This window comes from Molossus molossus, unplaced genomic scaffold (genome assembly GCF_014108415.1).
Source record: "Molossus molossus isolate mMolMol1 unplaced genomic scaffold, mMolMol1.p scaffold_m16_p_1, whole genome shotgun sequence".
NCBI lineage: Eukaryota > Metazoa > Chordata > Mammalia > Chiroptera > Molossidae > Molossus > Molossus molossus.
The window spans coordinates 7478814-7550902 of NW_023425344.1; the positions used below are offsets into that span (position 1 = coordinate 7478814).

General features: G+C 46.3%; 1 pseudogene; it reads right to left on the reverse strand.

Annotated features, from left to right (window-relative positions):
* Positions 1 to 23401: 23401 nt before the first annotated feature.
* Positions 23402 to 42328, reverse strand: LOC118643705 (annotated as a pseudogene).
* Between the last annotated feature and the right edge of the window lie 29761 nt (positions 42329 to 72089).

The window sequence follows — 72089 nt, forward strand, 5'->3', positions numbered from 1 at the left end:
CAGAAGTGTCATCCTCTACCCGAAAGAGTTCTGGACGGGAAGAAAGAATGTGAAGGAAAATCAAAAAATCAGAAAATGCTACCAAACAGCGGGGCTGTGACCATGAAGTTTTAAGAAACAAGGGTTAGTTTAAACCCAGAATTCCATACCTAATCACAACACAAAGTGTGAGAAGAAAAAAAAGAAAGAAAGAAATTTTAGGCATAAAAAAGATTAAGAACATTTGTCTTCATGATGTCTTCTGGGAGGGAAAAAATCTTGACCACGTATCCAACCAAACTGAAACAGAAAGGATCTGAAAAGAAACCCCCGTGGGGCTGGCTCCGGGGTGCGGGCGAGGCGGTGTTCCTCTAGTCTTCCCCGGCAGACAGTGGGTCCCCTTCCGGACATTCCTCCATCTAGATGGACGCAACTGTTCTTGTCGAGGGAATATGATCAGACACACATGCTGCATGCAGCCCAGAGAGATTAGAGGTGCGTGGCCTCCCCCTGTCCTGTCTGTGCCGAGCCTCTGGCTGGTGGCAGGGGCTGGAGGACCCTGGAGATCACTGAGATGCCCGATGGGAATGTCTGCTTGCAGAATGTCTCACAAAGCAGATCTGCCTTCCAGCCCTCGCTGGACTTGGTGATGAGTCGGGTTTGGAGCTGTTATAGCATTTAACCTAGCCCGATCAGTACAGAAACATCACGGGGGGACCTGGTGGACAAAAGGCTCTGCAGCAGCTGGTAAGGCACCAAGTCCAAATCGGAACGGATTCGGAGCCCTCTCTCAGTTTATCTTGGAAAAGAACATCGACTACACAAAGACTACAACTAAAAAGCCAGGAAATTGTATGGATGTGGTAGAGAACATGTATGGTTCTTCTGTTAGCAAACAAAAGAAAGCAATCGGGAACACCAAGAAAGAGGAACGGCCCTGGCCCGTGTGGCTCAGCTGGTTGAGCATCGTCCCCTGCACCGCAGAGTCGCCCGTTCAATTTCTGGTCAGGGCGCATACCAGGTTGTGCCTTTGCTCCACGGTTGGGGTGCAAACAAGAGGCAACCGCTGGATGTTTCTCTCTCTCATCGATGTTTCTCTCCTCTCTCTCTGCAATACATAAACACATATTTTAAACCATTTTCCACATAAATAAATAAATAAATAAATAAATAAATAAATAGAAAAGAAAGAGTAAGGGATGTAGAAGAGCATCATGGTTTGAGTATGAAGCTGTGGAATGATATCGGGCAAATGGAATAAAGTCTATTTGAACTTGACATTGGAAGTTTTCACTGTTAATGCTCAACAAGATAAGATCCCATTTCCTTCGCGGAGTCCAAGGCAGCACAGTTACTGTTACTCCATTGACATCATCGTAAAGAATGTGTGTTTGCTTTCAAGTATTTAAAAGCAAAAAAATAAATAAATAAAACTTTAACACAGAAGGTGAATGTTCAAGTGCTGCTATCGGACAAGCAGTTGTACAGCTGACAGAGCTTGGAGATGTCAGAAGGGGGGCCCGTCATCTGCTGAGGCCCCAGCGCCCTCACCAAAATGGTGGGACACCAAGAAGCGCCGTCAAAGTCAGGTGGAAAAAGAAACACAGTTTTAATTGTAACACTCACCAGCCCCGGAGAGTGGCGCCTGTCAGCCCAAGGTCCAAGTTCATGGCAGAGTCACTGGAGAAATATGTAATACTAAATTTTTAATATCATTTTAGTAACAATTAAAAGAAATAAAAATAAACAATCCTACTAAGGGGTGAGACTCAGGAAGGAGGGTAAGAATGAGGAATGAGGAAATCTTCATTTTTTTGTTTTTTTCATTTAATACCGACATCCGATTTTTCAAGGAATGTACATATTTTTACTTTTATGGTGCTGTCAGCCAAGACGAAGAGGAGAAAGAGCAGGTGTGTGTGAAGCAGGGGTGGATCAAGATTTCAGTTGCAACTTGTTGAGTCATTTATTTGAAATCTTCAGATCAAACCGGAGCGTTTACCCTGAGCTCCCTGAAAGAGGGATTATAGAAATACACTTGGTACACAATGGGGGGCTTTCGTGTCCCCGCTTTGAAATTTGCATTTTTATTTTGGAAGGAATTTTCTGTTCAAAGTTTCTGTTTGGTGTCCAATATATCCACTTCTCTGACTTAAAGAAATCAGGTTTAGTAAAAACCAAAGCACAGGCAAGTTTCTCATCGTCCGTCATCAAAGTTCTGCTTTAATGCATGTTTTCCAGGGTCTTCTCAAGTGCTTACATTACTGAGCTAGGGAATTCACAAAAACCCAAGTTCTCTGATTCGTAAGCATCTTACGGTGCCTTAAGTGACGTGTCATGACCCAGTTTGTCACTGGGTTATGAGGCTCCTTCCTGAGCGCCCCTTGACGAGCTGAGCAGCCTGCGGTGATTCGTTGGTCTTAGCCAAGGAACAGGGCACGGCAGAGGGATGGAAACACAGGCCGATCTTTGGCAGGCACCCGGAGGTCGGGATTAAAGGCTGGCATTCGGTGGTGACTGAGAGCCAATAACACGTGCCGCGGAAGGAGAATTAAACTGCTTAGGGTCCAAAGGAAATGAGAGGAGAGACAGCGACATGAAGTCAGGTGATGCTCTCACACAAAGAGGAAGCCTTAAGAAGATGACAGCTCAAAGACCTAGATGTCCTCCGAAGGAAAGAGACAAAAACTCGCTGCACGATGAATTGTTTGAACGCGGAGACTCATTGTTGACTTGAAACCCTCCGGTCCCATGACAGACACTGGATGGGTAGTTATCAAATGAACTAAAAAGGAAAGAATGCAGAATGGATGGGGATGGCGAGAAGTCTGGGAGACCTGAGAGAAAACAAGTGTGCTGAATAGCACTGTTTTTATAAGACCGGACTTCGTTCCCGCACCCAGCAGTTTGGAGGTCCTACTATGTGCGAAGTACTCAATGGAGGTGAGAAGAAATGAATGGAAACCTGAAGTACAGGCTGGGGCGGGTCCCGAGGGAAAGAGAGAGAAGGGTGGAAAGAGGGGAATTGTGAACTAAGATTAATTTAGGAGCTTAGCATCTAGACGTCTGCTGCTGGCCTCAAACACGAGAGTCATAATTATCTGCATTATATGAAATAGCCTGTGCAGCCAAATAGCTCTCATGCCAAGTCCCAGTGTGGATGGGCCCAAGCCCTTTCAAAGGGCCATGAGGCACCTGAGAGTCTGTGTCCGACAGGACAGTCCCTACACAGAAATTGCTGGAGGGTTACCAGGTCCTAAGAAAACAACTCTACATCATGGGAGGGAGCAGACATAAGAACGAGGTCTGCTCTGCAGTGTAAGTGAAGGGACTTGGCAGAAGCATGAAGTCATCGTCTTCCTTAGGCCCTCCCCTTGGACATGATGGATTATGAGCATGGAGACCATCATCCCCCTCCTAGATGCTAAGGCCAGCTTCAGAGTATGTGAGCAAAACCTACTTTCATTCCCCCATTCTCTGAAGCAACCTGAGTGTGGACCGACCTACATTAACCGCAGAACGGCAGGTCTGCGGGAGCCACCGACCTTCTGGGTGCACTTACTTTCTAGGGCAACAGATGGGGGCCGAGAAGAACCTCTGCTGGTCTGAATTCATCCGTCTCTGTCTCACCCAGGTGAAGATACCTTCCTTCAGGTGCACGCCACCCCCAGCCAGGGAGAATTCTCAGAGTCGGCATCCATCTGGAGGATGCTGTGGCTTCCCCTCAGCCTGGGTGTGGGTTCGACATGACTCTTCCACAGCTCCAGGTAGAGCCTGCCGACTCGGAGAAACCGTGGCGTGAGTGATAATGAATGCGGGTGAGACCGAAGGTAAAACTGACCTTGCATTTGTGAACACGCAATGGTTACGAAGGGATTTTGCATTTAATCCTCATAACATCCCTGCAAGAAAGGCATCATTGCCCTTATTTTATAAACCAAGAAACCAAGGTTCGGGGAGGGGCAGGGTCCCCTCCAATCCTGCAGCTGATGAGCAGGAGAGCCAGAGCTGGTCACCCCTCATGCCCCTTGCCCCGTGTCTCCTCGCTGCCTGTGCAGAGGTCGAGAAGCAGAGCATCCCTGGCAGGTGGCACAGGACACACACAGGCACACTGGCCCGAGCACTGCCCCTGGGCACAGCAGCTGGTGGCTCTTCGCTGCCTCGGCAGACTTTTACTGACCCCTGCAATGTGCCAGGGACAACATGCACACAGCTTCTGGTGGCCCGGGACACCTGAGCAAGCCCTGGAGCTGAGCCGAAACGGGTAAGGGGACACACAATGTTAGGACAGGTCACGCGCAGCCAGGGCGTCCGGGGAGGCTCAGTGACCAAGGGACCTTGTGGCCGATACTGAGCAGTGGAGGCGGGAAGCGTTGGGCAGGCACAGGAGGCAGCGAGACCAAAGCCCAAAGGAAGGAAAGGTTTCGGAAAGTGAGAAGCTAACAGGCCAGAGAGGGGAGAGAAGCAGACAGAGGAGGGACAGAGGACGCGAGATGGAGCTGGAAGGGTAGCACCAGAAAGTGAGGAGCCTCCTACTTTAACGACCCGAAGACCTCAGTGCAGGGGGCCAGCCCCGGGCTCCCAGCTGTCAGGGGCCCCCTGCTGTGGGAGGAAGGCAAGCCCATTACGCTCTTTAATCCCTCCCAAGGGCCGGTTCCTCCTGGCAGGAATGAATCTCCGGGTCTCCCTGTCCGGCCCACATGGCCTGGGCCCGAGGTCTGGGCGCCTGCTTCCAGGTGCAGTCCCACCCGGGCCGTATAAAGGGGATTACTCCCTTCCTGCAGCGGCTCCTTGCGGGGGGCCGGGCCCCTGGCCTCCAGGCAGACACGTCACAAGCTCATATCTAACGTGGAAACCCAGCATCACACCCGGGCTCACGGCCCTGTGGCTTCCAAGCGGACAGTCCCTGCCTCCGCTTTCAAAACAGGCCGAGTGCCCACGGGTGGACGACTGCTCTCTGACTGCAGGGGTGTCACTCCCTGCCCTGGCTCATCTGTGAAAGGGGGTCCCCGTTTCTTTCGGCCATTTCCGAGCTGCAGGGAGTTCGAGGTAACGGGGAAAGTGCAGGGACAGGAGCCCCCACTCCGACACCAGCTCTCCCACCCCCGGGGCTCCTGTCTTCGGTGTCTCGGTGTCTGACACCAACACAGGGCATCAGTCAGCAGCCGGGCCCCTTTCAATGTGGCATTCTGTGCTTTCCTCTGTGAGGAGCGGACTGTGAATATTCTGAGAATTTTTAAATCCTAAGACTTGATCTCAGTGCGGTTCCATTGCTGTATTTTTCTAAGTGTCATCACTACTAAGAATTTGGGGCGATGGTGCAGAGGATAGGTAGGAGGAAACACACTCTTTTTTGATAGGGGAGCATACTGGTCCCCATTCCCCACCCCATCGTCCTGCCTTGAACTTCCTCCTGTGTCCCGCCAGGGCCTTGCTTTGGGACAATGTTATGTCAGTGAGTATGACACAAACGGACTCCAAAACACTCGGATGACTGGGGGGCTTCTCTCGCCTTCTGCCCTGGCCACGCGAAAGACCAGCCCAGCGGGCCCCCGGGCCCCGGGAGAGGGCGAGGAGCCGGCCACCGACCTGCACAGACGCGAGCCAGCCCCGCCAATCTGCGGACAGGGGAGTGGGCCCGCTCGCCTGCCAAGCCCATCCCAGATGACCCGGTCCCTGCTGACGAACCAGGCATGTTTACTGTCCATGCCGCCGAGGTCGAGGGCGGTAACGACCCGGCGCTATTTCAGCAGCTGGTGCCTACGTGGTTCACAAGCGCGTTAGTCCGCAGAGGATGTAACCGACTGGTCTCCCTGCCTCACATTTCCGTGTCTTCATCTGTCCTCTGTCTTTCCTTCTGTCTCAAAGGCATGCCCCCCTCTGACCCCACCTTCTCTGACCCGGTCCCTGCCTTCCCACCTGCCCCGACACCGCTCCATCCCGCAGTTCACCCCTCAGGAGGGTCACTGCTCCTTCACATCTCGAAGGGAGACTTTTCTCAGACAGGTGGACACAGGGAGAGACCGCGGTGTCTGGAAACCAGTGGCCGTAGCAACCTGTTTCGTCTCGGGGATGTCAAAGAAAAGTGTCCGTCCTAGGGTAGTCTCTGGAGGAAAGAGAGGGACGAGCACCCCGAAAGGGGTCATGACCAGCCTTCTTGACGCAGCTCACACCCGGGAAGGGGCCCGACAGGAAACCGAGGACGACAGCTGCACATGGGGAGAAGGGGGACAAACACGACCCTTCGTGAGGCTGAGCACGGAGGGAAGGGCCGCACCCCCTCAGACCACCGCAGCCCGCAGAACCTGCCCACTCAGCCCAGGCGGTGAGGAGGGCAAAGCCCCGCACGAGGCAGTGAAGTTGCCCAGAGACGTCTCTCTCTCTCTCCTTCCCCCTCTCTCTAAAACATCAATGAAATCATTTTTTTTTCATGAATATAGAAAGTAGCGAAAATGCACAAAGGGGTCATGATCAGGAGCCTACTGGAGCGTTCTTTTCTAAGTGTGCGCGCCATGCTCTGTGAGAGCTCTGTGCCAGGGGCACTCGGCCCGCGTGCTGGGACAGAACAGCCCGCTACAGACAGGGCACTGACCCAGGTCTCTGCCTCCTACCCAGGACCCGCGGCAGCTGCGCAGGCAAGGGTGCCGTGGGGAGGTGGGGATGAAGCCCAGTGGGGAGACAGCACCCTACCTCCCAGCACAGCCTGCGCTGGACCCCGCGAGGGCACGTCTCAGCACGAGCTGTCCTGCTGGGAGCCAGCTGTCCACGAGGGATCCGGTTTCCAGAGACAGCCAGGGAGAGACAGGACCGGGCTGTGCGTGCCCAGGTTCTCGTTCCATGATCAGAAGCACCGTTGGGAGGACGGGGTGAGGCAACAGGACGGGTCAGAAGGGTCACTCCCCCGGCCGGTCCGCAGGGAAGGACACACGGGACATGGGAGCAGCATCCTCACTCATCAGACCTCAGTCCGCGGAGCAGGGGGACGGGCAGGGCACCAGGTCAAGCAGCCGGTTCAGAGCCAAGGGTCCATGCATGACCCCAAACCAAAACCAACAGCAAGGCCCCAAACAAGCCCAGAACTCCGAGGTGGCCCAGGTTTTCTGTTGCTCCCGGGCCCTCTCTCCAACTCTCCCCCCCCCACCCCCAAGCCCTGCCAACCTCGTGCTTCCACTGTCTCTGCCGGCAGAGCACCCCAAACTTAGTCCTCCCCAGTCCTCTCAGAGTCCACTCCACACCCCCACACAGTCTCGCGCGCCTCCCTTCTGGATCCCACGCACCGGGAGAGCTCGGCTCTCGGGAGCGTGTGACACTGTGCGGGCTGCAGCGGAGAAAGGGGCGCAGGTCCCCCTGCAGAGCTCCCAGTGCCAGGACAAGGGCAGGAGAGCTGTCAGCACCTCCAGACCTCTGGTTCCAAAGCAGCAGCTTGGCCCTGATTCAAATCCACACGTCGCAGGTGAGGGGAGGTGACCTGGGCCGGCACAAACATTCCCTTCCTTCCCTCAGGTGACTCAGCTCTTAGGTTCGGTGATTTTCCTGCTCTCGACCTCGCTGGAGGCTGCTAATTTGAACAAGGCATCATCTTTACACACTGAAAGCTGGACTTAATTGTAAAGCTCGTGTCGGAACTACCAAGATGGTTTTTCTAGAATATGGATTTTTTTTTCTCTTAACTCGGCACTGGGTTTTGCAGGTCATGTGCTGCAGGAAGCCATTTGCTTACATTGCTGACATATTATGTTTAATTAATGAATATGGAATTAATACAATTGCATATTAAATTATGTTACATATTGTATGTTTGATATTGCATATTGTAGATTACATTATATGTAAGCAAATATATATATATAGATATATGTATATATGTGTGTATATATATATGTATAATATATGTTGGTTCTGTTTCTTTAAAGAACCCTGACTAATACATCAATCAAACAAAACATGGGAGTACCTATGGCTTAGGGAGGTATAAATACCTGCTTCGTCCAGCCAGTGTGGCTCAGTGGTTGAGCATCGACCCAGGCACCAAGAGGTCACCGGTTCGATTCCCAGTCAGGGCACATGCCCAGGTTGTGAGCCCGATCCCCAGTGGGGAGCACGCAGGAGGCGGCCAAGTGGTGTTCTCTCTCATCGATGTTTTTATCTCTCTCTCCATCTAACTTCCTCTCCCTCTAAAATCAATGAAGAAAAAAAAAAAAAATACCTGCCTCCTTTATCTTTTTCCTGAGCATTTTTATTGAGACGTTATTTACACACTATACAATTCACCCTTTAAAATTCACCCTTTAAAAATACAAGTCACTGATTTTTAGTATATTCTCCGAGTTGTGCAACCGCTGCCACAGTCTAGTAGAACATTGTATCACCCCCAAAACAAACAACATGCCCATTAGCATCACTCTCCACCTCCCGCCCCCCAGCAGCCCTGAAACCACTCTCTAGATTGGCCTGTTCTGGACACGTCACACGAGTGAAAGCAAGCAATTGTGCTCTTACGTGACTGGCTTCCTTCACTTAGGAAAATGTTTCCAAGGTTCATCCACGCTTTAGTATTTATCAGTACTTTATCATATTTTATTGCTGAATTGTATCTCATTATATGTATATAATGTATTTACCTTATTCATTCATCAACTGATGTACAACTACGTTGTTTCCACATTTGGTTGCTATAAATAATGTTGTTATAAATATTTGAGTGCAAGTTTTTGTGTAGACATATATTTTCATGTCTTTTTCCATATGCCTAGGAGTGGGATTGCTGGGTCATTCTCCTTTATCTTTAAGCAAGAGAGAGAGGAAAAAATTTAAAAAAACAAACAAACTGGGAGTGGAGGGAAAAGAGGATAAACCATACAGTTATCACGGAAGCCACTGAGAGTGTCCTATGAGAGTGTATTAGTTTCCTCTTGCTGCTGTAACAAATACCACAGATGCAGGAGCTTAAAGCAACACTTTCCTTTTTTTTTTTTTCTTACATGTAGTTCTGAAGTCCAAAACAGATGGCCAGGACTACACCCCTTCTGCAGGTTCCCGGCAGGAGTCTGCTTCCTTGCCTGTTTCAGTTCTGGAAGAGGCGTTCTGGCTCCCCCAAGGCCCTTCCCCATCTCCCAAGCTACATCTGCAATCCCAGCCTCCCTCTCTTCCTCCCCCTCTCCTCTCTCTCAATCACTCTCTCTCCCTCCAGCCCCATTTCTGCCCTTGCATTGTCTTCTCTCTCCTCCCTCCCTCACCATAACCTGCGGTTACACTGAGCTCATTCAGAACAATCTTTCCATCTCAAGATCTTTTACTTAATCCCATTTGCAACGTCCCTTTTGCCATGTAAAGTAACAGATTCTTGAGATTGGGATGTGGATTATCTTTGGGGGAGTCCTCATTCTGCCTACCACAGAGAGACTACCATAATTGTGATTTCTTTATACCAGATACTTTGGGAGTAGCAGGTTCAGTCCAGTGATATTATAAACTTGAATTATCTAAGCATAGAAATTAAAATTAATTTTGATTTTATAAAATGAGAGAAACATGTTCTGCTATTTTCATGTAGCCAAATATGAATCTTAGTGCTACAGAAGTGATTGATCAGAGTAATTTTATCAATGGGGTCTTGGGTTGCATTTCTAGGGGTCAAATCTTAGCTCTCCTGCTTACCAGCTAAGCGTTTTGGCAAGTTATTTAAATTTTTCTATGCCTTAGTTTCTTGGTCCATACAATGGAGAAAGCAAGAATATTATTTTATAGACTTGCTTTAAGAATTAAATAAGATAATACAGGAAAGGTGCTTAGAACAGTGGCCCGGAACGTAGTAAACATTAATGCATGTTTATCATTGTAAAAATACCAAAAATATTTTTACTGAGAATCAGTCAGTCTAAAACCCTATAAAGCACTAAAAGTGTGTTTCTACAGGAGAGCTTAGTGGTGTACCAGGAACCTCCCCAGTTCTGTTTCTTCATGGAAGATCACTTTTCAGGGTAACAATTTCTGAGATTCTGAGTCAAGCCAGCTGTCTTGATGCTGAAATGCTTGGACCCTTCTAGAGATCCTAAGCCTTACAACAGAAAGTGAGGCTGGAGGTCTTTGTCCAATGTCACACTGTGACTTTAATCCTGCCAAATAGCACAACACTCATAATCACAGTAAGACACTTAACTTTTATTAAGTACCTACTATGTTTCAGGACATGTTCTAAGCATTAAACAGGAATTCATTTGTTTTGATTCTCACTTCAGCCCAGTGAAGTGAAGAGTAAGCTCCAGAGGAGGAAACTGAGGCCCTGAGTCTAAGCATCTGGTCCAGCACTGCACAAGCTGGTAAGAAGCGAATCCAAGAGTCTACGCCTCATCTCTTCTCATCAGCAGCGTGGAACTTTCCACTCAGGAAGCGGTAAACACGGTAGCTGAGAGCCGTCTCTGGGGTCAGTCTGCCCATATGCAAAATCTACCTCTGTGACATGTGACAGCTAGATAACCTTAGGCAACCTGCTTACCTTCTCTGTGTCTCATCTGTAAAGTGCTGGTAGACATAACACCTACCTCATGGATGACTGAGGAGTGAATGAGAGCCCATGTCCCACCTTGAGCACTTCACCTCACCCACAGCAATGATCAACAGGTGCTTCCGAATGGAACTGGTTTCTCCTGTAATTGATTCTTCCTTTTCTAGCTCTTCGATACAATTAATTCTAGCAGCTCTGCTCAATCCCATTTCCTGATGTTTGCTTATAAACTCAGTGTGGTCCTCACAGCCTCTTGGTACATTTTCTTGCTTACCCATTCATTCATTCATTCACGCACTGTGTTATTTCTTTAACGTCTGAGCCTCCAGTGTCAGCTCAATCCTGCATCATAGGTTCTCATCCAAATGATATTATTGTCTCTATTTTTCTGATGAGAACACTGAGATTCAAAGATGCTAGGTGACAGTGGCCAAAAGTGCCATCCCAGGAAACAGGGACACCTCCCACCCAGCAGACGTTCTCACCATCCTTTTCCTTATTGAATTGTGGGATCAACACCCACTGAGCAAACACAACTGACCCTGAGGTCTCTGCTTTGGCGAGTTGCCAGCTCGTGACCCTCAGTGGTATATTTAATCTAAGCCTCTGTTTTCTCAGCGATAAAAGAGAAATTATAATATCTATCTTCCCAGGTCACCGTGTGAATAACAGTGTATTGGCATCCCTACATGGGACTAGGTGTCCAATAAAAGGTTACTTTTTGTTATTTATGTATATCTATTTATTAATTTCTTTGGGAAACTTAGTCTGCTCTTTCCAATGAAACACTAAGATGCTCTTTGAAAAGAGTGCATTAGGGAAAACTTTTCTTCTAAGTTTGTATTTGATTTTAATGTAAATGATGCAAAGGTAGCTGGAACATTGTCCACATCTGCTACGGAACCCCTGGGAGTCAGCCGGAGGAGAAGATTTGACTCCGAAGCAGGTGTCTGGACAGAACACAGTGGTCGGCGTGAAGGCTGGACCTTCCTTCAAAAGCCCTAACAAACTAAGAGGGAAAGTCCAAGGGAACTGTGAGAAAACAATAATTAATGACTACAAACACTGCTTCTCATCCTCATGATAAAGTTTCTGTACAGAGCCATAAAGAGAAAAACTCCACGTCATGAATTCTCCTTCTAATGCCAAAGCATCATTGACCAACTGCAACGAAACCTTACTAACACAGACAACGATCCAGGAGTCAGATGGACTGGGCATTTCGTGTACAATATTTCATTTTTCACCCACACACCAGTCGTGGGTTGAATTATTTTCCCCATCCCCAAATTCATATGTTGAAGCCCTAGTCCTCAGTACTTCAGAACAAGATCTTATTTGGGGGTAGGGTCTTTGCAGATGTAATTCGCTAAGATGAGGTCATTAGGGTGGGCCCTAATCCATTATGACTGATGTCTTTTTTGAAAAAAAAAAAAAAAAATTGGCCCAGCTGGTGTGGTTCACTGGTTGAGCATCGACCCCTGCATCAAGAGGTCACTGGTTCAATTCCCAATCAGGGCACATGCCCAGGATGTGGGCCAGATCCCCAGTGGGGGGCATGCAGGAGGCGGCCGGTTGATGTTCTCTCTCATCGATGTTTCTATCTCTCTCTCCCTCTCCCTTCCTCTCTCTCTAAATCAATAAAGCAAAAATGTTTTTAAAAAAGAAAGTTTGGACACAGACAAAGATGAAGACAGAGATTGGGGAGATGACTCTATAAGCCAAAGACCACCACAGATGGCCGCACCCCCCAGAAGATGGAAGAAAGGAACGGACCAGGTTTCCTCCCCCCGCCTGAAGAACACCTGCCACCCAGCCAGCACCTTGAGCTTGGATGCCGAGCTTTCAGAACCCCGAGACAATAAGGTATCATCGTCTAACTCACCCATTTTGTGGTACCTGGTAATGGCAACCCTAGCAAAGTAACTCAACAACCCACAGAGAGAAGTTTTATTCCCACTTTTTGGAACCTGATGCCTAGGAAGTCTGAGTGTCTTGCCCAAGGACTCGCAGAGAGTGTGCCTGACAAAGCTGATGGGCCAGCCTCGCTCCAAGCCCAGGCTGGAAGGCGCCTTCTGATCCTTCCGAAGGGAAAGACCGTCCCTCTGTGTAACACCAAGCTGGGCAGCGGAACTTTCTCAGAAACCAAGCACGTTTTGTACAATACTCATTCACATAAACAAAGATTATTGACCTGCCCCAGTGAGAAATACCGCCACACTTCAATCATGATAACACACATTTAAACAGCACTTTGAAGCACTTACTGGTGTGGGCTTCAGTGCCGGCACCCCAGAGCAGGAAAGCACACAGGAGGCTGGGGGCTGGATTTGCCAGAGTGAGGCAGCGGGCACGGGCCCAACCAGCACTGGAACCAAGGTCGCCGAGGCCACCATGCTGCCTTCCTGTTGAGAACACAAGTTGACCTGCTCCTTCTGCACCTGACAGCCCTGGTCCTTACCTGGGAAGCAGGGGACGTCCTGGGCTGTCAGGCCACCCTGTTTGGAAAAGCACAACCTCTGCAGTGAGTGGGCACGTGCGAGTTCAGCTGCTACCCTGAGCGAGACCCTCAGTCTCTTGAGCTGTAAAGTGTACTGTTGTGAGGGTGAGTAAGACGAACTAGAAAAACCATCCGGTGACAGTCCAGCTGAAGAGGTTGCATCGCACTATTCAGAAGAACACCTGGATCAATTCCAGGTCACCAATTACTCCAGGTGCCACAGTGGGTTTATTTCACCTTCCTTTGTCTCTCTGTCAACGCATCTATACTCAGGTTTTGTGTTGCGTTCATTCAATAACCGTTTCTAGAGTTCCATTTCTATGAAAATGCAAGGAATTAATAATGAGGAATCTAAAGAGATATCAGAAGGCTCTAAACATAGAAGGAATCAAATATTTGCTTAATGAATAAAAACTGCTATACCCAATCCCACCCCCAAGACTCAAATAACATGTCGTGATGAATATAAAAAAGATCGATGTCAGCCAGATAGTACCTGCGCTGGTGAGAACAGGAAGAGAGTCCATTTACTCCAGAAAATTTGAAACCAAAACCACTGCTTTAATTAATAAGAACATCTCATGTCTTAGTTTTAATTTTAATTAAAATCCAAAAGTTTTATTAAGAAAAACCCTCTGGGCAATTTCTTTTAAGTTAACTATGAATTTAATTTTAAATCCTCTCATCCCCTAGTTCAATGTTACTACAAATAAAACATGCTTTAAACACATGTTCCTATGCAAATATTTTTTAGAGAAACATATATGGATTCGTCTCGAAGGAATTCCCATAAACCTGTTGAAGCCCACATCTAATCTGGGCTTGATATCTGGTAACTGGAGCTGCTTGGAAGACATATCTCATCGTTTTCCTTTGGAAACCAACCTCCAATGATCATGGAGTGTTCAAAGTCAATACCTATTAATGCTTGTACATATGGTATTAATTCCACATTAATTCTGTCAAAAGTGATATCATAGTTAGAAGTTCCAAATGATGACATCACTAAAACAACTTGGTTTTCATGAGCGTGGGACCAGTCAGTGCCAAAATCCAGTTCAATCTATTCGTCCGTCTATTCTGACAAGTTCAGTTTAATTAGTTCACGGCCTCATAACGAACAAGAGACTGGCTTTCTGTCCGGTTGCCAGAGCCATTTCTATTCTCTTCAACTTAAGTGCCAAATGCTTACACTGCTTTGCCCAATTTATACCTTTGCCTATAATGACTGGTCCCCAAGGTGTGATTGTCCTTTCTCATAAGAGTTTGTGCAGCTGCCAACATGAAGTTGTAAATAAATTGTAATACCGTTGCTATGAGGTGTAAAAATCCCACAGCTCATATCCAGAGCCTTGTATAATAAACTCAAGTAAACATTCCATTTCCTGCAAGTGATTGTGGTCTGTGACTAGATTTAGAAAACAGGGCAGTAAGTCATCTTTCTTTAATGAGTCGTTGAAAACAAAGTCGTATCCCATGAAACCAAACCCTGTCCTTGACAAAAACAAATAGCTTATTTGTAAAAGACCCTCCAAAGGGGGACAGATTTTCCTGTCGCTCATGAGCTGAGTTCCTTTTTTTTTTTTTTGGTCACAAGATGCTTAAACAATAGCAGCCCCCCTGTCCCAACAGCACCCATTGCCAATGAAGTCAAGAGATTGGTTTTCTAACAAGAAACACAGCGTGCTCTAGGAGGAAGGAATGACAAAATCAGATGCAGAGGGGCCTGGTTGGATGGCTTGCTCCTCTCCTTATTGTGCGACCTGGGTCATTTCAAAGTTCTGTGCCTCAGTTTCTTCCCCAGTAACTCGAGGAGAAAGACGCCGACTCAGTGGGGTTGGTGTGATTGTGAAGAGAGATCATTACATGCAAAGCACCTAGCAACAGTCCTATCCAACAGTAGGTGACACGGAATGGTAGTCTCTTCCTCCTTTTCCTTTGTAATGGACAGAAAACCTTCATTACTTAGTTTCCACTGGACCAACCCTGAGCCCACTCTGTGGAAAGTGGTACAAGTGAGGAGGAAATCAGGTTTTTCCTGGCATCGCTATTCCTGAAGCCCCTGCTAACGCTTTCTTATTGAATTGTCTCATCTGTGAATGGTCACCAAGACTGCCTAAGTGATGCCTTACCTGCAAAGTCCAGTAATTTCTAAAATTTGTTTAAACTATTAAAATCAATCTCATTTTATTATTTTATCACAAAGGGTTTATTGATAATTTTTCTTATTTAATCATAATAGTATTTCAGAAGAGTAAATGCTTCATGTTAGAATTTTATCCTGCAGAACTCAGAGAGACCATGGTTCAACTTGAGCATTAAATAAAGTTTACATTTGAATGAATTAGGTCAAGAAGTAACTGAGGATTAAGGAGACTTTTTTAATTGAAATTATTGGGGTGACATTGGTTAATAAAATCATAGCGATTTCAGGTGTATGGTTCTACAACCCGTCATCTGTAGACTGTATTGTGTTCACCACCCCAACTTAAGTCTCCTTACATCACCATGTATCCCCCTTTACTCTCTCCTACGTTCCCACCCTTTCCCTCTGGCAGTCACTACACTGATGTCTGTGTCCTGAGTCTTTCTATTTTTTTTTTCTTTACTAGATTAAGGTCACTTTATGCTCAACAATAGCCCAGATCTTATAGTAAAAATTAAGTTCATCAAGATTAACAATTCATTCTCATATGTGGCAAAGACCATTAATGCAGCCAAATATACGTGGTTTCTCCAACTCTCTGTATTTCCCAGCCGCCCTTGTAGTTAGTTTGGGACCACTGGTCTAGTGCTGGTTCATGGACCATAATCGGACGTGATAGATATATTTTCAGTTAAAGGAGGTTGAGAATCAGTGTGTCTCCTTCATCTCTCTTCTCTCCAGCTATGAAGACCCTGGAAGACATGTATCAGGTGGCACTGTGCAAGTTAATAGTAGAACCAGGTCATAGACTTTTATGTCAGTGGGAGATTAAATATCATAATATTAGTAAGAAATATAAGGGTGTTGATTGGCAGTCTTTTGTGTTAATTATCTTTCTATTGCTTCACAGAGTTCACCTTCCTTTGGGTTCAGGAGAGGTTTTCCATGGTCTCCCAGCCTTTACCAGGCTCTTCTCACCTGGTCTTTCTGTGGAACTATAGTCCACTGAGTCTGTCCTTAAAGCCAGTAATGCCATCATTTCATTGGCAACAAATGACTACATGTCTATAACCCAACATTACCACTGTGACTAAAGAGAGTGATTCATCCTTCCTTTTATACTCAATACTTAATAGAAGTGTGTCCCCTGTCACTTAAAAAAACTCCTCTGCTCAGTCCTGCCCCACGCACTTATCTATAAACCCAGGAAGGAAGAACCGAGTCTTATCCGTGTCTGAATCGACACAGTAGGGTGCCTGCTACCTTGTAGGTATGCAGGATATTTTTTTAATAAAACAGGGGGAAAAAAGATTTGGGGGTTGTTTTAACCAAAAAAGAGAAGTCTTATGTTTTTCAAAAAATACCAATCAACTAAAAACTTGAAATTTAGAACACATTTTAATCCTTTTTCTCACAACTGGAAAAAGATTCGTATTATTTGGTATTACTCGCCCAGCCTGTGGAGTGCTGATGTTCTGCGGATATACTGATGGAGACCCATTGGATCAAACTACCCAAAAACACACAAAGCAGAGGGAGGGGTGGAATGTGGTGACGTAACAAAAACTGACAAACACGTTCTCATTACCACAACTCGGACCCAAAGCCGCTCACACCAAGGCGCAAAGGTGAGAAAAGAGCCCTGTACTAGGGCCTCCTAAGTTTCAAGGTCTATAAACCCATTCTTTTTTTTTCAATTATAGTTTACATTCAATATTGTGTTAGCTTTAGGTGTACAGCATAGTGGCTAGACAATCAGATACTTTACAAAGTGATCCCCTCGGTATTTCAAGGATAGAAATCCATCCTCTCCAACCATCGCAAAAGCTCTGCGACTTAGACATGATCATTCTCATTTTAGAAATTAAGAAAAAACCACTAACGTGTATAATGTTAAATGAATTACCCAGAGGGACAGCCCCAGTAAGTGCAGGAGCCATGATTTCAACTCACGTGGATTTGATATAAACCCTGTGTGCTTTCTCCTCTACCTGCGGTTCCAGTAGTTTGGAGAGTGGATAACTAACACAGAATTTGTCAGCTTCTTAGACAACATCTGCACAGATAGCCAGAAGTGACACGCCTGGCAAAAACATGTTTTGCTAGAAGAGAATAGGAGAACAATGACACACCAAGTCTAGAAATGTTCGAGAGCTGCTTCAACATCACATCGCCCTCCATTTTCACACATACGTTTCTTAGTGTGCTCATTCAATAACTAGCCATCGAGAATTTCTGAGCAGGTATTTTTCTGGTCACTGGAAACATGGGGATAAATAAGAAATGATCCCAGCCTTCAGGAATTTTGCAGTCTGTTAAAGTAGACAGGCCCATAAATATAGAATGATAATACCGTGTAATGGGATACTCATAGCAGGGCATTCCTTTGTATATTTCCCTGGGCTGCTTTTACTGCCTTTTAGCCCTCTGTTCTCCCACTCCCCATATCCCAGAGCTCCAGAAATATCCAAAATACTATGTCAATCCACCCCAACGTTTGTTTCCCACGTCTAACTAGCGTAGCACCATCAGAGTGCACTTTTATATGATCAATCCTCTTCCTCCCTCTCCTCTTGGTAACTGCTCCTTTCAAAAGCCATCTCTCCCTCACAGAAGCCACCAGGTACTCCCTGACTCTATCTATATCTATTTTCTGCTACAACTATGTTGACCAAGTGTGGACACCTGTTTGAAATGAGGACACGAAGCTGCCCAGGACTTCTGGTCTTGGGACCAGGAATGTCATGCTTAGTCTCTCTGCGGGGCAAATGATGTGAGAAGTAAATTTCAGGAGCTATCGATACCATGTGGCCCATGATTGGAAGAGAGCCCATCTACAGGTAGAGTCCTCTAATTGCCATCCCCTGTTAGATATTTCTAAGCTCCTACAACTCAGTATATCCAAAGTTAGACTCATGCGCTTTGCCCCACACCTGGTCATTTGCCAGGGTTCATGGTAACAGTGGAATAATACTCGAACCTGCTTTATTGCACATGCCAGAAACAGGGTTTATCTTAGGCCTCTCCCTCTCCCCTCATATTTCACCATCACCTGCCCCTATTATAATCATTCCTAAATAGTTTTCTCTGTCCACACATCGTCATTTTTATCACCATTAAGCCCAAGCTATAAAAATTTCCTAAGTGACCTACCTGTAGCCATTGCCTCTCTCCTACAATCCATTTTTCAGGAAGTGGTCAACCTCAATTATTCCACCTTCATGTCTAAAACCATCCAATCAAAATAAATAAATACATAAATAAAACCATCCAATCTTTTCCCATAATGCCTTGAATAAAGCAAAAGTCCTACAATGCTCTGGGCTTTATCTTATGTTACCCTCTTCATCACGCTCAAGAGCACCACCCCCCCTTAGCCACAACAGAACCTTTGCAAACAATGCCAATTTCTACTTCTCAACTTGGTCATCTCTTCCTCAGGGGAGTGACTCTCTCCTCCATGAACAGGTCAAATGACTCATCATCAGCTCTGATAGCACCTTGTATCTTTCAGAGAAGCAAAGTAACCTGAACACTGCTCAGGGAACTTGCTACAGTGGCAGTGTCTCATATACTTGTGTGACCTTCTCCTCCACTAACCTCCACGAGGTTAAGACCGGTGGGTAGGCGCCAGGTTTGTGTCCTCTCTACATTGTGTCTCAAGATTCTATCGCAGTGACCCACACAATGTATTCCAAAATATCTGTTGTGTCAAGAATTCAAAATATTGTAAGGAGACCCTTCATTTATACTGATAATAGTAGAAAATTGCAAATATTTGAGAAAGATTGAGCCCAGCCAGTGTGGCTCAGTGGTTGAGCATCAACCCATGCACCAAGAGGTCACTAGTTTGATTCCCAGTCAAGGCATATGCCCAGGTTGTGGGCCCGATCCCCAGTGGGGGGCATGCAGGAGGCAGCTAATCTATGTTTCTATCTCTGTCTCCCTCTCCTTTCCTCTCTCTGTAAAAATCAATAAAATTTTTTTTTTTTTTTAAAGATCAAACATGAAACAAAATGTCCTCCAACAAGACATCTCTAGTATGCTTTTAAAACTGTGCAATTCTCCTCCCTCCAAATACTTGCACCATAACAATTCCTTCTACATCATGGGCTACTCTCCTGAGCACCAACATCAGGGAATCTCTTCCAAAAATCATCTTTACCCCTCCGGACTCTACTCAACAGTCATTTGTGGAGAACCCAGCACCCCCAGTGTGGAGGACTCGAGATGGATAAGCCTTGGCCCTCGTCATCCATATGCTTGTGACCACTACTGCTTCAATGACCACTCCACCAGGCCCCCCTCTCAGACACCTGCTCCCATTTCAGGCATGCTCCTCACAAATACAAGCTACAGTTAAAAAGTACTGTTGACAGGTTTCTTCCAGGGGGAATCGACCCAGCTCTGGGAGAATCTTTGTAAAACAAAACAAATACTATCTAGGTCATTTCTCTAAGTTTTCCTTAAAAAACATTAGGATTCTTTAATCATGAGTGAGCTGTGTGCTGAATCCATAAGAACTGTTATTGAGATTCACAGACAAAATAAACAGTTCAAGTGACTCCTTCTTAACAAGCTGGTTGGCAAGGGACAAAGTGCTCACCTTTTATTGTCGGAGAAGGTGTCTGTGAGTGAACCCGAACACTACCCACGACCCATAGCCATCATTGACTGCGTCTTCATTCACACATATACGGATAGGTGAGTGGGCAAATGTGTCTAGATTTTATCAGAAGTCATGGCCACGTCCACCACAGGGAGTGCACGAGGAGGAAGGGGAGGGATTTGGCCTGCATAGCGCTCGGTGTCATGAGAAAAGCAATGGACTGAAAGTCTGGACAATTTCCATTTCGTCCTGGCTTTGCTACTGATGTGATGTGCATGACCCCAGGAAAGCAATCAGCTTCTCTAGTCCCCAAGTTCCCCTTCTCAGAATGAACAGCAGGTCTTACCTTCCAAGACTCCCAACCTCTTTGACGTCGGCTACATTCTGGTTATTTCAGAATCAACATGTCACAGTTCCTAACCTGGTTACCAGGTAGAAATATATATGTAACTTGTACATTTCAGATTATCTAAAAGATGATTCTGAACTCATTGGGAAGTGGTTGGGGGCAAAGCCAGAGCCATGTCTTAGCCAGAAAAGGCTCATAACTAGACTCTCACCCCAAAACTGGAAACGGAAGTGACCGGGGCACAGAATGCCAGAGACAGGGGCACTGCCCCGAGCTCCCCTTCAACACCGCGTGAGTCAGCGGGAAACCACGGCCGAGGTGGCCGCTGACCCTCCCCAGAAGGGTTAGTGCCTCTGCCTGAGAGACGTGAAGAGTTCCTTCCCGTTGGCTGCAAGCACTTTCTTTGCTAAATAGCTCAAAACCTAACATGATACATAGACTGCAGGTTTGGGGGGCAATTCTTGGCGTCTAGAGAATGTCGCCTTGGATTGTTGAAATGCACAGCAGCGAAAAAAAAAAAGCCCAGTCTCCTTCCCGCCAGAAAAGGCACACCTAATGCCATTCCGGACGGCCTTGTTTTTTAGGAAATGGGCCCGTCATTCAAGTTGAAGGACATGGTTGAGTGACTAATTATGTTTTCTTTTGCAAACTACTTCACCGGCCATTATGCAAAAGCCTTAATGAGCTATTTCTAGAGTGGGCACATACAGCCTTCTCTATGAAACACCCAGAGAGTAAATGTGGAGCATGAGCGCCAGCTCCCACGCCGTCATCCCCAGTGGGCCTTCGAGTTCGTGGCATTAATCTCTCCTTTTTTTAAGTGCTATCAGGACTTATTGATCGTCCTACTCCTACATTTATGTTGAAAAACAACAACGGATAGTTTATGGGAGACAGATCACTCGAATGCAGCCTGACAAGTCTGTTTTCTGGCGAGCAGGAGGAAATGGGAGTGTTACCCGCACTGCAGACTGAACAGAAGCAGGACTGTAGAGTCACAATGTGGAGACCCGATTTCAGATGCGACGGGCGGTTCCAGGAACTGGCAGACTGTTCTGTAACTTTCAAAACTCTAACCTGTGGGGTGCTGTCTTGGGCCTTTATATTCATGTGGTTACATTGGAGAGGGGCCAGAGTGAAGGCCACCCCCCTTTTTACCTTGATCCTACCCCCCGGTAGTCCTGATAACTACTTTTATTCTTTTTAAGAACAGCTTTGCAGAGATACATTTTTTACGTATCATAAATTCCACCCCTTTTATGTGTATAATTCAATGATTTCTAGTTAATTTACCCAGTGGTACAGCCATTGCCATACATCAGTTTTATAACAGTCTCTCCCCCAATAAGATCCCTGGAGCTCAATTACAGTAAACCCGCTCCCTATCCCTAACCCCAGACAACCGCTCGTCTACTTCAGGTCGCTATAAATTTTCCTTTTCTGGATACTTCATATAAACAGAGTCCCGTAACGCGTGGTCTCTTGTGACTGGTTTCTTTCCCTTAGCACAGCGTTCTGAGGTTCGTCCACAGCGCCGCACGCATCGGTAGCGGGTTCCTTTACGTCCATGGCGTGGACAGACCACATGTTATCTGTCCTCCCCAGCTTCTGGGAGTTCAGTGGTTTCTGGTCTGGGGGCTGTTAGGAAGAAAGCTGCTATGAACATCTGTGTGCAGATCTGTATGTGGATATCTTTGGCGTGGGTAGGTAGGAGTGGAATTTCTGGTCTAGTTCACACTTCCATTCAATCCTCCCACACGAAGTCATTCATTGGCTTTACGTCCACATCAGTGAGCCACGCCCTATGCAAGGATGTTAAATGAATGCAGTGGACTCTATTGTGGGAGAAGACATGCACGTGGAAAGACATAAAGTGGTGCCCCAGGGGGGCATCTCTCTGGAGGAGGAGGGAGAGGAAGGGTTCAGTCATGAAGCAGGCAGGTCTCCTAGAGCAAGCAGACTGTGCAGAGACCTTGGAGAAGGAGGAAGACGCCACAGCTGGACGTTGTCTGTGCGGATCACTCTCGGATAAACCCCCACCACTGTGCTGATTCATATACAGTGCGAGGGAGGCCGGTTAGACTGAGTTGAGGTCAGAATTAACGGGACCTGGACCTGACCCGGTCTCTCTCTCAATGAGTTATCTGAATGTTCTGGACCTCGGCTTTCTCATTTGAAATAGAAATCATTCCTCTCCTCTTGACCCTCTGCTTCACTTACCTCTGACCCGCCACAGGGTTTGGAAAAGAAGTCCTTGAGGTACTGGATATAAGAGTGGGTGGAGACTTCCAAAAAGTTTAAGTTTTTTCCTCTAAATCTGTATACAGTGATTTGTAGACATGCATTGACATGGGAAATACCTTGCAGGAAGGGGCGTTCCCCATGTAAGCTTTTCCAGAGAGCGAGCTCTGTTTTATTTTATTTTTTATTAATTAATTTATTAATTTTTGTTACAGATGTTTCTCCTTTTCCCCCCACTGATTCCCTCCTCCCCCTCCTTCCCCACCCTGTCCCCAGCTTTGTTGTCCATGTCCATTGTTCATGCACACATGCATATAAATTCTGTGGTTTATCTCTCCCCCACCACCCCCTCTTCTGGGGATTGTCAGTCTGTACCCCACTTCCACATCTCTGGGCCTACCCCATTCCTCAGGCTGTTATGTTCATTATATTCCACAAATAAGTGAGATCATATGATACTTGTCTTTCTCTGTTTGGCTTGTTTCACTTAGGATAATACTTTCCAGGTCCCTCCATGTGGTCTCAAAGGATAAGAGATCTTTCTTTCTTACCGCTGCGTAGTACTCCATTGCGTACATGTACCACAGCTTTTTTAAGCAGCAGGCTAGCTCTGTTTGAGAACAGCCGGACAAGCCCACAGACATCTGAGCTGGTTCATCTCCCTGGTCTCCCTGGTGTCAGCCTCCTCTCCAGTCACTTCATCTAACTGTTCCAGCCTCTCTTTTCTTTAGTATGTCAAGCCTTTGAGTTGACTCTTCTCTCTGACCCCGCAATCCAGAAATTTAGTTCCTTTTTATTTTTCCTAATTGACCTCTAAAGCCACCTCCTGGTGAAGCTCTTTATTGGCTATTCCAGGCAACTGCGAATCAGTCATATTAGATTATGATTCAGCACCCTAAGTGGGTTTTTTGGGGGGGTACCAAATTACTTTATTTGAAGGAATGGTACAAATGAAAAGATGTAAGTGGATGGCTTGGTACAAGTTATAGAAAAGGTAAAAGTAACTCCAACAGGCGTACTGCTTTGGTGACCAGGGAAGTCACCCCCTTGGCTATGGGAAGCCAGCCTAAGGCTTAGCTCTCCTCACTGTCTCCCAGGGTGTGCTTGTCAAAGAGCTACTCTGCCGTGACAGTTTCAGGGGCCCCAATCTGCCCAAAATGGTTTTGTGGTCATCCAGTTCATTGATGGATTTCACCTGCTCATTCAGGTAGTGAGTTTCAAGGAAGTCACACAAGTGAGGGTCATTTTTGTCAGTGGCCAGTTTGTGTAAATCCAGTAGTGACTGATTCACACTCTTTTCCAAGTGTAACGCACACTCCATCGCATTCAGCCCATTCTCCCAGTCGTCATGGTCTGGTTTCTCCATATCCTGGAGGAAGAGTCGGCCACCTCGTTGGTTCTGCAGCTTCATCAGTTTCTCAGCATGGTCTCTCTCTTCATGAGACTGGTGAAGAAAAGATTTGGCCAAGTTCTTCAAAGCCACATCATCGCGGTCAAAGTAGTAAGACATGGACAGGTGGATGCAGGAAGCATAAAGCTCCAGGTTGATCTGGGGCGGGTGGCGGCCTCTGCGTCCTGATGGTAGTGCTGGTGCCCGCGAGGTGGCCGCGGTGGACGTCATGGTGGGCGGCTAAGGAGCTGGGCCTTGGGGATGTCGAGGCGCTGTGAGGAGGTGGCCGAAGGCTGGATCAGGTGGCTGGGGGGGATGGGTTGAGTGCTGGGTTCCGTGCAAGCACCATTGAAGCAGGAAACCACTGTGACTCTCCGCGAAGACTGTACCCTAAGTGTTTTTGAACATATTATACACCTTTTTTTTTTTTGGTATGTGCCCCTGGCGGGAACTGAACCCAGGACTCTCTGGTCCACAGGCCAATGCTCCAACTCCTGAGCCAAACCGTCCAGTGCAACGTATTACTTCAGTAAAGACCTTACCTTCAAAGAAGGGCACACTCTGATGTCCTAGGGGTTACACATTAACATGTGAATTGGGGAGAGATACTTTAACCCATAACAAACACTTCTATTCAAGTCGCTACCAAACGGGGCTGCTCCAAAAGGAAGCCGTTTTGGAAGAACACAAATGGAGATGATAGTTCATGACTCGAAGCAAAAAGCAGACGATGACATTAGAGGTCTTGGCCCTGGAGACCAGGCGCACGCATTTGATGGACTTAGAAGCCCTTGCACCGGCGTCTCCGTCTCAGGCATTCCCCAGCCAGCTCAAACCTTCACGTCAAACCTTCAAACCAGGTGCCCAGTAAGGAAACAGAACCCCCCAGGCCACTCTCTCCTGCACTGTGCGAAGTCAAGAACACAGTCAAATGCTAAACTGATGGCAAAGGATGAAGGCAAAGGTGACGCAGCTCATTTAAAGAACAACCAGACTAAGCCGTTTCTCAGCAGCGGGTCTACCACACCATCTAGAAAGGGTCATGGTTCCTGCCCAGGGGACGGAACGCAACGAGAAGGAGACAAGGCTTCCATTGTCGATAAACATTGTCTGAAGCTTCGATGATGACCTGCTCGTAGTGAGGTCAAATAAGTGTCCGTGTGCAATATTTGACGTATCCCAGGGACACTGGCGTTTTAATACTATGGTTTGTGAAACAGGCCGAGCAAGGCCTATTTTAAAGTTGAAGGACCTATGAGGGAGTGATTCAACATAAAACTTTTGGGGTCCTCCTTCCCAGCCTTCTCCCCAGTGCCACGAACCCCAACTCTCTTCACACAGTTGCAGACCAGCCCGCCCTCCCCCTGCCGGAGCCCAAGGTGAGTGGCTGCAGCTGATTCAGTGCCCTGGCCCTCAGGGGGGTGGCAGAGTGTCCCAGCCTCTCCCTGCTGGCCACAGCCTCAGCTCTGAAACACCAGTCAGGAAGAATATCTGCACCCCCATGTTCATAGCGGTGCTGTGTACAATCACTAAGATCTGGAAACAGCCCAAGTGCGCATCAGTAGCTGAGTGGATAAAAAAGCAGTGGCACGTATACACAATGGAGTTCTATGCAGCTGTAAGAAAGGAGGATCTCTTATCCTTTGAAATGACATGGAGGGACCTGGAGAGCATTATGCTAAGTGAAATAAGCCAGTCAGGGAAAGTACCACATGACCTCACTTATTTGTGGAACATCATGAACAAAATAAGCTGTCGACCAAAAGAGATCCAGGGTCCGGGAAGTAGGGAACAGACTGACAAACCTCAGAGGAACGGGGGGTGGAAAGAGAGGGAAGAGATAAGTCAAAGTACTTATACGCATATATGCATAACCAATCGACATGGACACTAGGCTGGGAAGGCAGGAGGCGGGCAGAGTGGGAAGGAGGGAGTCAATGGGAAAAAGGGGGATTTCTGTAATACTTCCAACAATTAAAACAAATACATAAATAAACAAATGAATAAATAAGTAAAGCTGAATGAACTGGCAAGAAGCTGAAGAGACTTAGTGAAGTCCACAGAGCACAGAAGCAGCAATGTACCGGCTGAGCCGGGGACTCTGGTCTCCTGACCCCTGGCCCAGCACCCTGTCCCATGGAGTCTTATTCTAGGGCATGAACCACCATGACAGGGGAGTAACTAGGGGAAAGGGCAGGTTCACTTGTTTCAGTAACAGTCATTGTCACACCACGTATGTCAGGGCACTGTCCCTTCAGGTCACTCAGTGAATGAGGTAGATACACATCTGATGTTCATATTACGACAACTCGAGGAATCTGAACATTAACTTGACTCCTTTTGCAACTTTCTAGGTTCCCAACATTTTTAAGCGTGCAAGTGTGTGTGCACGTGTGTGTGTGTGTGTGCACGCGTGTGCATGTGTATGCTTTAAATATCAACTAACAGAAAAACGGGCATGGGTAAAGCAGGTCAGGTGGAAGCCAAGGGCAAGGTGAAGGTAATAAACCCAATGATGATGGCAGTTCCCAAACTCTCGGGTAAACATGCTGTCCTGGGTTTTAAACTCGGACCTCCTTGGCCCAGGAAGATACAGAACATGTGAGAAATCCATATGGAAAATGTGGAGGCATTTTGCAGAAAATTAGGATCTGGGCTCAAGAGAGATGAAAATGTGTTCAGAGGTTCCTGCCAGCGCACCTCATCCAGGACGCATGGAAACAGACCAAAGCAGCCTGTCAGCCTGCCTCTGCCAGGGAACTTTTTCTTTTTAAATATGTTTGTCATTTATCTTGGTAATTGCAATCCAAGACTGCGGTGCATTATGAACATTAGAAACCTAAAACGTTGGCGAGAAATAAAGACTGCGTTTCTTTTTTTAAGGTATATAATGTAAGAGTCGAGCGTCGGAAGGGCCAACTTGCTGCGACATCAAAGGCGGTGGGCCCGGAAACGCAGAATCCGTCCGAGCCTTGCCGGCGGAAGCGCCTGGCCCGCGGCTGTGTCCTGTGCTCCTTCTTCGGTTACAGTTCCCCACAGCGGTGGCGGGTAAGAGCTGCGGAGCATGGACACTTGTAGGAAAGAGGAGGAGTTCCAATCTCCCGCTGCCAACCTCTCATCGGGGAAGTGGATTTGTTGCGTTCTGCATCAGCGTCCCCAGCTGAGCCATCTAATCGGTGGGAAACCACAGGTCCCGAGACGCAGCGGAGGGGAGATAGTTGAGCTGGTAACTGCAAACGGAGCAAGAGGCGCCACCTGCGGCCCGAGCGTCAGCAGGGGACCCCACACCTCGGGGCTGACAGAGGCCACGCGGGGGCGTGTTCCAGCCTCAGCACAACCTCAGTGCCACCGTGGCCCTAGAAACTCTCACCCTTTTCTCTCCTTTTCGGAAACAAGGTTTTTATTGTCTCTGGAGGTGAGGCCCCTCCAGACTTCAGTGTCTGAGTTCAGACTCACCCAACAAGTATCTGTGCCACCAAAAGTGTACATCTATACATGTATACACATGTATACATATGGCCTGAGGTTTTTACTAAATGTTGATCCAGTAACGCATTCAAATACAGAGAATCTATCCCGAGTCAGGAGCTAAGATGGGTAAGCCTGTGAGTACCAGAAGGCCAATTTGTACAAGGTTGAAAATAATAAAACAAAGAATCCCGAAAAAAACCAAAAGCGCCAGTCCTTGCTCCTAAGGTTGCCAACTGGAAAGGACAGGGTGACCCTTATAAGAACTGTCCCTGCAGTTTTACTAGATGACACACATTCTGCTGATGGGTAGATGATACTTCAAACCCTGGGGTGGGACCCACAGGACAGAGTGGTGTGAGGTGCTCTGAGAGAGAAGACACTTACCTCTTTCTTGAGCCGGGAGCATGGGTCTCGGGTACAAATGTCTCTCTGTACCTCAGTTTCCACATGAGTGAAACGGGGGATTCCAGCAGTTCTCGGTGGTGATGTCACAATAATTCAATGGAAACACACGTATGTCTCCCTCAGCGTCAACACTGCACACATCAGGGAGGGCGATGGCATCATTATTATCATAGCAAATGACTCCCGTTCGTCCCTCCACAACCAGCTCCAGTGCGCCGGCCCCCACAGCGGCGTCCCCAAAGCAACCCCAGCAGGTGCGACTCGCCTCCTTCTGCGGTCCCACCTCTCCGCACACCTGCTACAGGCCAGCACTGGCCTCGCTCTGTTGAAATCACCACGTTGTGCTGGGCTCACCCCTTTGCTCCAACCCTAGGGAGCAGGAACCGCATTGCATCCATCCTTGTGTCCAGAGACTCCGGCGCAGGGCCTAACCCAAACTAGTTGTTCAGTTCTTGAGTAAAGGGATCCTCAGTACCTACTTGTTGGGGGGGAAAATGCTATTTGGTTGAAATGGCAATGAATTGAATTGGAGTCTACTGAGAAAACTGGGGGGATCCAAACACCCTGGGAGTGTGCACCTCGGTTCTCGAAGACCCCGAGCCACGGCCCTGGCTGTGCGTTTCCAGCAAACCCATTCTCCCTACACTCCACGACAGCTCTCCCCAGACACAGGAAAGGGAGGCTGTGGTTTCTGTGGTCAATTAATTTAGAAAATACTAAGTTTCAAACACTTTTATTTTTATTTAATTTGTTCTGACCATGGGATTTCTCAGCCTGAGGGTTTGCAGCATTTCCCAAAGACATCTGGCCTTGATGCCATTTTGTTGGGAAGCCAGCCCCTGAGCAAGTGCCCTCTCCTGCAGGGCCACACACTAGGAGTATGAGCAGGACAAAGACCACCCCACACCACAGACTTCCTGCCCTCGAGAAACGGGGTCCGCGAAGGAGCCGGGCCGCGAGCTAACGCCTCCGCCGGGCAGCATGGGCTCAGAACCATGCCTAGGAATACAAGCAACCCTGTCTGACCTGGGGGGAGGAACGCATGCTAATTCATTTCAGAGGAACACAAAGAGTTTCTGTTGGAAGGAAGACAGGGCAAAGGAGCTAACATTTTTTGGCAGTTCTTTGATTATTAGCAACAGAAATAAATTATGTTTAACTTGAGGGAAAAAAAATTACTGGAAAAGCAAGGAGTAGCACAGCAAACTGAAGGGAGAACTGAAAAAACAGATCCCACACAAAGCAGGACCCCGGGTGGTTCGTGGCGATCCGGGAACGGGGCACGGACGGCTTGAAGGCACAACCTTCCTAGGAAGAGCTCCAAGTATTTTCTGTCCCAGTGTCCCTCCCCCCGAGGCTCGCATTCCAGGGAGAGGACCTCTGATGGGCTGGTCTCACGCTGGCTACGTGGCCACCTCTTGGCCAATGGAGGCAGGTCCCCTGAATCGACAGTCTCTTCAAGGACATATCCAAGGTCCAATGGGTGTGGTTACCACCAGAAAGGGGATGGATGTCGGGCAGCAGCGTGAGAGCTGACTGCTACATATGTCCTCTTCTCAGCCACCCTATGAAGAGTGATGATTCCCATTTCATGGATGGGGAGAGTGAGGCTCAGCGAGTTCACACAGGCAGCCCCGGGGATTTGACCTTGCCTGAGTGAGAGCCAAACGATTGTGATGTTTCCCCTGGCGGCAGACTCCATTGAGCTGGGCCTCGGAAGGTGTGCTGGATTCCCGATGGCGGAGACCGGAAGGGCGTGGGAATGACCGGGCGTCGCTGCGGCGGCCCTCGGAGCAGCGATCAGCACCCTGCTCAGGGCCAAGGGAAGGGCCAGCTCCGGCCTGCCCGTCTCCGCGGGGCTCACAACCATTCTCCTAAAGGGAGCGTATCCAAGGCAACATTTGTTTGAATTAAAAATAACAATAAAGAGAAAAACTTGACATCCATTCCTGGCCAAAAGGTTGAGCATTAAATAACATTACAATTTGGTTTTGATAAAAAATAAAATAAAATAGAAAATGGATGTTGTTTTGGACGGCTACATTTAGGCGATTTGTCCAGGCCTCGATGGGAACTGAACAAGACGGAATCATTTTCTCTTTCCACGTAGTCCATTCAACGGGCCTCAGCCTCCTCTGTCGCCGAAATGCCGGCCTCACAAAAACATCATATTTCATACATGAAAGGACCCCCAAATACCTGAAAGCATACCCAAACATTTGAAGAGCCAGTTGAATATATTTTAAAATGTGTTCAATTTTTAGTGATGCCTGGGTCTCTGAGACATATCCTAAGGGCTTTGTTTTTTTAATTCAAAACATGGCATTTTCCATTGAACCTCTCCCCCAAATAGCCTACTCCTGAGGAGGGTAGCTGTGCTCCCAAAGCGCAAGGGTCATGTATGGCCCTGACATTTAAAATACAAAATCTTACATCAGGGATTAAAAGGCAGAGGGCCAGGTGGATGGGAAGAGACATTTAGGAAACAGCACCAGCCAGGACCCTCATAAGACCCTTCTTTTTTTTCAGTGACATGAAAGTCACAAGCCCTTTCTGTCTCAGTGACCCGAATGTCAGCCCTGGAAGAGCGGAACTACCACGCATCTCCCCCACTAACACCGCCACCAGAGGCGGGGACACTGGAACCGAGAAGCCACATAATAACTCAGCGACGGAACTGGGTTTTCACCCCAACGAGGCAAAACACTGAACTTCCCTTTCGAAAAAGAACATGCATTTCTGCAAGGGCGGGGACCGAGGGGCTCCGTCCCCTTCCCACCCCCGCCGAGAATCTGTGAGAGGAACACACAGACAAATGTGGTCAGCGCGGGGCCTCTGGGATGGGATCCCAGCTTTGCCACCATCTCTCAGTGACTACCATACCCTGTCAACAACGTGGTTCGTCCGCCATCCTGAGTCACATCTGTCCTAAGGACACCACAGGCCACTGTCTTCCCAGCATGTGGCAGTTCTGAAACTCTGCTAGTTGACTCCCAATTCTTCTCTCCCCATGACCCACAAATGTGTCACCAAGGCACCTCTCCAAACTGCAAGCCCCCAAGCCGTCACCGTCCACCCTTTCGCTGGCTCATTAGTGCCCCAGTAGAGGGTCCTTTTCCCCTTCACCTTCCTGTCTCCCCACCAGGCTCTGAGCTCGGCTAGGGCCAGGCCCAGGCTACTCTGCCTCTCTGTGCCCCATGCCAAACCCAGAGCTTGACACAGGGCATTGGCTCGGCAAACACCAGCCAAATCAAAGAATAAACCAAGAAGCACGTGGTGATGGACGGGCAAACCCTCCGACAGCAACAGCGCAGCACTACAGCACAGACAGAAGAGGACATTATCGACTCGGGCCTTCAGATGTTTTTCACTCATGTGCCTTTCGGTTTCTGGCTGTTTTCTTCAGTCCAGACACGTGCATTTATTTCCCTGGGGTTCGCGTCCCGGCTTCCCTGCTGTTTGGCTCTCTCGCGGCGACCAGAGTGCATCCAGGCTGAGGCTGCACGTGTACCACATGCATGGACCCTCCCGGGCTGGCCTGCTTCCCTGGAGAAACAGGTCTACCCAACGAACCCTAAAGTCAAGACGAAACTCGCCCACCGGGAGTTTTCCTTAGAATGCCCCTTTTTCCTTTGCATGGTCAGTGCCCGTGGGTTTCTCATGAGCTGGTTCACAGTCACCTCCTCCGGGAAGACTTCTCTGATCAGCCCTGTCTCTGTCTTCTATGAGAGCACTTAGTTCAGGCAGCATATCAGTCTGGGTCCCAACAGAGAAAGGGAAGCCATGCCAGAGGGTGCGAGGGGTGATTTCGTGTGGGACTGGTGACGGTGGCACAGGCTAAAAGAGCACATGGACGTGGGGAGACCGGCCAGAGGCTGGCCGTGCCAGGAAGCCACATTCCCTGCTGGGCCGGCGGGTCAGACGGTGGAGGTTGTCTCACCAGAGGTCAGCCTCCGTCCACCGGAAGCGGGTTCCGCAGGCGCTGGCACAGTAAGTGGCCACGGCTCAGAGGGCAGTGACCCGCAGCCCCTTCCCCTCGGGCCCCTCCTCAGAGACCTCTGCCGGGCGGCACAGCGACCTTCCCCGGACACGGCCCGTGAGCACAGGGTGGGCAAGGGGCCTGAACGAAACAAGCAGACAAGAGCATGTGATACTCTTGTGATCATCCACACCCACGGACAGACTCCTTCGGGCAGAGACTGTCGTCTTACTGTCCCTGTGCCCGAGGGGACTGTCTTCCCACGGACCTTTGTGGATACGCGTTTTAAAAGAACGTATTTATGAAGGAATAAGTGCGATCGTACGTTCAGATGATACAAGGGATCTTTCGGTCTGTCAGTGCGAGGGCATCTCTCCTGTCACCTCCTTAGCACCTGCTCCCTAACGACGACCTCTCCCCTCACCCACATCCTGCCATCCGCTCTGCTTTCCTGTCTCCAATGAGTCCTTCCATGAAAGCAAAACTGGTATTACGTTCACTCTAAATACTTGGCACGTGTTTCTGTTTGGTTGCACGGGGCTCATTTCGATCACTTTGTTACGAGACAGCAGAAACCCTGAGGACACTGGCTCAGGCCGCTGCGGGGTAGGAGGCCCCGTGCTGATGGGATTGGGAGCTGGGCGGGGGGCTGGGAGGCTGGGCACCGGCGTGCGGCACTGCACAGCCGCCCTTCTCTGAGCCGCGCCGTCCCTGGCTCTCACTCCCTGGCCGGCGGGACCCGCGTGGAGTGGCTCCCTGCTCCTGCTCTGGCGTCCGGGCATCTACAGAGATTCTCATCGCAGCTTTGACTCTAAAAACCCTGTAGGCCCTAGAGTCCCTGGTGTTGCAAAGGCAGAGGGCCCTGCGCGTGAGCCTGGCGTCCCTCGTGGAAATGCCGTGGAGGGATGAAGAGGCAGGGACAGTGCCTGGGAAGGAGCAGGGGGTCCTGGCAGCTTTTGACAAGCTTCCGCGGCAGGTCTGAGGCAGAGACGCGATGATGTGCAGACGGCTGGAGGGAGACAGACAGAGAAACAGCCTGAGAAAGTCTGGGCTGCACCCCTCGGGCCCAGGTGTGCATTAGCATACGAAAGCTCCCGCAGCCAGGTCCGCTCAGCATTCGCCAAGTCTACTGAGCACAGGTTGCCTTCTCCTCGGGAATGAATGTCTCCCCCCAGTCACCGCTCAAAGCCCCCAACTCGGGCCCCGTTTCCTCGCACAGGCTCCTTCAGATCCGCAAAGAGGGCCTCCCCCTCCCGTCAGGTGTATATGCATACTTAGTGATCGCGTCCCGTTGTTGAGTCAGGATGTACTAGCATCCGGTGTAAGCCCTCCTGGCCCTGGGCCACCGTCTCTTCATCTCTAGGACGAGTGATCAGACGGACATCAGAAAATAGACGCTCAGGAAGATAATAGACACAGGACATCTAGCGAGGTACCTGGAGAGCAGAAAGGCTCCAAGAAGTGGGGGCTGGGCCCCCTCCATCGCCCTCACATCCGGGGAAGGAGAAGCCATCAAAGGAGCAGCGGGTTGTGTTTTCTCTCTCTTCCTTCCTTCTCGGTGTACAATAGATACACGCCAACACTCAGAACTTCGTGTCAGCGAAATCAAAACCAGCATCTCCGTTCCTTTTCTTCCCTTTTTCTTCCCCTTTTCTCTTTCTGGTGACCCCTCTTCCCGCTCCCGTCACCCTTCACCGACGTTGCTCTCCTTCTTGCTTGCTTTCTCCTTCCTAAGACAGAACCCCCAATAAACTGCAAAGCATTTGTGACAGGAGAAAGAATGTCAGCCCACGGGGGTTGGTCCTCGGGGACTCTCGGCAGGAGCTGGGGTGGGGACGTCAGAAGCAGAGGGCCGGTGGCAGACAGGTGTGGTCGTGGCATCCTGGAGACCCCTGGGTGGCTCTAAGTGGCAGAGGAACCGGAAGAGGCATCTCTGGGTCCCTGTGACTTCGTATTCAGGGTCACTCAGATGCTCAGAAAGTACTGACCCCTGCATCTCAGGGATCAGTCAGTTACTAAGTACTCAGACCTTCTCTATGCAGTACCTACCCTCTTTTTCTCTTTCTCTTCCTCCTCCTCCTTTTCCTCCTCCACCTCCTCTTTCTTCTGCTTTAAAAACAGAAATTTAAAGAGGAATTAGCCTCAGAAATGTTCGTGCGTCTTAGTTTCTGTGTCCAAAAATGTATTTCAGAATATACCCTAGATTTATCACTGGAGTCCCCACTCAGTCCCCTTTTTTCTTATTACATGCAGATTGGGGTTGTTTTGTTTTTTAAAGGAAATCTATGAAGAACCTGCTATGTGCAAGGCAGCATGCTAACCTGTGATAATATTTTTCTCTGGGCACCTCAAGGTACTTAGATAGTAACTGACACCTCAAAAATACATTTACTTAAAATCCCTGCTTCTGTAGAGCTTATGTTTGTAGTGAAAGAGGAATTACAAGAAGACAGCCCCGCGGAAAGCCATTTCTTATTGCAGAGAATTTAAAGATATGGGGCTTGATTTCCGAAATCATCTGTAAACATCGTTGCAATTCCCCACACCACAACGTGCTTGCTTATGTTTAAACTGTGTCCTGACTACAGATACCCCAGCCGCGCTCCCCACAGCAGGCATTTCTGAGGACACCGCGTTGTATCTGAGACAGGATCGGTGCTCTCAGGAAAAATGAATGAAACACATCAGAGTGTGACACAGTGAGAACTGAGAGGCTGATCCTGCCTCCTTGGATGTCCGTCTCTGTCCCAAAGGTGAGCAGGAGTCTGCGGGGTACCCAAGGGGCCCCAGGTCCTGGCGGCAGGCAAAGAGTAAGGGGGCCGAGGGTTACATCATCCCAGCTGACACGTCCGTTCCGCTGACCTGCGTTTATGCTGTTCCCGGGCACGTTCCCTTCACTCCTACAGGTGGACTGCACTCATCCCCTGCCCCACCCAGGTCGAGTGGCCCCGTCTATGCAGAAGACTTAGAACCCATCGCGTGCATTTCTGCTCATTTCTCTCTGCCGTGAAGAGGGCTGGTGCCCATTAGAGCTGCCCCTGCGTCCTGGTTCCGGGACAGCAGCCCACCCACCTCTAATGTGTGAGAAATAAATGCATGTTGTTACAACCTTTGAGATGGGGGTGGGGGTGGGGGTTGTTAATGTGGCGAAACTGAATCACACAAATCTTACTTCCTTTATTCTCTGTATCTCATAGGAAAACATTTTACAGTTCTAACACTTCTACACAGCATGATGCACTAAGTTTAATACTAAAAGCTATCACTTCTGTATTTGGTTGTTTTTTAAGGCTACGTCAATGCCTGTTTCAACCCATTTGATTTTCCTTTGCTGTACAAAGAAAAGGGGCCCAGCGACTCTTCTGAAAAGGCCTGTCCCGCACTCCCTGTGGCAGGACAGCTACGTGGGTTTTACAAGCGTCTGGTGCCCAGTGACAAGACCATGAGCAGAGACCACAGAGTTTGGGGAAACGCACTAGCAGAAAGCTGAGCTCTGGGTCCAGTCAGTTCTGACACCAAATAAGAGACGGTGTCACTCAGGCCAGTGGTCCTTGGGAAGGTGTCAAGGAGCCAGTCTCTGAGGCCCTTTTCTTTGATACAATTATTGTATTTTAGTTCAACTAAACATAGGAACACATAGTGGACCCTGAGACACAGAGAGTTTTTTATGGCTGGTTCATCAGAGCCCTGCAATGTCAGGCCCAGTAGCCGGCCTGGACTCTGCACATGCTGAATGAATGAGTGAGTGAATGAATGCGTGAGTGAGTGAATTAATGAATGTGTGGATGAATGAGTGAGTGAGTGAATGAGTGAGTGAATGAATGAATGTGTGGATGAATGAGTGAGTGAATGAATGAGTGAGTGAATGAATGAATGTGTGAATGAATGAGTGAGTGAGTGAATGAATGAATAAATGAGTGAGTGAATAAGTGAGTGAGTGAATGAATGAGTGAGTGAGTAAATGAATGCATGAGTGAGTGAGTGAATGCGTGAGTGAGTGAGTGAATGCGTGAGTGAGTGAGTGAATGAATGAATGAGTGAGTGAGTGAATGAAACATACTGAACATTACTGTGAGGACAGTGACAGGCGTGCAGCGATCTGAAAGCCCACAGAACAGCCATCTAATCAGCCCAGCATCAGAAAGGGCTTCTCACTTCTCCAAATGGCTGCTCCTCTGTCAGGAGCCTTTGCAGAGTAACATCTGAGAAGTAGCTATGTGGGGATTACACAATATCAGTCAGGTGAGATGTGTCCCCTTAAGTACCATATAAAACTGGTTCAAGAAACTTAAGAGGAGCAGAAGGGCCATGAAGCCCATGTGCCCATAAATTGGAAATGATGGAGAAAACAGACCTCTTCCCACGACTGCTCCAGAGACATCCCAAGAGATAGAAATGTAAAACGAGAAAAGTTGTGTTGTTGTTTTTTAAGTCTGGGTTGATCTCTCTGTGTCAAACAGGGAGGCAGCACTACTATATTAATAAACTGTGCGTGGAGGTTTTTTAAGGGGCTGTGGAAGGCTCTCAGGCCAGTGGAGACATTTCGGATAAGAGATGAACTCCTAGCCAGTGGTTTCAAGTGCCATTATGTGACCATTTCTCTATTTATAATTCATTCAAACTTATATAGCATATTACATTTAATTAATTGAGTGTTTATGCGTTAAAGAGTTATTTGCTTGTGACTATAGTGAAACTTCCAGGATTTATGACAGGAACATTTTAAACAGCCACATGTGTTTCCCTCGGACCTGTATGGCTTCATTCATTATAATTTTTCCTGATGTTTTGCCTACCATATTATTAACTTCCCCAAAGGCAATGAAACACCATCTTGTCTTCTTGTGGCAGAGAAATGAGGAGAATAATTATGAACGTGGAAATCCCAGGGAAAACACGCTCCTATTGAGAGAGGCTCGTGGTCCAAGAAGGAGTTCCCTGGATTTATGGAGGCCATGAAAAAAAAGGGAAAAAACCAGCAAACACACAGGAAAACAGACATGTTTTCAGCCAGCGTCTTGGACGCCGCTCCATATGCGGGGAAAAGAAAGCTTCCGTGTGTGTCTATGATGCTGGACGAGAATTCATTTCTACTCTGAGTTCTAAAGTCTAAACAGCTCATCGAAATTTCAAGTGTGTGCCTCGCACACACGTGTGATCCACGCAAAGCGTTTGCGTCTAAGTGCAAGAGTTGGTGAGCACAGGGTTTGATTTGTCGCTGACTCGGGGAGAGGAAGCGGGGATGTGTTCCTCTCAACTCCTGGAGACTTGAGACCTTCGGATGAGGGGGACAAGGACAGGGTAGGGCAGACTTCAGTGCCTGTGGGTGCAAAGACGTGGGGTAGCCTGGGAAGTCCATTCTAGCCAGGCCGTAGATCAGCGCTGGGGCTCACGGGACCACCACGGCCACTCGTGTTTACTGTTGAACCAGGTGTCTGAGGGCCATCGGGCCAGGAGGCAGAGGACAGTGGGACCAGGACAGGGCGGCAGGGGGTGTGGACCGGCTGGGCTGAGAAGCAGCCCCCCTGTGTGAGCTGTGTCTGTATCATGACGGCCTGCAGTCCCCACTGTCATTTCTCACAACAGCATAGTTCAGCGCCCTCAGCCTCGGGGTGGCCCTCTCACAAAAGGCGCAGACGAAACCCTCCATGTACCTTCTTCCTTCCGAAACGCTCCCTGTCTTCCTGCTCGGGTTGCTGTGTTTCCCTTCCCTGTCCTGATATTTTGCCCCTGTTTACACGACCCTTCAACGTGTCGCTGGCTCCAAGGCACGGTCGCTAAGGAAAAGCCGGGCTGGAAAGTAACCCCCCGTCTCCATGCTTCCCCCTAAATTCTGCGCTCCACGACTGGAAGGTGTTTTGATCTGTGTAACGTGGAGAAAGAGGGGAAATTTCCGAAGTAAAGGCAGCTAGCCGCACGCGGGCAGGCGGCTTGGGGATGAGGCTGGGACAGTGCGCGGTCTTCAAACAACGCACCGGACGTGTGACACCATCGTCACACCTTGTCAGTCCCGAGGCAAGACTGGGGGGTTGCAGGCACTCCTGATTTCAGAGCTTTATCTTTCGACTCTTAACTTGTACAATCATTTTCATGATAAAAAAAAGACCTTTTTAGAAATGACCCTAATTCACTTTTCACAGTCACCTAATAGCTAGAACCGGTGGCAACTCCTACGCTGAAGTCCACTCCACGTTCGTTATCAGCACGAACAGTCGCACGGAGACAGAGGAGGGGGCGGCCGCCGACCTCACGGCAGTGCTGGGACAGGAGCCCCGAGGACAAGTGTCATTCTCATCGAGGAGCAGAAAAATCCTCTTTTATTCTAATAGCGATTATTCTCCGATTTTGAGAAAGAGCAGCACGCTGCAGGAACCCCCCCAGAAACTGGGAATTTTTCTAAAATTTTATATTAAGTAATCAACTTCACATACTCAAAGGCAGAGTCTCATCCATATGATAAACATTATATTTAGAGATTGAAGTGGGTTACCTGCAATCAAGTATCATTATATTATAAAATTAAGAGTTTGAATTGTGATGGCTTGCCTTGAAAACTTCATGCACGAATCAGTCCAGTGACAAGGCTGAAGATACCGGACACCGTGTCCCCAGTCCTCAGAGAGCAGGGGTCCAGTGAACGCTCCCCTGTGCGGGCGGCCTTACGCTGGCCCGCGGTGATGCCGGTCTCCTGGTGGCACGTCCTGTAATCTTCCGTGTGTGGGCTGCACCCAACGACAGGCTTCTATCCAATAGCACATGGTGAGGGGGTGGGATGTCACCTCCCCGACTAGAACACAGAAGGACCATCACTCCCACCTCGCTCCCCTCTTTTGTCACTTTCATGTTCTTTCTCTCTCTCCTCCTCCTCTTCCCCTCCCTCCCTCTCTTTCTGCTTAGAGCCCTTACTCTGGAGGATGGAAATGGCCGGCCGTGTTGTGGGGACCATTATAGAGCCATGTGACAAGGAGCTGATGTCCCTGGCTAACAGCCATAAAGACCTACAGACAGGTGCATGAGCAGGGAAGCCAAGCTCTGATCTTCTGCCTGTCGAGCCCTGAGACAGCTGCAGCCCCGCCCGCCTCTGGTCTGCTCCCGGGAGGACCCCCTGGCCAGCCGAGCCTCGCCCAGTCCATGCACCCACAGAAGCCGTGAGAAAATGAGTGTTTTCTGAAGCTGCTAAATGTGGGGTAACTTGTTCTACAGCAACACACACATAATACGATGATCCTCTGCAGACCTAGGATCATGTCTCCATATGTCATTGCTAAGTACGCTCTAAAACTCTAGCTGTTCCAACACGTCATTGATAAAGAACAACAGGAAACCCAAGCTCGCCAGTCACCTCACCATGACTCACTGGCCAAACCTTCTTCATAGATATGTGACATCAGAAACCTCCATGTTCTTCCTGCAGTCATTACCGTCTAACACACTACATGTAAAATTGACTTCTTGTGTTTATTCTTTATGTTCTCTCTGTCCCGTTAGACTGTACACTCCGCCAGGTCAAGGGGTTCATCGTTCCTTTTTCTCCCACTTACATAATCTGAGTTAAACCCAATGCTGGGCTCACAGGAACTGCCCAATAAATGTTTCATGAATAAATACATTCGACATGGTTCAGTGTCGAATTCGGTCTCCCACCACAAGCCATAAGCCATGCTGCTCCCCAGTCACACCTCCCAGCATCTGAAACTTCCCCAGGCCGTTAAGTCCACCTGGAGCACCCTGTGTCTTCCGTTACCTGCCCCAGAAACACTGTGAGACAAGAATGTGTGTGTGAGCAAGGCTTTTTCATTTTTTTTTTTCTGTATTGATTTGAGAGAGAGAAAGAGAGAGAAACATCGATGAGAGAGAACATCAACTGGCTGCCTCCTGCATGCCCCCCACTGGGGATCGGGCCCACAACTTGGGCATGTGCCCTGACCAGGAATTGAACAGGCGACCTCTTGGTACATGAGTCAGTGCTCAACCACTGAGCCACACCGGCCGGGCTTGAGCAAGTCTTTAAGGAAGGGTGCCCAAGAGAAAGCAGTTCGAGTGAGGAGGCATGGTAGGGAAGAAGAAGAAGCCCAGACAACGGTGGGATTTCAGGCAACGTCCCAGGGAGAGTAACTTCAGCGTGGGAAGCTCTTCCATGCAAACGATGCCTCCACGTTTGTCCCGATCCGAGACAAGAGGGTTGAGCTCTCAGACTCCCATACCAGGTAGTCATCACCTGCGGGCGGCCCCGGGATGGGAGCTGCCAGGTGCCCAGTGTCTGCAGTGTGGGGAGAGCTAGGGCAGAGGCTTGGAGGTCTACGAGCATGGAAGACGGGTGAGAGGAGCAAAGAGCAGTCATGGGGCTCCAAGGAGATCTGGGCAAAGCCCCTCTAGTCCCTACGACCCCCACATTTCTCCCCATTTATTTTATTGAAGTCCTACCCATCCTTTAAATAATGATTTTTCTACTCGCTACACTAGAACCACACATACTGCCTTGTTCTTTTTCATTCACTTTCCCTTTCCTTCCCTAGATCATAAACTTCCTAAAAACAGAGCTGGCATGTTATTCATATTTGTGCCTCCTACACTGTGTTGTAAATATTCCCAACCCCGCTGACTAGCTCTAGACTAAAAATTCTGTGAATGTGAGAATCGGTGGATTTTATCACCGTAGAGTCACCAACTCCAGCAGTGCCTGGCGTGTAGCATGCACTGAGATAATGTTTGCAGAATGAAGATACAAAGCGTGACAGGCTACAGAGTGCTTCCCTATCTGATCTTCCATGTATCCTCAGAGAATACAGAGAGGCACATGGCCTCGTGGTGTCCACCTCATTTTTCAGAAAGAAAGGCTCAGTAATAAGGATTTCCCAGCGACTTGCTGAGAAATGAATAAATAGGTGCTAAGTTATGCCTCAAAACTAAATCGGGCTCCAAATCCAACTTTTCCGCCCCTAAGCTGCACCACTTGACCGATGAGCAGGGTTGGAGCGTAGTTGGAGACTGAGATCAGTAAACAGGCACAAGATGTCCCCGATCTTTTAACAAACCTACCTCAAGGTGATTTACTCAAAGTCAGGCCATAAAAGGCACACTTAATTGAGCACATAAAAGTGAGTTGATGAATGTTTGATCTTATTAAATTGAGTCATAAATAAAGTGGAATGAAAATGTTTGGCTTCCGTTAAAATAGATTGAGATCATTGAAGTGGAGCTGAATTTTACGGTGTCCTTTACCCCGACTCCCCTGATGCTGTATGAATTTGGGGTGCAGAGTGGAAGTGGAGAGCACGGCTGTGGACAGGCTGGTGACTATGCATTGCTGACTGCGATCCATTGAGGTGTGTCAAGAGACCAACAAACCGGTGAGACCTCCAGAACCCCACTGTAAATTCATCTCAAACCACACAGGCCTGCCGTTCTGTGTTCCATTTACCCAAACTCTTCATCACGGCCCCTCGCACCCCTAACAAATCAGGCATCTTTTTCACTGCTCTGTCCTTAGGTACCACGGAAGCAAGCATTCAGACAGGCTAGTTTATACTAAGCTGGGAAGGACTGATAGATAGAAACTCTGAAAGCACAGATGCTGTCTGTGCCTTACCTGTATCCCTGGCCAGGATGTGTCCACGGGGACCTACGACACACGTCAGGGACCCTCCACCTTTGGGCCTGGCTCAACCTTGACACACAGGGGCAGGAAGAACCCAAGGCCCCTGGGCGTAGCTGTCAGCCAGTGACAGGTGGAGTGGGGGGATAACTAGCCTAACCTCCTTGCCCTTCTCATGGGACAACTCTGGAGTGCATTTGACTTTTCCTCCCAGAGTTCCCCAAAGAGCTCGAGGTGGGTTGCCTATAGCAGTCACCTTGTCAGAGCCTACCTGTCTTGTCTTCCCTGTCCCCTCCCCAGCCCCACACCAGTGCTCCCAGAAGCATCTCCAAAACCAACTACTCAAATTCTCACCCCAGGGACTGCTTCTAGGAGGATCCCAACCTAGCTTCTGTTACTCCACTGAGGAGCATTTATATTTTTAAAGCAGATAGCCAGGCAGACAGCCCAAAGGGATACCAGTAATGAGGGAATGTTCATAAAAATGATAGTCAGGTGGGTAAATAAAGAGCCGCAAGGAACCTCCCAGTAGCACCTTTGAGTGGCCGCATCATCTGTCTACATAACAAGCAGGCTGACACGGGAAAGAGCGCTGGACCAGGTGTCGGAAACCTGGAATCTCGTCATTGCCACCGCGGCGCAGCTCAGCCTTGTCATCCGCTCTGATCTCCCTGACCTTCAGCTCTTCTCATCTGGAAACTTACGGCATTGGATTATTGGATCCCCAGGGCCCTGTTGGGCTCCCAATGCCCATGAATCCATGGAAGAGGATGAAGTGCATGGCACCTCTTTAAAGGTGTGTTTCACAAGTAATTAATAAACAAGCAAGCTTTTCACACAGCGCCGGCTCTAAGAGGGACTGTTTAATTAGGCACACGAGACGTTCCAATCTGTCTAGACAGGTTTCTCTTTTTCCCCAGGACACGCTCATCCACGCTTGCTCTTGACACTGTGACAAGGTGTCCTTTGGCTGCAGACAGCAATTTCGCTGTGTGATAATGCCATAGAGTGAAACTTTCTTTGGTTTTCACACTGTTTGTCTTTCCAAGTGAAACTCACACTGGAGGGTCACTCAAATAGTAGCCAAGAGAGACAGTTTGTATAACGGGAGTCACCAAAAAGTAGCTTTTGGCATAGGCCTGTGCTTACCTGTCCGTCATGATTAGTGAGCTTTTAAGTTACTGCCCCTTTCCCCATCCTGGTCCTTGGAGAATAAAACCAACATTAAAAGTAATCTTCCAGGTCGTTTAATGGACACCCTTCTCCCTCACCAAGCACAGCAACCCCCATTTCTGGTTCCTTAACACGCAGACCGAAGTGTGTGACAATCCTGGCGAACAGCTTGTGTCTGCCAAGGGCAGTGGGCTTTGGATTCGTGGGCACAGCGCTCGCGGACCCCCTCGGTCTGCAGAGTGCAGAGGAAAGACGTGGAGTTGCTGTCAGTAGTCGAAGAGAACTGTCGAAGGGCAGCCCGTTGACGAGGCGAGCACAACTCGTCGGATGTGATGAAACGCTGCATTTTTGTCAAATGTGTTCAGAAGGGGAAGGTCAGAAACTAACTGTTTATCTCACTCACGTAGCTCTACGGCCATGTTGTCACGAAACACAAGACTGATTCACTTCTGAAAGTGTCTGCCGAAGACATATTCCCGCTTCAATCCTCATGCAGGGTTGGCCTCTCCCACCCGCGCCCCACGCAAGGCGAGGGGGGAGCTGTCCTTCCAGAGGGCACGTTCGCTCCTGCCCCCTTTCTCCTCCAGCTCCCCCTCCGCCCAGTTGCTGCTGCTGCACACCTCATGAAGTCGAAGAGGCTGGCCCACCAAGAAGAGGAGGAACAGAGGGGCCAGTGGGGTGGCGGAGTGGGCGCCCCTTGCTCGGGACCTGGCGAACGGATGGCAGTAACTCTCCTGCGGACGCTTTGGAAGCTGTTTGGAAGCTTCTCGGTTGGCCCCTCCGACTGCAACATCGGCCATGGGCACTGTCTCTCCTGCAGCTGGCTGTCCCCCTGCCCCTGATCCCCAGCGATGAGGGCCACAGCCTTTGCGGATGTGGGTCAGATGCACTCCCCACAGCCATCCTGGGCAGGACTTGAGGTGGCCCCCGCGGGCTCTGTCACCACCCACCCCCCGGGCCATGAGACGTGCCGTTGTGCCTCTCGAAAGAGGGGCAGATAACCTTATCATTTCTCGTACAGTTGTCCATGTACAGATAGTCTGGCATATGGAAAAGTAGACTGAATCGTCACGGAGAGGTAATTGTTACGGGACTGCCCTCCCACCGTGCACTTTTAAAACTTGGAACAAAATAACTCGGACACTGCGCAGCCGTCAGTGGAGAGCTGTGTGCTTGGGGCGGAGACGCAGGTGCACGGCGGTCACCTGTGCAGGGCTCCCGTCTGGAGGGAGCTTCTGCTGCAGCAGGAGGAGCCCACGCAGAGCGGGTCACGCTGAGGGGGTGGCAGACGTGAGCAGAGATCAGTGGGAGGAAATCCAAATGTTCCGAGGGACCCCTGAGTCCCAGGCGACCACCAGGCTGCTGGCGGAAGGGCAGTCTTGTAAGGCTTGGCGTGTTGGTTTCCTAGGGCTGCTGTCACAGAGCTCCCGTAGAAAGAGAAGTAAATAAAAACCCGACACCAAAAAAATGAAATGCTAACATCAGAAGTGAAAAAAATCAATAGAATGGTTTAATGACAAAGTTGATACTTCCAGAGAAAATAGCAGTGACTCAAAGTCAGGGCAATAGAAACAATTCAGAGTGAAGAACAAAAAGGAAAAGCCTAAAAAAAATAAATAAAAATGAGCAAAGCCTTAGTGGGATAATGTCAAGTGGTCTGAGAAAGGTATAATTGGAGCTCCCCCCCCGCCCATGAACACACACAGAAACGGTGAGTACATGGGTAAGTATAAAATATTTGTGTTCTTGTTTAATGGATTTGAAAAAAATAATTGACTCAAAAGAAAAATAATATCTGTACAAGTAAAATGTGTAGAAAAATAGCACAAAGGATAGGAAGGACAAATGGAATTATATTTTTGTAAAGATCTTATGTGAGTTGAAGAAAGAATGTAAATTTATAGAAGACAAAAAGAAATCAAATATCAAAGGGATACATAAAATAAACTAATATCAGTAAAGATGTAAATGAACTAAAAACACCAATCAATGGCAGAAGTTGCGAGACTGAATTAAAAACAGAAAGCAAGATACAACCATATGCTGTATATTTTTAGATGCACTTACATTGAAAGACAAGATACATTAAAGATAAAGGGTAAAGAAACACATAACATGCCAACACTAATCATAAGACAGCTCAATGTCTATATTAATAGCAGGCAAAGTAGACTTTAAGACTCAGAGCATTATCAGAAATAGAGACATTTGAAAATGATAGCATAAAGTGAAATAAGCCAATCAGAGAAAGACAAATATCACATGATCTCACTTATTTGTGGAATATAATGAACAAAATACCAGAGACATAGCAGTAGGGATCAGACTGACAAACCAATGGACACAGACAATAGTACTATGAGTGGGGGTTCTGGATCGGGAGGAGGGTGTCAATGGGGGAAAAGAAGAAACATCTATAACTAAAATAAATTAATAAAAAATAAAAATGATAGCATGGATAATTCATCAAGAAGAAACAGAAATACTACATATATATTTACCAAATAAGAAAGTTTTATAGCACATAAAGCAGATACTAAAACACCACAGGAACAAATAGATAAACACAAAATTATAGCAGGAGATTACAACACTGCTGTGTCAGCATTTGGTGTGAAAAGCAGACAAGTATTTAGGGATGATACAGAAAATCTGAACAGCATTATCAAACCAAATTGGCGTCATTGGTTATTTACAAAACACTACAACCATCAGTTCTACAATACACATTATTTTCACCTGTCAATGGACTACTCACCAAGATGGAACACTTATGAGGCCATAAAAAAGTTTCAAAACTTGAATGGATTGAAATAATACAGAACATATGCCCTAAATGGTACAGAATTAATACAATATACAGATGATGCATTATAGATTTGTACACTTGAAACCTATATAATTTTATATATAGTTTTTTTGTGGGTGACATTTTATTTAACAATTGTCACCCCAATAAATTCAATAAAAAAATCTTTCAATAAATATGGTGGAATTAAAATAAAAAATTAATACCAAAATATATTTGGAAAATCTCTAAATACTTGAAAATTAAGCAACACACTGCAAATTAACTGAGGCCAAAGAAGAAATAGCAAGCTATATTAGAAAATACCTTGAACTGAAAGATGATTAAGACATATCTAAATATGCACTGGGATGTAACAAAACTAATATTTAAGGAAAATTTTATAGCATCATATGCTTATATTAGGGAAAAAAAGTTGAAAGTCAATGATCTAAGCTTCCTCCATGGAAGCTGGAAAACAAAGAGGACATTAAATCTGACGTCAGTAGGATGAAGAAATAAAATAAGTGTAATGAAAACCAATAAAATAGACAATAAACAAGAATAAAGAAAATCAATAGAACCAAAATTTAGTTGTGTGAAAGGATCAATAATATTGATAAATCTTTACCTAAACTAATTAAGAAAAAAAGAGAAAATGCAAATTAGCATCAGAAATGAAAGACAGAATAATAACATAGGTCCTACAGACCCACGAAAAGTAGAAAATGTGAGTAGTTTATATATTAATGAAACTGAATTAGTAAATATAAAGCATACAACCAAGAAAGCCCCAGAACCAGATGATGCATACTTATTGTATGAGCCCAGCATAGCCATGATCCCCAAACCACTCAAAGACATTAAAAGAAAATTAATGACCAATATTACACATGAATATACATAGAAAACATATATCTTTTACCTTCTAGCCATTTAAATCCAGCAATATAGTCAAAAAGGACAATATATTATGATTAAGAGGAATTCATCAAGGTTGATTTAAAAATCCAATCAATGTCAAGTTTTTCACTTAGGAAGGGGATCAAGGCCAGTGATATACTCCCACTTATATAATCAATTAGGTTTTTTTTTCTTATCTCTGATATAAATTGTTATTAAATTTATTGGGGTGACATTGGTTAATAAGATCATATAGGTTTCAAGTGTACATTTCTATGCTATAAGATTTGTATATTGTTGATTAGGTTTAAACAAAATAGACAAAGCTAGTCAATGAGGTAAGAAAGTTTTCAATAACTTGTGCTAGAATAACTAGATACGTGGGGAAACATGTAAACCCTTACCTCACACCATACACAAAAAATAATTCAAAATATATTATAAACCTAAATGTACAGAAAGGCACACTATGAAGTACAAAAAACGATCTTCATAGTCTCAGTGAAGGCAAAGATGTTCTGGGCAGAATTCTGAAAGTACCATTCATAATAGAAAAAATTTTTTGATAAATTGGACTTCATGAAAATTGGTCTTCAATTCATTAAAAGACACCATTAAGAAAATGACTTGACAAGTCACACAATGAAAGAAAACATCTTCCGTATAAATTGGACAAAGGGTTATATCCAGAATATATTAAGAACACCTAAAACTCAAAATTAAAAAGTCAAGTTACCAATTTAGAAATGAGAGGGTTAGTGGAAAACAAACCTCTTGAGTGGAAATATCTCAAAAGAAGGTAGATGAAAGGCCTAAAAGGACATGACAAAATGTTCAACATCATTGACCATCGAAAATGGAAATTAAAACCATATGGAGATCCCAGTACACGCTCGCTGAAACTTGGAAAACGGAAGTGTTTATGAGAATAAGAAGCAACTGGAATTCTCGTACATTGTTGGTGAGCATGTAAAATGGTACAACTGCTTTAGAAAACTGTTTGGCTGTTTCTTATAAAATTAAACATACCTCTACCCATGGTCCATGAATTCCACTTATCTGTATTTACTTCAGTGTAAACTTAGGTTCTGTGCCCACAAAAATATTTTCCCAAGAATGTTTACCGCTCTTTACTCACAAAAGACAAAAACTGGAAAAAAAAAAAAGAAATACAAATAATGCAACAGGAAAATAAACAAATATCTGAATATCCATCGAATAAACACACATCAATGTGTTTATATAATGGGCCACTACTGAGTAAGAAAAGAGACAAACTACTGACACCGGCAACACTATGGAATGAATCTTCAAATGTTGTGCCGAGGGAAATACGAAAGGGCACATCTGTAGGGTTCCACTCACATGAGGTCTAGGCAATGCTAAGCCAACAATGAAAGAAGAAATCCAAACAGAAGAATGAGAAATTGGCTACCATGGGCACGAAGGAACTTCTAGAGGATGGAAGTGCTCTGTACCTTCTAGGGATGCATTTGTCAAAATGGACTCAACTGTACACCTAAGATCTTTATGTTTTTTGAATATGTTATACCTCAATAAAGTAGAACATCTTAATAATAAAATAAAAAAAAAGTGTTAGAGTAATGCAAGTGTTGTCATAGATATGATTGATGGACCCGGCTGGTGTGGCTCAGTGGTTGAGCATTGACCAATACACCAAGAGGTTGCCAGTTCAATTCCTGGCACATGATCCTCTGTGAGTGGGCCTGATCCCCAGTGAGGGGCATGCAGAAGGTGGCCAGTCAATGGTCTCTCTCATCGATATATCCATCTTTCTCCATCTTTCTTCCTCTCTCTCTAAAATCAATAAAGAAAAATAAATAAATAAATAAATAACCAACCAGTGAAACAACAATAGCACCAGAACGGAAGCTGCCAGACTTGGTTGGGTGAGTCAAGGAAGTTGGGAGAGAAGAATGAGATCTAGGTCTTGTATCAGCAGCAGGAGATCATGTGAGGCATAGGAAACAAAAACCTAGTGGGGGATGGCTGTTTGGGGCCCAAAAAATGTCCTGGTGAGACTCAAGTTCGCAATGCATGAGAGTCAAGGTGGCTAGTAAACAGCTTGCAAGCAGGAGCCACCCTGGCCAAGTTCAGAGGGAAAGATTGCTTCCTTCACATGGTGGCCGTCAAGACACACTAATATCTATGAAATGCTGAGAAACATGTCCGGTGCTTAGTGTGCGCTGACTACACAAGAACTGTCATTACTTATATTTTTCTGAAGAAAAAGAACTGTGACCGTGGGTCCCGGGGGAGGAGGGGGAGGTAGGAGTGGAGGACAATGGAGAGATGGAAAGCTCTCGCCACCTGTGCTTCCTAAGAAATACATATTTCGACTTTGTCCACGGTTTCTGGCTTACAGTTCCCCAAACCCTTGGAATTTCCTAAGGGATGAGAGCCACAGAGTGGCCTTTGTTATGTTAATGAGGTGACTTTTGGACCCCACCTAAGTATGGGGGCTGGTTGCCAGAAGAAACAACCCTGTGATTAAAGGGTTGGAACTTTTAATCCAACCCCCTGACCCCCAGAGAGAGGAGAGGGGCTGGAGGTTGAATTAATTGCCAATAGGCAATGACTTAATCAAGCACGCCTACGTAATAAAGCCTCCGTAAAAACCCGGAGGACCAGGTTCGAAGAGCTTCCAGGCTGTTGAGCACATGGAGATGTGGAGAAAGTTGTGCTTGGATTGAGTATAGACGCTGTGGCCCTTCCTAGCCCTGTGCATCTCTTCCATTTGGCAGGTCCATTTAGCTGTTAACATCCTTTTACAATAAACCAGTAATCTGGGAAGTGGTATGTGTCCTGAATTCTATAAGCTACTCTAATAAATTAATTAAATAATTTAACCCACAGAACAAGGGGGTCCTGGGAACCTCTGATTTATAGCCAGATGGTGAGAAGCACAGGGGTGACCTGGATTTATGTCTGGCATCTGAGATCCAAGAAGGGGTTTGTGGGAGCTTCCAGTGTGTAGCTGGTGGGTCAGAAATGCAGGTAACAGCCTGGGCTTTGAAATGGGGGAGGGGCAGTCTTATCAGAATACAACAGAATTGCTCATTTCCCCATTAACTCAGTGAACTGAATCATACCACCTATGAAAAAGGCAACCAAAGCCAGAAAGCTAAGAAGTTGTTTAGGGGGACTTTATGAGAACTCAAGGTGATGTTCCAGGATCCAGGTGATGAAGCTGGACCCCGAGTTAGAGAGAGGTCATTCTCATCTTGCAGAGTTGCCAACACAGTTTTATTTGGTGGCAGAAACTAGGGCATTGGCCCAGCTGTAACTAATGAAGATGACCTTGATCACCATGGATCGGGGGTGTGGGACCCATGTCATCAGCACATTAAATATGATCATGTCTATCCCCTTCGGACATCACTATTCCTTCATACTCTGACGACCACTGTGAAACATTGTGAGAACTGCATAATGAAGCAGGGAAAGCGTGGGTGTCAGGGTCAGACAGACCCGAATTCCAGTCACCTCCGAGATGACATTTACTACCTATGGCACTATCAGCAAATTACTCAACTGCTCTGAGCTTTGTTGTTGGTTTTTATCGGTGAAAATAATATCATACAGCTATACTGCTTCTTAAGTGCAGTATAATATATAAACAGATTTGTGCCCAAATATCAGGATATGAGTGGTGTCTAGCACTTACTGGCTCAAGTAAGCAATGTGTCGATGCATGGTGCTTGATGCTCGGATGGGATAGGGAGAAGGAGCTTTTTCCTATTCTGAACTTCTCTTTCCACAGAGGAGGAAACCAGTCAACATAGCATTGCTCTTGGTCTCACTATCCCTCACTCCCTACATCCTCGCAGAAGAGGAAGAAAATCAAGGAGGCACATCCAGACCAGTTCCTCTTCTCTCCTTCCTATTGGAAGCACATTGTCCATAGTCATTGTCTTCTGTTGTCCCCTACACTTCGGCAGTCTGTTTGGCTGTCTCACTAAACTATGTCCTCCTATCTAATCTTGCCACTGCTGATCGAGAGGTGGTATTTTGACGCTATTTGCTTTGCTCTTTGACCCTATTTCTCAGCCAAACAGAGAAGCCAGAGCGGGGGAGGAGAGTCTAGTCATTGCTCTGCCCCATCTCCCAAACTCCCACACTCCCCCCCAGCTCTCATTCCTCTGGAGTGGGCTGTGAGATTCCTTCTGGATTACCCCAGCCCAAACTTCTTTAAGTGCTTAGAAGCCAAAAGATGGCTTCTCGGTAAACAAAGTTAACTTCATTTAAAGGTAACTGGCTTGAAGGCAATGTCTTGTTTTCTTTCAAACGTTCTTACCCAATTAACCATACGTTCCTCCAGGAATCAGCTAAGCCAGAATTGCCTCTGCCTAGCCTGCCCTGGCCAACATACACGCTTCACCGCAGAGAGAGGAAGCTGTCCAAGGCACCATGAGTTTGGAGGAGCTGGTACCAAGATGATTCAAGCAGAGAGATATTTAAGACAGACTCAACCTCACAGGGCCTTCTGAGCTCACGCCACTCAGACCTGAGCGAGGCAGGTGCTAACTCACGCTGCCTGCTGAGAAGCTCACCCAGCGCTGTTGCCCTCTGTCCCTCCGGCCCCGAGAACATACCCAGCTCCGGAAATAGAGACTCCAGGCCCCTCAGTTGGGCTGCTGATGTTTGACATGTTCTCCCAGCCCGGTCTGGCTCTGCCAAATCCAGTGAAGTATTTCCACCACTGTCCCGAGGCCATTACGGAACATAGGGTAGGTCAGATTAACACACAGAGACATATAATCTCTTCAGTGGAGCTGAACTGGGAAATAGAAAAGTACTACAATGCAACCAGAAGAACTCTGGCCAGAAGAAGATTCAGACTGGGAAAATAAATTGTACCCATACTCAGCATGGCCCCTGGATCGAACTTCCCTTATTCATGTCTTCACTCATTCACTCCACAAATATTTACTGTGTGCCAAGGAGGGTAGTTAGTGCCAGGAATATATAATTCTTTCTCCCAAAGAGTTTCTAGGATAGAGGGTGGACAAATTAGTAAATCAGTGAGTATATAATAATATTTAATAAATCATGCTATTTAGCGCACTGCACATGTACTACATGATAGAAAAGAGTGGGCACGGTGTGCTGGGAATGGAAAGGTGGCACCTAGCCCAGATCTCAAGCTAGAAAATGATTTTCTGGTGAGAAGACCTTTGAATTAAACATTAAGAATACCCGGCGGGTTACCAGTCAAAGATGGTTTGTGTGAATAATGTGTACCAGGCATGGAGGCATTAAATGACAAGGCATTTGGTGACATTTGAAGAACTACAATAAAATTTCATGACTAGAGAGAACTGTACACATTACATTGGGCACGATTTAGTATCCAAAATGTGATATTAAGTAGTTTGGAAAGATACAGAAAAAAACGAAGATTTAGTGATTGACCTAAATAAAGCTATTATTTTTTTGGAACAAATAATTACCATTTACAGAATAATACCAAGAAACATACCGAAAAGGAGAACAGGAGAAACACTCATAACTGAAAAAAATTATCAGAATACTTGGGAAAATAGAATAATTTGATTCACTGGGATTCTTCCAGTGAAATCATTGCCCATTTTTAGCAACGCTCTTGAAACGCCTTCTTAAAAATTGATATAATCTCCTCTCTTAAGTTTGTAAATCTTTGGCCAGTGCCTCCCATTGACTGAACACAGGTGGAAGGTGAGTGGGCCTGGAAATAAGTGTTCAGGAAAAACTGAATATAGATATGAGAACAAACCAGCAAGTGACGAGCCTAAAACCAGTGAGGTGGGTGATAGTGTAAGTATCATCACCCCAAGAATAAAATAACCTTTCCAAGATCACAAGACTTGAACTCCAAAGTCCAAGTTCTTGTCCATTCTGCCCCTCAAGGGGAAATAATGGAGCTCAATGGGAACATTCATTGAGCTGGGGTGGGGACTGCTTCCCAGCGGACCAAAGTAAATACCTAACTCTGGGAACCTTAGTTTCCTCAGGATCACAGGAGGGATTCAAGCTCAGAAAATCTGCATCCTCGAGAACTAGCAAATAGCACAGTACCTGGTACATACAGAGTAATAAATTAATCTATTGAATTAATAAATAGATGAAAGGCCCCTTAAGTTGAAGAATATCTGGGGTGAAGAATAAGTTCCAACCCCAAAACTAAGAGGGATGACTCTCCTTCATCGATGGCTCTATGCCCCGGCCTAAGAAGGAAGAGAAGATGCTAAGTAGTGGATGTTTACTGAGCCCTTCTAGCATCGTGTAAGTGCATTATGGGAATTATTTCACTTATTCCACAACCTAATGATATGGGAACTATTATTATCCCTACTATACAGATGAGGAAACTAAGGTTCCCAGAGTTAAGTAACCTGCCTGAGGTCAGCCAGGAATTGGGAGAGCCAACATTCAAATCCAAGGTCTTCTAAGTTAGCTTAAGCCCTTCTTACCTCAGTTGAGATTGGACAAGAAACGAGGGTAGATGGAGACTGCAGAAGGGAAGGGAAAGGATGTCTAGTGAACCCATTAACAGAGAACTGAGGGAGCAAGAGGCAGGAGAATGGGGTTACAGGATGACAGAAACCTAGTCATGAGAAATGAAGTTATTGAGATGCCAACAAAAATCCTTCGCAAAGTCAATTCCGCTTGTACTTTGATCTTTGACCTAGACCCATACAATTAATTCCACATCATATTTCTGCATATTGCTCTCCAAGGAGAATCGAGTTTACACTTCCCCCTGATCCAAACCATAACAGTACTTAATTAGGTGATAATTTATGTAGTACTTAGCATGAACTTCTGGCACTTGCTGGAGAGGACTGCACAAGTGCGCACGTGTTATCACCTGACTGCATCAAGGAGCGGGGCCTGGGCATTGCTGAGGTGGCTTGGGCTTTACAAGGTATCAAATGTCTTTATAACCCTGAGTACCTGGCTTTCCAGTAGGCAGAACTGTCTCCAGTGTGTATTAATATACTGAATATTATGCCCACATGCACTTAAAACACTGATTCTGAACACCCCCAAACAACAAGGAGCCTGGAAATCGGAGAAACAGATGTCGGATGAACTGTAGGCCTTCTCAGGGCCATCACTCAGCTTCAGGGAAATGGTGCAACAACAGAAGGGAATCGGCCAGACCTACCCAGTGGAAAATAAATACGACATTCCCTGCTGGAGGACTCAGTCTGTGGGGAGAACTAGGCTCCGGACACTTGGCTCCAACCCTCATGCCCCAGCCATGTTGACAACAATGACCCAGAAATGGTTCTTTCCCAGGCACCCATGAAGGCTGAGAAGGTCATGACTGTGTGACCCCAAACTGCTGAAGATACTCATTTAAGTAACACATGACTGTCAAGAGAAGGGAAACCCTTAAAGCTGGCCGATTCCTGAAGCTCGGTGAGTGTACAGTGCTGGGTTCAAGCCCTGGCAGGTAGAACCAAGAAGAGCATCTCCCAGTTGTCCCTGACTCTCATTATGCTCATGAACAAAAGAAGGAAGAAAGCCAAAGGGACACTATTTTGACTCCTGGATACTACATTACATCTGTCTTCGCTCTAAACCAAAATCGATTCATAAAGGAAGTACAGTCACAGACTAGTTCTCTTGTGTCGACTCTGGGAAGAAAGAGATGGAGAGAACATGGAACAGAGTTGTGTTTCATTGTGAGCACCCCCAGGCCTATGGCAAGGTCGCTCAGGTGGGAGAACCTGGGGTAGAAGGAGATCCACAAAGATGAGTGATCCCCAGACACCACTGACAACCGTTCCCGGCCGCTGCGGATCACTCCGTAAGTTCCTGGTCTTCCGGAACCAGGTCCATGGTGCGGTCCTCAAGCCCATGTCTACGTGGGGCCTTGCTCCAGCTTCATGAACTGAGCCCTTGACTTGTTAATGCAGGGTGACCCTCGGCAGGTCTTCAGGTCCTGCCCCCACACGCACGCACATACCCCTGGTTGCCTTGCAAGACCACCCCCTGCACTGAGTCCTCAGCTCTCTGCTTGGGCAGACCCTCTAGGAGCAGGGCTGTGATCGAAAGAAAAACAAATAGAGGCTTAAAAAACTCAACTACGAGATTAAAAATAAAAATGAACCTCCTTTCCCCTTCTAGGTAAATATATCAGTCAAAAATACAAGTTGTATGTTTCTAGAGACTACTCCCACTAATACTACAAATCTCTAAAATGGTGTTGAAATCAACTCTACAATAGTTTCACACGCCACAGGCTTGTTCTTTCTCTAAGAATTATTTTAGTGCCGAAAATAAGTAAAACATTGCTCTAAGTGCTGCAGGGAAAGCAAAGATAAATAACGTGTGTTGTCTTTGTAGAGTTTACAAGCCAGCACAAGAATTAATATACAAGTAGTGTGGGTCCCACAAATCTAGAATCACAGACGACAAGGATCCCTGAGCTGGACGTTTTTGGGACGATGATGCAGCCCGCCTGGCTTCTGCTTGCATCCCTCCAGGGATCGAGGACTCATCACTTGTTTGCTCAAATCATTTCATCTTTGAGTAACTCTGGATGCTGGGCATATTTTACATAAAATTATACCCATTTGGGACTTCTGCCAATAGGCTTACACTGGAATCTAATAGAAATGTCTAAGTATGTTTTATTAGTCAGGTTGAGCGTCAATTATTTAAAACTGGGCATCACTTTTCCACCCCTATAGAGCTCTTTTCTTCTTCAGACATGACGTTTCTAATTCCTTGAGACGTGATGCCACACAGTTGTGTCTCCTCCTAATGACTCTGGTCACTTTTCTCTTACTTCTGCTCAACTTAGCTGTCCTGAGAACGTGAAACTGTGCCCGTGCATGAGATGCGGTTTCACTAGAGGAGATCCGAGCTCTGGCTTGTCTTTTCCTAAGTACTATACTTTTAGGGACATAACATTCCATTTGTTGACAGTCACTTCACATATATAAAGCTTACAGCACATTTCAACGCTGCGTGTCAAAGGGATGGCATGAGTCATTGATCGAAATGGTTTGTGTGGGGAAGCAATCCGTTTACCGTAGGAGAATTTACCTTCAGTTCGTGCTCCAGTGTGCCTCACTGACCCTGGACTCCCCGTCTGTCGTCCAGCCTTCTAACTGAGGACGAATCCTCATTCGGGGCTTGGGAACCTATGTGTTCAGCAGCTCTCTACTGTTGATGTAAATGGTAGTGAGGACAGGGCTAAGGGCGGGCGCCAGAGCACGTTGAAGGAGAATTGCCTCTGTCCTGAACAAAATCTTCCCATGTTCCACCTTCACCCCACCTGCATTCCACCACCTCCTCCACGCCACCACCACGTGTCAACAGGTCTCATACAAAAGCACAGCTTAGCCCTTCCCTGCCCCCACCCTCGCTCCACACTGCAGCCAGAGAGAGTCTGTTAGCACTGACCCAGATCGCCAGTCGTCAACTTTCTGTTTGCCTCCTGTCTTTGTTTCCGTAAAAGTCGAAGCCCTTTCAATGGCTGACAAAGCGCACCATTCAGTCCTCTCTCACCTTACCTCCCACATTCTCACCTGCAGCCAAAGCAGGCTCCTTGTTGGTCTGCAGGCACCCCGGGCCGCTCTGGCCACCGGGCCTTTGCACTTGCACTTCCTCTGGTCCTTCCATCACAGACCGCGTGGCTCACCCCCTCACCAGGTCAAGTCATTTTGGTGTCGCCTGCTCGTTACGGACTAACTACCCTGCTGAACCTAATAAAGCCCCACCCCCTTGGCACACCCTCTCCCTGTGCCCTGCTGTACTTCTGTCTATAGCCCATATCACCATCACCTCTGATATAAGATCACATTCACATATTTTCCATGGTTATTGCCGTCTCTACTAAGCTACGGAATATTGAGGTATATTGTGTGCGGATGCCTCTCCGAGTGCTCTGTGGCACTTGACACAGGGAGACATTGAGCACACGTTTGTTGAATGAATGAATGACCCCCCCAGTGAGAGGACCCGGAAGCTGATCTGTATGGACAGGGTTCGGGAAGCAGGGGAGCACACAGGGAGCAGAGGGAGAGTCCCACAGCAGGCCTCAGAGCATTTTCTCAGGCTCCGAGCTGCATCTACATTTCTAAGCCATTCAGGTAGCTCTCTTCCCATTAGCTCTCCTATCTTGGCTGAAATGACCACCCTCCGCCCTCAGCTCCAACCCACGAAAGCTTCAGACACAGACGTTCATTATGGGCTGTCCCCTGTACCCCCACATCCCACCCACAGACTTAGAGCCTAGCTTTCTCTCAATGGCCTCATTAACCAGGCAGCACCTTGGAGAAGGCAAATGAAAAGCCTCAGGCGAACCTGTCCTGCACTTCCACTGAAATTTTATTTGTACATCAATTAAACCATAGACCTAGAACCCACAGGGAACAAAGGCAGCCTTATTTCTATGCTCAGGAGAAGTGTCAATGAGAGCCTTTGTGCTGTCTACCCAAAAGATCCTGGACGCCTAGAGATGTCACTGCAACCTCTTAGCCTCCACTGAAGAGCAACTGCTCTAACATCTGAGTGATGAGCACCTGGGGTTCAAGTCCCAGATTCACCACTTCCTGTGACAGTACAAGACAGCAGCTCAGCCTCCCTGAACCTTGACATCGTCATATAAAATGAGAGGGCAGTTGGCCAGTGTGGCTCAGTGGTTGAGTGTCCACCCATGCACCAAGAGATCACCAGTTCAATTCCTGGTCAGGGCACATGCCCAGGTTGTGGGCCAAATCCCCAGTAGGGGGCATGCAGGAGGCAGCCAATCGATGTTCTCTCTCATCGATGTTTCAGTCTCCCTCTCCCTCTCTCTCTCTCTAAAAAATCAATAAAGGGAAAAAAATTTAGAGGGCAATGAAGGCCGCTACCTTACAGATGGTTGACAGTGTAGGGATGTTGCCTGGGACATAGAAACCAGCCCATGAATAGTAGATAATACTATTATTTATTAATTTTATACTTAATAGCTTCTTCTAAAAAAAGAATGAATACATCCTCTATCTTGGACACTGGGCTGGGCTTGAGAATTATAAAGACTTGAGTCATTGCTCGTGTCCCAAGGAGCTCAGAGTCTGGAGGGGTAAATAGCAGCCAGGAGTGGAGCAGGGAGCCGACAGCCTGCTCAGGAGGATTTGTGGGTAGACTGTAAAGAGCAAACTATTTACAGAGATGTGGTCAGGGCTACAGCAACCAAATGGGATGTTGAAGCACCCAGAGACTAGCGACAGCAAGAAGCTGTGACCACATGTAGGCCCGAAGGGACAGAGGGAAAAGGGTGATGCCGGAGTGAGCCCCGTGGTGACCGGAGTCCTGGAAAGGGGGGGTCTGACCTTGCCAGAGCATCCTGGGTCAGGGCGAGGCGAGAGAGACCGATGCATCCGCCTCCATCTCCTTTGCCTTCCTGTTTCTTTCTGTGCTTCCCACCGGCTGAACTCAACCAGAGGCGGGAAGCCAAGGGGCCTGGGTGGCGCGGCCTTAGAGCCTGGCCGTTGGGGCAGGGAACAGGGAACGCAGGGAGGGTACACAGGTGCGGGAAAGAGCAAATAACAGCACCAGGAAGACACCCCAGACATTTTACTAAATACCGGTGGTTGTGCTAATTGCTTTGTATATATCTTCTCAGAGTCAAAACAAAACTGAGAGTAAGGTATGTATTTTTTTCCCACACTTCTCATCAGAAGAAGCTGAGAGAGTCCAGGAGACCCACAGTCTTTTTACAAACCTGTACTGTGTAGTCCCGTCTTGCTGCTGAACACCAGGCAGGCACCCTTTCCACTGGGGTACGGCACCCCGCACACACTCAGCAAATATGTGCTGAGCTCTGGAGCGGAGACAGTAGTAGTCACCACATACTAAGTCTTCTCTGTGCACAGTCCCCTTGCACAGTTCGGTGCAGATAGGCTGGTTACAATCACAAGTGAACACAAGTGAAGTTACACACATCACTTCCAGGTTGGGACCGTGAGAAGGCCGTGCATCAGTCTTGCGTCTGTCTTCCTTCCACTGACAGTGCAGAGGAGATGATGCGTCCCGATCCTACCACACTGGATGTGCAGATGTGCAAGCCTGCGTCAGCCCTGGGCTCCGCGTGACTGTGAAGAGAAGCACCCTGCTCACCTTCACGGTACATTAATAAAGGTAAGACAGAAGCCATTATGTTAAGTTATTGACACTTGGGGCTGCTTGTTACTCAGCATAGCCTAGTCTCTCCTGACTAACATGTCAACTGTGTGCTGACCGGTTTGTGGATGCAGAGAGCTCAGTGGAGAGGATTTTCCCGCCACTCCTGGAGGTGCAGTCAACGCCACAGAGCAACTGCACACGGCAGTGGGGAGGAAGGGAGAAGTCATCCTGCAGCGAGGGAAAGGGATCATTGACGAGTGCTCCAGCTCTCTGGAAGGACAAGTGGAACTTCGTGCAGTATCAGGAGGTGAGGACCGCCCACCCCTCGAAAGGAATCCAAAAGTATTCCGAGTTTCTCCAGGGTACAATGGGAGAGAGACCACAATAAAATAAAATAAGAAAGTATTAAAGAATGGAATCGGATTTAATAGCTCAGGGAAACCGGAGAAGCACATGTTCTCCCGTGGAAATCTGGAATTGGAGGTGGGATGTGAGTGTGCTGACTACACGAGCGGGTTCGAGGGTTTGCTGTCAGCCGTAGCAGAAACCACCGCCACAGCGGCTCCCCCTGCAGAAGACGTCACGGAGCCAGACAGTAGCTGAACGCTGATCCGCGTGCTGCAGGTCCCGGTGATGCATACGCATGCTATTGTTCATTTCTTTAACAAGCTACATGCCAAGCCCCATTCTAATCACCTCACAGATCATTGCCCTTTGATCTTCACAAAAACCTGGAGAAATAGATATTATTATTATTATTCTTTTGTAGATGCAGAAAGTATGACCAGAGAGGTTGAATCACTTCCCCAAGGTCACACAGGTAGGAGGCAGCAGAGCTGGGCCCAGACAGTTAAATTCCAGACCTCATGCTGTTGAGAATGCTGTTTTATGGCTTCGTTCCATCCCAGCCATCCACCTGAGGTAGGCATCTCACAGTGGTCCTTATTCTCCCATATGACAGGTGGACAATAGGCTCAGAGGGCAGTGTCCTGCCAGCATACCGTGGCTGGTTTATGTCCGAGCCCAGCTACAAGCCGCACCCAGACTCCAGGGCCCGTGCCGTTATATGGCCCTCCGAGTGGGTGTTTGGCTTTTTGGGGTTTTCATCAAGTCATACAAACCCACATGGAGCCACATCTACTTCCAAAAAGCTTCACTTGCTGAAGTGACAGTTTCAGTCCATGACAATCCAAGAAGCCACAATCAGCCGCTGGACACCTGCTGTGTGAAAGGTGTAGAGAGAATCCCCGGCCACACCATCAACTCCCCGACTCAAGAGCCTCACACTCAGCTGCGAGCAAGCCACGCTCCCCAACAGAGCACAACAAAGCCAGCTCGTATGCAGCAGGGGAGAGCAGGTGGTGGCGGATTCGCTTTCAGAAAGGGCTCTCGGATGAGAACAGGAGGATGCATCCGGCCGCAGGCCATGGGGGTGTTGTAATGGATGGAAAGGAGATCATGGTGTCGCTTTGGTTCTGAATCCGGGCAGGAGAGGATCATGCCAGGGTTGGTTGAAATGATGGGACGTAAGAACGATAATGAGTGACAGTCAGTGCGGAGGCCCCAGAGCTCCAAGCTAAGGAATAGCACTGGGCTCTGGGACAGTAGGTCAATCTGTCACGGAGATAGAGCCTTAATCCCATGGGACTTGACGCAGACAGCAGTGTGAGGTCGCCCCCCTGGTCTGCACCCCTTGGAAACACTGCCTGGATGGGGAATTCACGTGCATCGGTACCCTGCTGTCGGAGTGGCTTATTTGTAACCAGCACAGAAGGAGCGAGAGAGACACCAGGCTGACAGCAGAGGAGAGACCTCGGGGGCGAGGGGTGAGCAACAAGAGAGCTGAGAGCAGAGACAAAGCCCAGGTATATCTGCTTATGATCAACCCAACCAAAATTTACCCTTGCACGGAAGTTGCTCTCCAAACCCAAGTCAGTGTTATTGAATTGTTCCATTGCCGTCGGGACTGTTTTCATTTTTAAGCAGGTGTGTGGTCGCCTCCACATTGAAGGATTATTCATAGCCAAGGAACCCCCCCCCTCGCAATCATTTTCTAGGGCATCTGTGCCCTCGTGGGGGCTGCCACGATGTTTTAATTGACTTGGATTAAATTTCAACGGAAAGAGTAGAAGCAGTGCATTTTCAAGAGCTAATAATTCTGTAACTTTGGAGGTGGGCGTACCTGTTTGGCACAAATAGGCAGAAGGCATCTGCATTGCTCTGCAGCAGGCGCTCGTATTTGGAACAAGACCAGGACTATCAAATGTGCGTGCTATTTCTGAGTCCTTCAGAGGACCCCGGAGGAAACGTGCCTACAGAGGGTCCACCTTGATGGAGGGGTCCCAGGCAGGTTGGCCAGATGGTGGGTTTGCAGATGAAGCCAGGAGATGGTGGTCCAGCCTCGCTGAGTTTTCAGTTTCCTGGTCCGGTTCTCAGTGGCATCTATACACTTCATTGTTCCATTGAAGGGTCATTTCTTTCTGCCACATCCACTGGCCTGGAGCTGGTCACAGAGAGGGAGAGTGGATGCCGTGGCTTTCGCCAGGCACACCAAGACCCCAGCGTCAGACAGCAGAAGAGTGCAGGGCTGTAGGCAGACAAGAGTCCTGGCTGGCTTCTGTATCCCTGGCCCCATGGGTCCTAGAGTAAGTCATTTCACCTCTTAGTGCCTCAGTATCTTCCTCTGTGTGATGTACAGGGACCTTCACGGCCCTGAACCCCTATGCTCTACGGGCTCCTTGTATGGTATTCAGGTCTGCCCACATTAAAGCTACAATCTACCTGCCCTTCACTCCAAGGCCACATGGATGCTCTCCCTTCCCCAAGCCCACCCCTTGGTTTGTTTCACTGACTGTCTTCTTTTGCCTTAATCCCCCACTGCACTTTCCAACTTGGAGGCAAATTCCCTTCTGCCTCCTTAAAGCCGACTTTCCCTTCCAGTCTCCTGCAGGGGGCCAGCAGAGGGGACAATTCCACTGGGCTGAGCGCCCCTCGAGTGTTGTCTTGCACAGTGTGGCATCCCCAGTGTCTAGGAACAAAGTTGGCACAGCGTATGTCAGGGTTCATGTGGAGATCTACTCTCTAGGGCAGGGTTTCTTAAACATATTGGGACCTGGACATGCTTGAGGACCTAGTAAAGGTTATGGTGGAGCCTCTTCCCACAAAGACACACATGCAAAACTGGGGAGGCCAGCCAGGCCACCCCAAACCATGATGTCCAAAGAGCATGGCTGACCATTACGGGATTCAGACCAGTCTCATCACCAGAAATCCAGACACTTCAAACTTCAAGTGAGTGCGGAAGCCAGATAAGGTGGTGTCCCTGGTGTGGATGCCTGCTTGTGAGTGTGTGTGTGTGTGTGTGTGTGTGTGTGTGTTTCCTGCTTCCCTTTCTTTGGGGAATTGCTTTTTCCCCGCTCAGTATGATTCTGGCGGGACTATCAGTCATGTGACGTCACCTTCCCAGCCGGTAGAGGCATAGCCAAGATTGGCCACAGCTAGGAATAAAGATGGGTCGGGGGGACACAAGTTGGGCCAAGTAGAGTAGTTTTAGTGGATGATATAGATGACGGGGAAGAGAAAACCACATCCTCCCTCTGGGATTACCATCCAGCAACAATGACCCTTGCTGCCACAAGGCAAAGATTGAGTCTAATCGGGAAGCCAACCCAGAAAAATGCAGAGCCAAGCGGTGGGGGGCAGAGTCTCTAATCTCATCTGCACCCCTCAGTGTACCCATGATTTTTCAGTTTTATGAATCTACAATTACCTATCATCATCATCACTATGCTGATGATTGGTTTAAATGAATTTGAATTATTTCTGTCACTTGCAACCAAAAGAGTCTGATCTGATATAAACTCTCTGACCACACTTGGCAGACAACCCTGGCCGGGAGGGTGGGATCCTAGCATGGCAACTGCACAGAAACTAAAGAAAGAAATAAGTCAGAAATCCAGTCTGACAGACCGACACAACCAGAGGGGAAGAAGGGTTGTGACTCAAGGCTGCCACCTCTCAAGGTTCGCCCTGCCACAGCAGGTGGGCTGGAGAGGAGGCTGAACGGAGGGGCCCAGCAGCCTTGGCGGAGACAAACGGGCTAACCTAATGGTAAAAGTGACAGCCACTGGCTCCTAGACACTGAACTTGGGCTTTCTATGTACCATCTCATTTAATTATTACCATAAAACTTTGAAGTCTTATGTGTGTGCTTATCCATTGTGAGGTATATACATATCATGTGTCTATAAAAAGTATTTTATATAGATATGTTATATATCTCCACTGTGATATATACCAAGTGTATGATATATACTATGTATGATATATACATACATACGTGTGTGTGTGTGTGTGCATCCCACCACAATGGAAGAAAGAGAAGCTTACCTCCGACACCCCTCATTTCTCTGGAGGAAATTGTCTCAGAAGCTGAGGTCAATGACATCTTCAGGTGCCCACTGGCACACTCGGCTGAGAAGTACAGAGGGAGAGGGGCAAGGCTGGGGTGATGACTGCTGCAGTGCTGCCTGCCTGCACCCCCTTCTCTGCCAGACCCCAGGCCGAGGGCACAGGGATGCCAGCGCTGCCCTTCGGGAGCTATAACCTAGTCTCCTGGGACTTCAAGCCCCAGCAATCTTATCTCATCTTTGAAATTGCTGTCTTGGGTAATTTCCTAATATTTTTTTAATTTTGTGTCTGGAATAGAAGGAATTTTACTGACTGATCTGCCGCTGACTGTACGACCCTACACACTCCTCATCGCTCCAACAATTGTGCAGATCTGAAGGGCAGAGGCTTGTGCCGGGCACAGCTCGCGTCCCGACAGGACACTGCGGCGTTTGACGCGTTCTGGACATATTTGCTGCGACAGTAAATGGCATCCAAGAAGGTGCTAGTTTTTTGTTTTGTTGGGGTTTTTCTTTTCTCCCTCTGTTGTAAAATTAAGGCAGGAGGAAATCTTTTATTGTACTCAATTATTTGTAGCAGAGACTTTTACTCTAAAGAAATCAACAAACCCCTATTACGCTAGGCCTAGGACCAGGTCTTCAAAATAGTTTTGTTATAGTAATATTTTTCTAACTCTATTTTCTATAATAAGATTTGACTCTGATTTTGTTCATTTACCACAGTTCGAGTCAACCAATTACAGGGCTGGAAGGAACCCATCAAAAGGAACGCAAGGACTTAAGACCCTTTACTCTGAAACTGCATTTCTAGATATTAATAGGTGCTAAATGCGCACACACACACACACACACACACACACACAGGAGGTGTGGGAGAGCCCCATAGACAAATGCACTACTTCTTCCCCTTGGTGATCCTCAATGGTCCTTCACATACAAACAAGGCTGAGAAGGCCTGGAGTAAAGGAAGTGAACTAACCTGGATCACTCCGCACTTCCCGCTGCTCACAGACGCATCCAGTTCTGCAGCCGGAACACCGGTTTGGGAACTCTGACCCAGCATGTTCCCCTCGTTTGAGTGACAGGGAAACTGGAGACACCGTGGGAGAGAGCAGCACACACAGCCTTTAAAATGAAATGACCTGCCGTTGGGTTTCAATCCAGCCACCGTGGAGCTGCTGGCCGGTGTAGACAGGTAGAGAAGGGCCTGTGTTCTCTTCGCACAAAATTGCGTTGAGACCTACTGTGTTCCCGGCACTGTTCAATCACTTGGGATATATCAGTAGGCATCAAAGGACCCAAACACCTACAGTGAAAGAAAAAGAAAAATACTGACATCTTAGTGGCTTAAATGGAGAGTTCTGAAACACCTGTTACATTGTTAGCTCTTAATAAATGTAAAAAAAAAAAAAAGTTACCAATTTTCAAAGGAAGGTAATGAGCTGAGTCACAGAAGTCTGGCTGGCAGGGGTGTCTCCGGGCTTTCATAGTGCTGTAGGTATTGTTCTGCCTCCTCGACCCTTCCTACCAAAAGCTGCAAATCAGTGTACCAGTATTCAGTTACTATTTTTTAAAAATAGAAGATATTACATTTCTTAGCGAGCCAAGAGAACGTTATAATGATGGAGAAACTTGATTCAAAGAACGACCTTCAATAAGGAAGAATCTCACCGCAGAAAGACGAGGGGCGAAAGGAAACACTTGGAAAAGCAAATGTGACTTTAAGGAAGTAGAAGGTAGTGACTCTCCAAACGAAGCTATTTTCCTGAAATCCACACTGAAGTTCCTCCCGATGCCTAAGAATCTCCATCTAAAGCCCCTCAAGGACCCAACTGTGAGCCCCCAAACCCAACATCACCCTCGCCCTAAAGTCAGTTCATTCTCTCATATCATCCACCGCGTGGATGAAACAACGCCCCGATGAAACATGTGCTCCTGCAAACTCAGTCTGCTCTGCATTCTTTTTATTGTTCACAGAATTACAGCTGTCCCCCCTTTCCCCTCCTCCCAGCCCCTGCCCCATCGCAGGCCCTCACCACACTACTGTCTGTGTCCATGGGCTCTGCATATATGTATATGAGTTTCTTGCTTAAACACTTCCAGTCTCCCCCCACCCCTCCCCTCCGAGATCTGTCAGTCTATTCCACACCTCTGGGCCTATTTTCTTCATCAGTTTCTTATGTTCACTAGATTCCACATATAAGTGAGATCATGTAATATTTGTTTCTCTGACTGGCTTATTTCATTCAGCATAATATTTTTCAGAGCCATTCATGCTGTCGCAAAGGGTAAGAAATTATTTTTATTTGCTGCATAGTATTCCATTGTGTAAATGTACCACAGCTTTTTTTTATCCATTCATCTACTGATGGGCACTTGGGCTGTTTCCAGATCTTGTAAATTATGCTGCTATGAACATAGGGGTGTATATATTCTTTCTGATTGGTGTTTCAAGATTTTTAGGATATATTCCTAGAAGTGGGATCACTGGGTCAAAGAGTAGTTCTATTTTTTTTTATTTTTTAGGTAAATTCCATACTGTTTTCCATAGTGGCTTCAAGAATCTTCATTCCCACCAGCAGTGCATTAAGGTTCTCTTTTTTCCACATCCTCACCGGCACTTGTCAATTGTTGATTAATTGATGGCAGCCATTCTAGCAGCTGTGAGGTAAAACCTCATTGTTGTTTTAATTTGCATCTCTCTGATGATTAGTAATGTTGAGTATTTTTTCATATGTCTATTGCCCATCTGTATGTCCTCTTTAGAGAAGTGTCTATTTGGGTCCTCTGCCCATTTTTCAATTGGATTCTTTGTCTTCCTTTTGTTGAGTTGTATGGGTGCTTTACATATTTTGGAAAATAACCCCTGATCAGATGTATCATTGGCAAATATGCTCTTCCATACAGTGGGTTCCCGTTTCATTTTGGTTTTGGTTTCTTTTGCTGTGTGAAGCTTTTTAGTTTGATGTGGTCCCATTTATTTTTTTCTTTGTTTCTCCTGCCCTAGGAGATATATTAAAAATTCTGCTATGTGAGATGTCTCAGATATTACTGCCTAGGTTTTCTTCTAGAATTTTTATGGTTTCACAATTTATATTTAAGTCTTTTGTCCATTTTGAGTTTATTTTTGTGTATGGTATAAGTTGGTGGTCTAGTTTCATTTTTTTGCATGTATCTGTCTAATTATCCAAACACCATTTATTGAAGAGACTGTCTTTACTTCATTGTATGTTCTTGCCTCCTTTTTTGAAAATTAATTGACCATAATTATTTGGGTCGATTTTTTGGTTCTCTGTTCTGTTCATTGATCTATATGCCGGTTCTTGTGCCAGTACTGGGGTGTTTTGATTACAATGGCTTTGTAGCATAGTTTGATATTTGGTACTGTAATCCCTCCAACTTTGTTCTTCTTTCTCAAGATTGCTGCTGCTATTTGGGGTCTTTTTTGTTCCATTTAAATTTTTGGAATATTTGTTCTAGATCTGTGAAATATGCTGTTGGTATTTTAATAGGGATTGCATTGAAACTATAGATTGTTTTGAGTAGCATGGGCATTTTAATCATGTTCATTCTTCCTATCCATGAACATGGTATATGCTTTTACTTGTTTGTATATTCCTCTGTTTATTTTTTCAATGTCCTATCAATCACTGAGTAGTGGTCTTTTACCTCCTTGGTTAACTTTATTCCTAGGTATCTTATTTTTTTGTTTCAATAGCAAAAGGAATTGCTTTTTTTATTTCTCTTTCTGAGAATTCATTATTGATGTAAAAAATGCTGTCAATTTCTGGATGTTACTTTTATATACTGCTACTTTTCCAAACTCATTTATTAAATCTAGTAGTTTTTTGGTGGAATCTTTGGGGTTTTTTAGGTACAATATAATGTTATCTATATATACTGACAGTTTTATTTCCCCCATTCCAATTTGATGCCTTTTATTTTTCCTTCTTGTGGCTAGGACACCCAGTACTATTTTGAATAAGAGTGCTGAAAGTGGACATCCTTGTCTTGTTTCTGTTGTAAGGGAAACAGTTTTGCCCATTGAATATGATGTGAGCTATAGGTTTGTCATATATGGCCTTTATTATGTTTAGGTATGATCCCTCCACTCCCACTTTGCTGAGTTTTTATTATAAATTGGTGCTGGATTTTTTCAAATGCTTTTTCTGCTTCTATTGATATGATCTAGTGATTTTTATCCTTCATTTTGTTTATGTGGTGTATCACATTTATTGATCTGCAGATACTGTACCAATCTTGCATTCCTGAAATAAATCCCATTTGGTTGTGGTGTATGATCTTTTTAACACCATTGCTGGATCCAATTTGCTAATATTTTGTTGAGGATATTAGTATCTATGTTCAGCAGGGATACTGGCCTATAATTTCCCCTCTGTGTAGTATCTTTATCTAATTTTGGAATTAGAATAATGATGGTCTCATAATAAGAAGCTTGGAAGCCTTCCCTCCTCTTGAACTTTTTAGAATCGTTTGAGAACAGGTATTAGTTCTTTTTGAATGTTTGAGAAAACTCACCTGTGAAACCATTCAGTCCAGAACTTTTGTTTACTGAGAGTTTTTTTTATTACTGTTTCTATTTTAATGGTTGTTTATTGGTCTATTCAGATTTTTTTTTCTTCCTGATTGAGTTTTGGAAGATTGTATGTTTCTAGGAATTTGTCCATTTTGCCCAGGTTGTCCATGTTGTTGGAATATAGTTGTTCATAGTATATTCTTTTAATCCTTTTTATTTCTGTGATATCAGTTGCTACTTTGCCTTTTTCACTTCTGATTTTATTCACTCGGGTCCTCTCTCCTTGTTTCTTGATGAGTCTGGCTAAAGGTTCATCAATTATGTTTACCATTTCAAAGAACTGGCTCTTCATTTCATTGATCTTTTGTATTGGTTTTTTAGTTTCTGTGTCATTTATTTCCACTCTAATCTTTATTATTTTCTTCCTTCTACTTAATCTGGGCTCTTCTTGTTGTTCTTCTGCTACTTCTTTTAGTTTTAGGGTTAGGTTGTTTATTTGGGATTTTTCTTGTTTCTTGAGGTAAGTCTGTAATGCTATGAACTTCCCTCTTAGGACTGGTTTTACTGTGTCCCATAGATTTTGCATTGTTGTGTGTTAATTGTCATTTGTTTTCAGAAAGTTTTTTTTTTATTATTTCTTTCTTGATGTCATTAGTAACCCATTTATTGTTTAATAACATACTATTTAGCCTCCATGTGTTTTAGTGTTTTTATTGTAATTGATTTCCAGTTTTATGCCATTGTGATCTGAGAAATGCTTGATATGATGTCAATCTTCTTAAAGTTGTTAAGACATATTTTATGTCCAAATATGTGGTCTATTTTTGAGAATGTTCCATGTGCATTTGAGAAGAGTGTATAGTATGTAGCTTTGGAATGAAATGTTCCATAAATAACAATCAAATCCAACTGATCTAGTGTGTCATTTAAGGTCACAGTTTCCTTATTGACTTTTTTTTTTTCTGGAAAATCTATTTCATGATGATAGTGGGGTACTATGACTTTATTGCTGTCAATATCCCCTTAAAGTCTGTCAAGAGTTTTTAAAAATATATTTAGGTGCTCCTATATTGAGTGCATATAAATTTATCAGGATTATATTCCCTTGTTGTATTGATCTTTTTAGTATTATGTAGTGACTTTCTTTGTTTTTTGTTATGACCTTTATTTTAAAGTCTAATTTTTCAGATACAAGTATTGCCACCCCAGTTTTGTTATTTTTATTTGCATGGAACAGTTTTTCTATCCTTTCACTTTCATTCCACGTGAGTCTTTTGTTCTGAGGTGGGTCTCTTGTAGACAGCACATATATTCATCGTGTTTTCTTACCCATTCAGGCACTCTATGTATTTTTGTTGGAGTATTTAATCCATTTACATTAAAGGTTATTATTCATAGGTGCTTGTTTATTATCATCTGTATTCTTTATACTATGTTCCTCTCTCTTTATTTCTTTTTCTTACAGCAGTCCCTTTAAGATTTCTTGCAATGCTGGTTTGGTGGTAATGTACTTTTTTTAGCCATTTTGTTTTTTGGTGGTTGTTTTTTATTTATTTTTTATTTTTTTTGGTCAAAAAGCTCTTTATTACACCTTCATTTTTGAATGATAGCCTTGCTGGATAGAGTAGTCTTGGTTTCAGATCTTTGCTTTACATTACCTTGAATACTTCATGCCATTCCCTTTTGGTCTGTAGTGTTTCTGTTGAGTAATCAACTGACAGCCTTATGGGAGTTCCCTTGTAGGTAACTGTCTGTCTCTTTCTTGCTGCCCTTAACATTCTCTATTTGCCTTTAATGTTTGTCATTTTAATTATGATGTTTCTTGGTGTGGGTCTCTTTGGGTTCACCTTGACTGGGACTCTCAGTTCTTCCTGAACCTGTGTGATATTTTTCCTTCCCCAGGTTAGAAATATTTTCTGTTATTATTTCTTCAAACAGATTCTCTATACCTTGCTCACTTCCTTCTTTTCTGTTACTCCTATGATTCAAATGTTGTTACATTTCATATTGTCCCAAAATTCCCTTAAACTATCCTTGTGCTTTTAATTGTTTATTTTATTTTTGCTGCTCTGATTGAGTGATCTTTTCTATCTTGTTTTCTACATTGCTGATTTGAGCCTCTGCTTCCTCTAACCTACTGTTTATTCCTTCCAGTGTATTCTTTATTTCAGCTATGTCATTCTTCATCTGACTGTTTTTCATCGGACTATGTCCTTTTTTATGCTGTTAAGTGTTCTTAAAAATTGTTTACATCCATTTCATTTAGCTCTTTTTCTGGAGATTCCTCCTGTTCTTTTATTTGGGCCTGTTTCTTTGTTTCCCCATTTTTCTATTTATTTGTGTTTGTTTCTGTGTATTGTATAGAACTTATATGGGGTGGCTTTCTATAGTGGGTGTCTTGTGGGACCCAGTGGTAGAGTCTCTTTAATCTTCTAAGCTGGGTGCTTTAGGAATGCCCCTTGTGTGGGTTATGTTATCTCTCCTGATGTAATTGGGTCCACATTGCTGTTGACCTCTTCATGGGTTGGCTTAGCCTTTGAGCTGGCTGACTTTGTAGCTCAACCCTGAACACACTGTGCCAACTGTTTACATATCTACTGACAAAACAAAACAAGACCAAACCTATAATAACACACACACACACACACACACACAGCAACAAACCAAGAACAACCAAAAAGAAGAATTTAAAAAAAAAGAATACTAGAAGACAAGAGATTAAAATAATTAGAGACAAAAAAAGAAACAAAAAATAGAATTAAAAAAAAAAGAATACTAGAAGACAAGAGATTAAAATAGAGACAAAAAAAGAAACAAAAAATAGAATAAAAAGAAAAAAGAAAAAAATTTAAAAATGAAATAATAATATTAATTTTAAAAGTAATAAAAATGGTCCGGCTGGTGTGGCTCAGTGGCTGAGTATTTCCCATGCACCAACAGGTCACCGGTTCAATTCCTGGTCAGGACACATGCCCAGGTTGTGGGCCTGATCCCCAGTGGGGGGCATGCAGGAGGCAGCCAATCTATGTTTTCTCTCACCAATATTTGTATCTCTCTCTCCCTCTCACTTTCTCTCTCTCTCAAATCAATAAAGAAAAAACAATTTTTTAAATAATAAAAATGAACAAAAACTATAGAATAGAAAAAAATGGAAAGAAAAAGGAAAAGAAAAGAAAGTAAAGAAAAACAGAATATGCTCTGGCCCGTTTGGCTCAGCAATTGGAGCATCGGCCTGCAATCCAGAGAGACTCAGGTTCAGTTTCTGCTAAGGGGTGCAGTTTGTCCCTGGCCTTGGCTGGGTCGTGAAGGTGGCGACCACTCAATGTGTCCCTTTCATGTTGATGTTTCTCTCTCTCTCTCTCTCTCTCTTCCTCTCTCTCCCTTCCACTCCCTCTGAACAAAAAAGAAAAAGAAAAAAGAAAAAATGTCCTCAGGTGAGGATAAAAAAAAAATAAAATAAAATAAAAGGAAAGAGAGAAATAAGAGATATGAAAAAAAAAAACTTTAAAAAATGAAATAGAAAAGAAAAAGTAAAGAAAAGATTAACAAGATAAATTAATAAAAATAACGAGTTCACCTCCACAGATTCTTCTGCCTGCTGCAATGATCCTTTGGACCTGCTCTCTGTGGCGCTCTCTGGATTTTACTCTGATGCTATCTAAATCTGGCCTCTGGGTGTACCAGTCCCTGGCCTCCTGGGGAGGTTCTCTGGTGCAAGCCAATGTCAGCTGCAGCTCCTGCCCAGCCTTTGGCAACCTGACTGCAGCACAACAAGGTGGAGCCCCAAGTCGTCTGGTAGGTGGAACCTCCATAGCTTAGAGTCTGTGTCTGCCTCAGGTCTTGCATCTTGAAAGTCCCTGCTCACAGCTGCTCTCCCTTCCCCCACAGAACTGGGCTCTGCAGGGGTATCCAGGACCCTCTCCATGTCTCCTCCTGTCCTGTCTCCATGTTCCCTGCCTACACTACTACGGATCGGGACAAAAATTAGGGAAGCTGCCAGTTATTCATCAAGTCCTGCTTGTTTGGGAGCTATTATTTCGGAAGTTATTATTAACGTTCTGGATTGTTATTCAGATAGCAATTGGACTTCCTGCAGTGTGACTTTCAGCAGGCCGGCTCCCTGGGTTGACTCTTATAGACAAGGAGACTGGGTTCCTGGGCAGGTCGCTGCAGGGTATGGGTCCAAGTTCTATTTTTATATATTGTCTGGCCATTTTCCATTTGTATTTCCAGTCTCTTACATATGAGTCCGAAGTATTTACCCCCAAAAATTAAAATGTAAGTCCATACAAAAACATGTACACAAATGTTTGTAGCAGCATTGTTGACAATAGCTAAAAAAAGAAAAAAAAATGGAAGCAATTTGATGCCCAACAACTGATGCATGGATAAACAGAATGTGGTATATCCATAAAACAGAATGTTATTTGGCAATAAAAAGAATTGGATTACTGATAACATGCCACAACGTGGACGAACTTAGAAAATGTTATGGTAAGTGAAAGAAGCCAGACACGAAAGGCCACACATTGTGTGGTTCCATTTCCATGAAATGTCTAGAATAGGAAATCCATAGCAGTGGAAATTAGATTTGTGCTTGCCAGGGGCTAGGGAGAGGGCAATGGGCAGGGACGGTTAATGAACATGGGGTTTCTTTTGGGTGTGATGAAAATGATATGAAACTAAATAATGGTTGTGGTTACACAACTCTGTGAAGAGGTTAAAAACCACTGAATTGGTCACCTTAAAAGGATAAATTTTATGGTATTTGGTTATATATCAATAAAGCTGCTGTTTTACAAAATCGGGACACATGTATATGCTCCATAGTCCCCAAAGGTCTTTGATTGGTTCCGTCAAGTATGTATTAGGTAAAGTGCCCACAATTCAGTAAGCCCACTGCCTCCCCTGCACTTGTCTGAAAAGCCACTAGTTGGAGGACTTATTAGCTGGATTTCAGAAACACTTTGACTTTTTGCCCA